The sequence below is a fragment of the Clupea harengus genome, chromosome 15 (genome assembly GCF_900700415.2).
Source record: "Clupea harengus chromosome 15, Ch_v2.0.2, whole genome shotgun sequence".
Classification (NCBI taxonomy): Eukaryota; Metazoa; Chordata; class Actinopteri; order Clupeiformes; family Clupeidae; genus Clupea; species Clupea harengus.
In genome coordinates, this window is record NC_045166.1 from 21,439,727 (window position 1) to 21,499,726 (window position 60,000).

At 46.1% G+C, this 60,000-nt stretch overlaps 2 protein-coding genes across 2 annotated transcripts in view; both read right to left on the bottom strand.

Moving 5' to 3' along the window:
* Positions 1 to 40,542: 40,542 nt before the first annotated feature.
* Positions 40,543 to 43,913, bottom strand: LOC105901779. Its single transcript, XM_012829279.3, has 6 exons — positions 43,876 to 43,913; positions 43,732 to 43,784; positions 42,028 to 42,103; positions 41,786 to 41,838; positions 40,704 to 41,626; positions 40,543 to 40,626 (listed from the first exon to the last, which is right to left on the bottom strand). The coding sequence occupies exons 1-5, from the start codon at positions 43,896 to 43,898 to the stop codon at positions 40,746 to 40,748; spliced, it is 1,086 nt and encodes a 361-aa protein (XP_012684733.2). The 5' UTR covers positions 43,899 to 43,913; the 3' UTR covers positions 40,543 to 40,626; positions 40,704 to 40,745.
* A 7,707-nt stretch (positions 43,914 to 51,620) lies between these two features.
* bcl11bb (BAF chromatin remodeling complex subunit BCL11B b) overlaps positions 51,621 to 60,000 on the bottom strand; it is a 28,521-nt gene continuing 20,141 nt past the window's right edge. The window contains exons 3-4 of the mRNA XM_031581696.1: positions 54,484 to 54,850; positions 51,621 to 54,391 (exon numbers count right to left, since the gene is read on the bottom strand). Coding sequence (XP_031437556.1) covers positions 52,642 to 54,391; positions 54,484 to 54,850 — 2,117 coding nt within the window. The 3' untranslated portion in view covers positions 51,621 to 52,641. The remainder of the gene's footprint in view (positions 54,392 to 54,483; positions 54,851 to 60,000) is intronic.

Genomic DNA, 60,000 nt, shown 5'->3' on the forward strand with positions numbered 1-60,000 from the left:
CAGGCAGTGTAGGATTTGAGCACATTTGAGGGTCCATCCAAAAGCCCCAGATGGGGCAACAGTGGCAGCGGACACCTGATGCCCTGCCTCTTGTTCGAAGGCAAGGAGCTCCGAGGGGTTGCCATGCCAACACATGATTCGTTATTATGGTTTTGGATCATAGGTTCTCTCTTTGTTTTAGTTTTTTTAGTTTTTTTGTGTTGTTGTTGCTTCAATTAGGCTAGGAGAGACAAATGCCAGAATGAGGGTTTTATTGGTCTATTATGTCTTTCCTCCAAGGCCTGGAGTCGGTGCCAGAGTAGGCGTGCCCAAAGGGGGGGGGGGGGGGGGGGGGGGGGGGGGGGGGAGCTCTGAGCCACTGGACAGCACAAGACAACAAGATTTTTTTTTCATTTAGAGCAGAGCCTCCTTCAGAATGAGGGGTATGTATTATGGGCACCAGATAATGCAAACAGAATCCAATAAAAGAAAGGCGTATGACAAAGATTATACAGAGGTGATGGATACATGATGGGTTGTGGCTCTCTTTCTGTAACTCTCAAAAGGGGTAGGATTTCAGTAGGTGTAATGAATGGTCAATGTATTACACCAGCTGTAATTGCTAGTTTTTTGGGCTAATACTTGAGCTAGCTATCTTGAAATGGATGCGCTGAGACCAGATCACTTGAAAACTTCCAAATAGATGAACATCCCTGCTTGTGGATTATTTTACTTTAACACCACTTATTAAAAAGAAGTCATGGACTCCTATGGTTGCTAACTATGGAAGAAGTTAACAAGTTAGCAATGAAGTTAGCAGGCTTAAATAACTTATATTCGGTCTGTAAGCATAAATACTTGTTTTCTTCTTGGACATATGTTTCTTCATGAACATTTCCAACTTGACATTTAAGTAAAAACAAAAGTGATCGTTCCAACATGTCTTGCTTTTGAAACAAGTGACATTTCAAGCCTTGTGCCGCTCATTTAATTGATTTAATCATGATTGATTGACGAAAACAGTCAGTGGTATCCACTTTGCTGTGTTTCCTTCGAATGTTTTTTTCCTCCCCACACTTTTTTTTCTTAAAAGCCTCAAGAGCTTTGCCTGAAACATATGGTCAAATATTGAATTCATACATCAAGATTGTTTGAATCAAATATGAGTGATGGATGAAGGCATTTGAAGCTTAGTTATTGCAGGAGTTCTTCACAGCGATACTGTGGTGTTTTCCTCTGATATTAAGATGTGACTGACTGACTCACACAGTTGTGATAGTCCATCATCAGAACGAATGACATCTGTCAGGATAACTCACATCCATGTACAGTCACAAGAATATATACAGCAACAAGAGAAAGGAAATCTGACTCCAAGTGTGTCTGAAGTTGTGTGGATCCTCTCGTCCCTTCACAAACTCTGAAGCGTAGAAAATATTCCATCATGAAAGTCCTGAGATGTTTTTACCCTAAGCACCCATCCTCCCTGCATATTGTTTGTGCATAATTGAAATAGTATTCCAACCCCCAACCCCCCACCCCACCCCACCCCACCCCACCACCCTCTCCTCGGGTCTCCCCTGGGACGGCATTGCAACACTGACGATGGCGGATTAATTAGAGGGAGCGCCATCTCCGGGGAAACATTAGGGGAGCTCAGCCTCGGTCAAATGGGAAGCATTAGCTCCTGAACCCTCTGGCACACTGGAGGGCTCTGCTCTGCTCGCCTCGGCTCGTCCCAGGTAATTAATAGGGGCCCTGTGTGTGGATGTGTGCGCCAGGGAGAGAGAGGGAAGAGAGAAAGAGAGGAAAGAGAGAGAGAAGAGGAAAGAGAGAGAAGAGGAGATGAGAGTTGAGAAGTTATTTACTGCTTGTGGGTCCTCAGAAGCGACACATAAGTGCCGGGACACATTGAACCTTCTTGCCGTCTCCTGGGGTGTCATGTGCGAGATTTTTCTGTATTTTTTCTCTGTTTTGTTTTTAGGACGTGTTACCGCAACTTCTGCATTCACCCACTTCTTGCGAGAGAGACGAGTCTGATATGCCACACGTGACCCAGTTGTAGAACCATCTGCTAGCATTCTTGTGTGCAATCCCTTTTTTTTAACTGCAGTTTTTTCTGAATGTCAGAGGTAGAATATACTGCTCTTTCCTGGTGCTCGGTGCGAGTTTAAGAAGGTTGTGGCTTTCTAGGGGGTGAGTGAGTTGGCGGGTGGGGTTGGGGGGGTGGGGGTGGCCTTACATGCTCCTTGCATAAACAGACCACAGGCTCAGAGCAGCAAAGACCAGTGAGGGTTTGAGAAATGTCACGGTGGCATACAGAAACCCTGTTACACACTCTGCTTGATCACCGTGTCTCGTGTCCGCCGTTGCCAGGTTAGTGGACAAGGAAGGCTACCCCTCCTGAATCCTGATGCCTTTCACCACCGCTCAGCCGGCTTTGTGCGAGGATGTCCACTGTCAGTCAAGGGAGAGAGAGCGGGTTCACCCCACGAAAGGCTGGAAGCAGCTGGGCCAGAATAAGAATATATGAGGATTTAGGCACAAGCAGAGGCCTAATCCCCGCAATATTAATGTCCAAAATGTCACCGCTCACCCGGTGGGGGGCTTGCTTGGGTGGGCTGCTGTATGGCAAATGACAATACTGGCTGCGTTCACAGGCTCAAAGGGGTGAAAAAAGACTGGATAGATATGCCTATAATAGATCTCCACACTGCCAAGGAAGAGTTTGTGTAGAATACTGCATTTTTTTTACCTGGTATACACTGATATTATCTACAGATTTCCATCCAGACACTCGAGAGCAGAATAGGTTTGCTCAGAAAAAAAAAAAAAAAAAGGCGTTTTACTGACCTTGTTGTGAGGATTTTCTATAATAACAGACAGGGCCACTGCGGAAGTATTATTGCTTTAGGAGGTCCTCTTTATTTATTTCATTTATTTCCCTTTTTCTTTTGCGCTCTCATAAGTATGTTGTGTGCTGCAGAGTGCAATTCTCAGGGGTGGCGGAGTGACTCAAGCCACTATTACAACTGTCCTTGTTCTGCTGTCCTGGTTCCCTGCATTTTTAGGATTAGGAGGACAAAGCGCTGCATTTACAGTAGCTCAACCCGTCATTACCTTTTCTGTCATGCAGCCGCGGTGGTGCGTTCAAGACAACACGCCTCGCCCTTGGATGCAGTGAGAGCCTGTTTGCTTTTGCCAACCATCATGCCGTCTGGGAGCAAGATTTGGACTCACCTCCCCACACTGTGGGTGTGTGTGTGTGGGGGGGGGGGGGGTGCGCTTCTGTCTTCTTCTTCTGTACAGGCATGGCGTTGGGAACCGGTGGGGCAAAAGAAGAAAAAAAAAAACACAGGTCTGGAAAGTTGAGACTGGGAGATTTCTGGCTGGCTTTCCCACAAGGTTACGCAGAGAGCAGAACAAAAGCCGGGCGCTGCCAATTAGAGGCGCTGCTGGGTGGAGGTTACGGCTACCCCTTTCCTGGCACATCCACCGAGGCCTTGGGGACAGGAGGAGCATAAAACGTTGGCACCGGGCCCCCCTACCCCCTCCCCAACACACACACACACACACACACACACACACACACACACACACACACACACACACACACACACACACACACACACACACACACACACACACACACACACACACACACACACACCGCACTTCCAGGAAGAGAGCCACCAGGGTGAGCCCAGAGACTGTCCACTGGAAGCTGATCGGAGATCTGAGGTGCAGGGGGGGGGGGGGGGCTTTATGTTGTTGCCCCCCCCCCCCCCCCCCCCCACCACCACCATCAACCCCCCACCCCCATCACACACACACTCTTCACACTCCCTGCATGACAAGAGAAGTGACTGCCATTATTATCAACCTCCCCCCTTCGCCTGCCTCCTTTAATGTGCACCGTGCGACCTGCTGAACATATGCTCAGGGATAGGCTTCGCGCGCACCCATTTGGTTTCATTTGTGTTTGTGTGGTCAAATTTAATCAAGGAAGCATCTGGGCCTGTTTAATGAGAGTAATTGTCCTTTCTGCACGTGTGTGTATCTCTGGTGTGTGTGTGTGTTGTGTGTGTGTGTGTGTGTGTGTGTTTATGCGTCTCTATGAACACAGCTCTATGTACGCATGTACACGCAGACGTTTGTGGGCATGTGTGTGCATGCATGTGGACAAGCCTACGAGCATAGCCACTCATGAGAACGTAAACATGTATGTAACACACAGTGGTGTTTTCAAGTGCGTGTGTGTGTGTGTGTGTGTGTGTGTGTGTCCCGAAGCGTCTGTCTGTGCAGGCATTGTAACAGCCGACATCAAAAGGATTCCTCTGAGGTTTTCTAATTATGCTGCGGCTTAACTTGGCACCGGCGCGAGAGATCCGTGTTGAAGCCGATAAATCTATCTACAAAGACGAGGCCCTAACCCTAATGACTACCCTGGGCACACGGACCTCCCGGGGGGCCCGGAGAGAAAGCTTACTGAACCGGCCCGACGACAACGACGACGACGACGGTAACGCTCGTCCTGGAGCGGGTTTCCCCCCCGAAAGCTGCCCCTACAGGTAAGTCTGCCCATTAATCAGGAGATGCACACGCACACATACACACACACACACACACACACACACACACACACACGCACACACACACGCACACACACACGCACACACACACACACACACACACGCACACACACACACACACACACACGCACACACACACGCACACACACACGCACACACACACGCACACGCACACGCACACACACACGCACACACACAGGTCTCCACCACCCAGCAACCCTGCCAGCAAGACCAGGCCACCATCCTTGGGCCTCTTCCATGCTTTGGGGTTTAACGGCTGGCGTTCACACACACACATACACACTCCCACATCCTCACACACGCACATGCACACGCACACGCACACACACATGCACACACACACACACACACACACACACACACACACTCCCACACCCTCACACACGCACATGCACACACACACATGCATGCACACACAATACACACCCTCACTCACGCACACCCTCATTCACACACACACACACACACACACAAACACACAAACACACACACACACACACACACACCACACACACACACACACACACACAGCCTTACTGTTCCCCACAGGCCACAGGAATGCACAAACACTGGCGAAGCCCAGACGCCTCACATGCTGATGCCACTGAAGTATTTGTTTGCTCATTTGCTTTGGCTTCAGTGAGGAGAGACGCTCTTAATCATTGACCGAAAAAGGGCCAGAGTAAATGCACTGTATCATTTGGGTCCTTTTCTTCTCTCTCTCTCTCTCTCTCTTTCTCTCTCTCCTCTTTTTCTCTCGCTCTCTCTAAATGCTCTTTTTTTCTCAGTGGGCTGAGGTGAGACCCTATCTGATTACTAAGATAAAATTAAATACCTGGAATAATTTTATTGCGTTAATGTTCCCCCTTTTCCTACTTCCCTCCCTCCGTCAAAACGCCCTCGTTGACACCCTTGTTACGAATATAATATACACAGATGGACTGCTAAAAAGGGTTTTTATGCGGGTTGCACTTCACGGTGCTGTGAACTTTCTCACCTAATGGTTTTTTTTTAAAAGCCACGCGGCGAAAAAAATAAGAAAAATTCCACCCGTCGCTACAGTGGGGAGGTGGTGAGGTGAGAGACTCGACAACCCGCCCCCCCCCCCCCCCCCCCAACCCCCCCTGTCTGTACATTGAACCACAACAGTCAACAAGCATTAAGTGCTGGCCTGGTTCAGTTTACCTGCTTCGCACTCAGGCAAAAAGCCCTATGGTGATTAGCTGAACCCCCATCCCCCCATCACCTGCCCATACCACCCCACAAGCCTTCACCCTGCACCCACCCACCTCATTACACTCCCGTGTTCCATCGTGCAATTCCCCCGAGCGTCCCTCCTCTCCTTAGCTGCATCTCTCTTGGGTCTTTCTTCTCTCTTCTCTTCCTTTTTTAACTCCATCCATCCCCCCTTCTTTCATCTGTTTCCCACTTTCTCACCCCCACCCTACACGCACCCAAACCCACCCCCCCCCACACACACACACACAGACACACCACCTAACCTGCACCTACACCCTATTACCTCACCACCACCCCCCCCCTCCCCACACACATACACACACACACACACACACACACATCACACACTCACACATACCTCTCAACCTGTGCCCACACACCCCGTCCACCCACCCCCTCATTCTGCGGTGATCCGGATTCTCTCTTCACTCTCCCTCCCTCTATCTGCATACACGGCTGGCAGGACAGAGTTTGATGTTCCGGCCCGGCCTCCGAAGCCATCTAATATTAATGAGAGGGCCTGGTGAAATGACGAGGTCTAATTAGGGGGTGTCTTGTTACAGTAACACATGGGGGGGGGGACTGCTGGGACACACACACGCGCGCGCGCGCGTGTCCCTGCTCGCTGTGTTTTGTGGCCGTGGCTAATCAGTGTGACCAGGTTTTTTTCTCTTTGGTGCGCGGAGCGGAGCGTTCAGGTTCATTAGCACTGCCCTGCCGTCCACAGGTACTGTATCAACTGGGCCGGTTCCCCCCGCTGTGAGCCTAATTAGGGAGTCTTTTTCATCCGCGCGCACACACACACACACACACACACACACAGGACAGTGCTGCCTTGGCTTTCCTTTTTTCTCTCACTTTTTCCCTCTCTCTCTGTGTCTTTCTCTCACGCACACAGGGACGAAGGAATCACACCATTCCTATCAGTACTTCCCATCATTCCCAGAGTGACTGTTTCCCTGCCATTGTGAGCTCCACTCCTCCGCCATGTTTTTCCTCTTCTTCTCGGAGTTCTGTTTCTTTTTCAGTTGTTGTAAAAAAAGCAATCCAGGTGCTGTTTGTGAAAGTTGACAATAACCCCAGAGATCCTTGGAGCTCCTTCTGTGTCGCCTTGTGGAAGTTGTGTGGGCTCTGGTGTGTGTGTGTGTGTGTGTGTGTGTGTGTGTGTGTGTGCGCACCCCTGTGTGCAGATTTCTCTCTTTCTTTTTTGCACCTCTCTCTCTCTCTTCCTCTCCGCCTGTGTCCCCTCAGCGGGTCCCTGTGGAACATGTTGTTCCGCGTCCTTCGCCTTGTCGCAAGGCTATTCCCAGAGGTGGCTCCCCTGCTTTGACTCAACACCTTCTGTGCTTGAGCTCCTGCCTTCCCCCGGCTGCCTGCCTGCCTGCCTGCCTGCCTTCCCTTGTTGTGCATATGCAAAGGGGAGATGGGGGAGAGGCGCCCCACTCGCCTCCCCTCGCCTCGCCTCAAAAGAGCAACACCTCTGACGGCATCATCAATAGTGCTGACAGAATAAGGACAGGGGAGAATGATCTGAAGGTGCAGGATCTTGGAGGTGTAGCCTCCCCCTGGAATCATCAAGCCACTTGACATGTCTCACTTCTGACGCTAGATTGCAAACCCATCCCGAGAGAGGTTTATCCTTTTTTTTTTCACCCCTCCAACCTCCACTCCTTCACCCCTCATCCTCCACCTCTTCCTCTTCTTCCACCTCTTCTTCTTCTATCCCTTTCTTCTTTACCTCACTGTGACTCCCATATCTAGAGTGCATTTACATTTCAAAACAGGAGGGTTTCAATCACAGGAGATCAATAGCAGGTTTCCTCTTTTTTCATCGTTCTATTCTGATATGCCTGTTCTGTTGATTAAGAAGCCTGACCAGTAGGAGTTGAGGGTGGGGTGGGGGCTCACTGTATTGCCAGTCATCCATTTCATCATTCATCAACACCAGGCTCATGCTTTCCACTCGCGTCTGTCTGGGAAGTTAACTTGTGATGGGCCTTGGCAGAAACCCCTTGTCACTGAACTTATGAGTTCTGGAAGCCAAGTGTGTGTGTGTGCATATATGTTTCTGTCTGTGTGAGTGGGTGTGTGTGTGTGTATGTCTGTGTGTATGGCTGTAAGTGTGTGTGTATGATAGCAAGCATTTGTGTGTGTGTGTGTGTGTGTGTGTGTGTGTGTGTGTGTGTGTGTGTGTTTGTGTGTGTGTGTGTGAGTGTGTGTGTGTGAGTGTGTGTGAGTGTGTGTGAGTGTGTGTGTGAGTGTCTGTGTGTGTGGGTGTGTGTGTGTGTGTGTGTGTGTGTGTGTGTGTGTGTGTGTGTGTGTGTGTGTGTGTGTGTGTGTGTGTGTGCGTGAGTGTGTGTGTGAGTGTCTGAGTGTGTGTATGTGTGTGTATGTGTGTGTGTGAGTGAGGCAGCAGCGCGTTCATGGAGCAGGAGCCCATCGGGCAGTGAGAGGAACTCCCACGCTGGGCAGGCGCGGTTATCTGATCATCCCCGCAGCCCCCTGATTAGATTATCAGCCAGGCCATTCATCACTCTTAATCTACCAATCAGCTGATCGCTATCCCCCACCCCTCTGTCTCCACACACACCCCCTCCCTTACCTTACACACCACCACCACCACCACAGCTCTCCTGATAGAGGCAAGACAGTAGAGAGAGAAACAGAGAGAGAGCGAGAGTCAGAAGGAAATAGAAAAAGCTGCCTTTGCTCAGTACTTAACTTACCCCTCCTGTCTTCCTCCTCACTTCTAAGGGAAGTATGAACTACAGCTCAACGCTGCAATCTCGCAATGGCTATTTTACTTTAAATTGCTAAAGCCTCAGAGGGTCACGGCATGCTTGGACAGATCTAAGAGGGAGAGAATTACACAAAATAAACTAAACAATGAGCCACTTTTGTAGGTGTAAACGATCACGCCAGAGCCGGAGCATAATGTTATTGTTCAGTAAATATACTGTAACGCAGCTATTATCCTGCAATCAGCCCCTAAACAGGAAATTGTCTTGTAAAGAGAGAGAGGGGGGAGGTAGCACTACACAAGCTAGGCCACAGTGTTAGCTGAGAGGATTTTTTTTTGGTAGTGATTCTCATTTGAAATGGATGCCATGGAGATGAGAGAGAGAGAGAGAGAGAGAGAGAGAGAGAGAAAAAAAAAACAGTGTATCTGGCTGCATCCACCTCCCTGACATGATGCGTTATTTTTTACATTATTTACCCAATCAGAGTCAATTGACCTGACAGAATAGTGACAATTAGCGGTTTAGCCGAGACCTGGGGGCTAATTTGCTAGCGGCTTTCAGCGGCTCTTTATGCAGATGCGTAGCGGATTGCACCCAAGTGCCTGTCTCTGGAGCATAATATGTTATGATTTCACAACACCCTGGAAGTCTTCAGCCTCCCTTTCAACAGCCAGCAATTACATAATAATGTCACAAGTGTCACTGAAATATGCTTCCAGAGAAAATTCGCCATACATGATATGAAATATGGAGATTTTTTTCTGCTTTCATTTACATTTTTTCCCCTCCAAACTAATTGTTTTTTATGCTCAGGGGTAAATGAGTTTAAGAGGATATGCAGAAATAAAAACCACAAAATATGTTTCTGAAGCAGGCGGATAATAAGCCAGGACCACAATAACTGTGCTTCAGTTCAAAAAGCCACTGACCCAAATAGGTGACTGTGGTATGTGTCATTGTGCTGGTGGACTCCAATGCTATGACAGTTGTGTTCCGACACCAGCAGAGTGTGATGGCTGCACACCTTCTTTCTCTCCTCTTTCTCTCTCTCTCCCTCTCTCTCCCTCTCTTTCTGCGTCTCTTTCTCTACGCTAAATACATGCGTCGACTCAGGGCTCGAGCGAGGAAGCTGCCTCACAATGGGCATTAATCGCCTGTACTAAACCCCTCAAGGCTCCTCTGTCGCCGAGCTGAGCAGAGGAGGAGGATAAAACCTGCTGGGATGTTTTCATTAAAATGAGACGTGCCTCCTTCCCCCCCACCCCCACCCTTTTTTTAGTTTTCTTCGTGTTCTTCTAACGTGAGGGGCAGAGGCAGGAGAGCCAGATGTGGGGCTGCCGTGAAGCAGCGCGACGCCCGTGACGCCCGTGACGTCTGCTGAAGAAAAAAAGAAAAAAGAAAAGAAAAGAAAGAGGCGTGAGCCGCGAGGCACAAAAGTGAAAACATCTGATCCGAGAAAGAGAAAGAAAGAAAGAAAGAAAGAAAGAAAGAAAGAAAGAAAGAAAAAAAAACTCCATCTAAATGACAATGCCGATAAAAAGCCAGGAATGAATTACCGCTAAATTACAGTGCGACTGCTCGGCTTCGCTCTCTCTCCACGTGCCTGTGAATGGCTGAGCGAACAGCCTTCCCGGGCCTTTTGAGTAGTGTGTGTTTGATTGTGAGAGTGTGTGTGTGTGTGTCTGTGTTTGCATGTGAGACAGAGAGAGAGGGAGAGTGTGTATCGTGTATATTTGAGTAACTGTATGTGTGTGTTTGTGTGGATGTGGGTCTCCATGGGTACAATTTCTTGTGCGAATGAGTGAGATGCTCAGTATATGTGCGTGATTTTCTGTGTAAATTTGTGAGCCCTTATGCAGTCTGTGTATGTCTATTTGTGTGTGTGTGTGTGTGTGTGTGCGTGTGTGTGTGTGTTTGGGAGTCAGTTTGTTAGAGGGTGTGACTGTGTGTTTGCATGATGTCACCATTATCCTGCGTTTGTGCATGTGTTTGTATGTGCACACACCTGTGTCATGTGGTTAGGTGTGTGACACTTGCATATCTGTGTGTGCAAATGCACACTATGTTGTGTGTACGGGTCTGCGTGTGCCTCTGTGTGTCTTTGTGTCTCAGTGTGTGTGTGTGTGAGTGTGTCTCTTATTCTGACTTGCACAGTCTGTGCAATTGTCCTTTAAAGTGACAAAGCGAGGTGACACAGTCTCTGTTGTGAGGTCCCCAGAAGAGAGGCGTGATGGAGGTACGCGGGGGAGAACACAAAGCCCTGGCACAGCTGGAGCCGCGTCAAGCATCATTTGCCGTTCCTCGAGATTAATTTGATTTTAATATCTTAAATCTAGAGCTGATTAATTTTGATCATATGTTTGCGACGGCGCACACCCAATTAATCAGAAGTTTATCGGTGACTCGCGTGGCTCGCGGAAAGTTTAAATCGCAGGGTGGTATTGGGCAATGAGGAGGCATGTCTCAGAGACTTGAGAGTATGTCAGCATCTGTGTGTGTGTGTGTGTCTGTGTGTGTGTGTATGTGTGTGTCTGTGTGTGTGTGTGTGTGTGTGTGTGTGTGTGTGTGTGTGCACACACACCTGTGTGTCTGTATTGTTCACAGGAAAACAGGAGCAGAGTGTGTACAGCACCCTACCCTACTCGACAGAAACAGAAACCCTTGCCTGAACATTGACCTTCCTGGGAAATATAAGCTCACCTTGAGGACACTGGGGATTGGTGGGTGGGTGGGTGTGTGTGTGGGGTGAGGTCACTCACCACTCTCCCCACAGGACCTAGGACCTGGATTCCTTCACTTGTTTTTGAGCCGGGGGAAGAGACCTGTCAGCCTAGAGAGTAATCCCTTCACGGGACACGAGATGGGTGACAAGAGAGGGGCATGTGTGTGTGTGTGTGTGTGTGTGTGTGTGTGTGTGTGTGTGTGTGTGTGTGTGTGTGTGTGTGTGTGTGTGTGTGTGTGTGTGTGTGTGTGTGTGTGTGTGTGTGTGTGTGTGTGTGTGTGTGTGTGTGTGTGTGTGCGTGTGTGTGTGTGTGTGCATGGTGGATGGGAGGGGCAGGGGGAAGAGGGGGTATGGGGGGGTGGAATGCCCTGAAAACCTAAATGTACAGTATGTCTCTTCATTCTTCTTCCTGGCGTCTTTCTGGAGTGACCTCATCGCAGAAATGGCTGGAATGTGCTCTGAGTGACACCCGGCTCTGTGCAGGAAAAACACGGGGTGGCCAAGGGTCAAGGGTCGGACTGCCTGAGGGGCTAGGTCTCTGACAGGGATCCATGTTGAGGGGTTGTGGTGGTGGTGGAGGAGGGTGGAGGTGCGCACTAGGGCTTTGGTGTCCAACCTGCGTCATTCAGTACACTCAACACTGAATTCATACAGTACTGGTGACTCCTATGTTTGATACACTGGTGTACTTGCATTAATATACTTAAAATGGGATCACAGGGCCGGTTTGTACCGATGATTCTTATAGGTTTTATATGAGGAGCCCTGTACTTAAGGAACACACTGTGGCTTGGGTCTCTGACCTGCATCAGTACACTCAATACTGCTTTGTTCTGATGTCTCCTATATACTGGTATAATGTACTGTAATGTAATATACTGGTACATTTGTATATCATCATAGAGCCGTTTGGTACTGATGACTCCTATAGTTAGTATATGAGTAAGCTTGTACTTCATCATCAATGTTCTTAAGTAAACACTCCAGAGCTGGTGCACAGTTTAGTGCTAAGTGCTAATGTGTTGTAATAGTGCATTCAGAATGCATTTCTATTGACCTCTATTGACCTTGGACTTCACCTTGGCCAGGGGGATGCTTTTCTGATCAGTCAAATCAATCAAAAGAACTCCTGTAGCCATGCAATATAATCAAGAATGACTAACAAGAAAGCCTGAAACTTTTGTCGAAGGCAACGTTACAAACAAACTGCGGGGCCGTCAAGGGCACATGGAACACAGCACTGAGGCAATCACTGCCCCGCATTCCGCACTGAGAGGCTTCTTCACAGCGATGGCTGATTTGCTCCATGGCTAATTGCTGAATTCATTGCCTGTTGAATTCCTAATGCACTGCGAATGTGTGGTTGTCATTACCGCGCTGGCAGAGAGAGCAAACACTTCAGCCTTCGCTTCAGCACGGCACGCGGCCTTGACGCATCCTCCTCCTCCTCCTCCTCCTCCTCCTTGGCGCTCAAGACAAAAGTGTTTCGTTTGAATGGCGAGGTTGCTGTTTATTTGATTCATAAATTATAAGCATTCTTCTCGCTCATTCTCTTTGTCTTCCTCTCTCTCTCTCTCTCTCTCTCTCTCTCTCTGTCTTTGTAGTTGCTTCTGTTTGCATGCCAGAGGTGTACAAAAGGTGATACATTTAATGGCAATTCATTTGCTTTGGCTTAAGATAGGGACCACATTTGCATGGTGTTCTGGGTGAGCCACAAGTTATCCTTGATGTGTACGTCTGTTAAATGTGCACTGCAGCTGCATGGACAACAACGGGGGCTTGAGCTTGTGCCAAGGCACCATTGGGTTCAGCAAAGCCGGCCCGTCAGCGTCACTCCGGGTTTACCTGTGGAAGTCGAAGCCTCTTCCAGAATCCATTTTAATGCATAACTGCGGCTTTCGGTTTAATTCATATTCAGTGACTTTGCATGTTTTAAGCTCTATGCAAATATTATTGGATTTTGAAAGGATTTGACGGCTTTTCTGTGGATTTTCTCCCACAAATGTCGGCAAAAATAGAGTGAGATATTTATTCCCCATTGTCAAGGATATTTGCATGTATAAGATATTGGGATGAAGCTCTCTCTTCTCTCTCCCTACCCCCACGCTCACATGCATACTTCTGAAGACCAATTTTTAAAAAACATTTTTAAAGAAGCATCCGGTAATAACTCTGATATATGATCATTGTGCCCTCAAATCAGCCTCTTGACATTATTTCTTTAAGAATGTGCCATCGTGAGTGGGGTGGGGGTTGGTTACCAGCCGATCCAAGACTGTCAGTGGCAGGAGGGGAGAGGAGATTGAGTTATTGTGCGAGTGGGGGGCTCTTTGTCTTACACAGCCAGTATCAGGGCCTTGAGATAGACTCCCCTGGCCTGGCCTTCGTCCATCTCCCATTGTGATGCTGAAACACAATACCAACAAAGGCAAGCCCTTGGGGCAAAGGAGAGCAACGAGAGGAAGGAAAAAGCAAAGCGGGTGTGCAATAATGGGGATGTTTTTGACATGTCATCTGAGAACGTGCCGCGGTGTACAGGAGATGGGGATCCGTGTTCGGACATGACCTGCAGGATCGCAGAGGGGGCCTCCGGGCGCCGGTGAAAGTAACACAGGAGAGGTGCATGGCAGCCCCCCCCCCCCCCCCCCCCCCCCCCCCCACCCCCCAGCCCCCACCCCCCCCACCCCCAGCCCCCACCCCCCCCATTCAGCCTGAGCTAGTGTGATAGAAGTCTAGTCAAAGAAGCGCTGACAGACAAGAACCATTTGCCACAGGGCCTAAACAAAGCACCGCTAGTGGGCAAACAACGCATTCACTTGCATTGACCTGTCTGTAGGACGCAGGGCCTGTGGAATGTAGAAGTCATAGAGAAGTTCATTGACAGAACCCAGCAGTAACTTGGAGGTCTTGTGAGAAGAGTGAAGTGAGTGCTGCATGTTTGTCTTTGAACACAAACACTCAGCACTGTTAACATGCACTAAAGGCTGTCTGATTGGTTAGTGATCAGGCTGCTGGCAAGGGCAACATCTGACTTGAGAGAGTTAAACACATGTTGCGATAACCCCCCCCCCCCCCCCCTCCCCACCTCCCTACAACCCATGCCCCACCAATGAAACTCCTTCTTTCCATTTTTTTAATAGTTTAGTCTGTTGGTGGCTTCTCAGACAAAGAGGGAGGGGGCAGGAGAAGGGGAGAAACAGGCCCACCGCAAGATGAAAAGTTGATTATGGTGCTGGCGGGAGAACAGAAACACGAGGGGCTTCGAGGGACCAGCGAGCTGAATGGAAGCAGCTGTGGAGAGCGCCAGACGGAGGCTGTATTGCCTCTTTGCCGTTTGCCCGACCTTGGTCTTAAGAATGGGGGGGGGGGGGGGGGGGGTTGAATAGATAGCTCTGTGCTAGCCTAGCTTACTTAGCAGAGTGAGAATATCTGTAGCTTGTAACGTTTCTGTTTATACTGCTAACACTGACAAACGAAGGCAAGACATGATATCCGTCTGTGATGTAATAGGTGTTCAAGCTTGGGATCATGCAACATTCATGAGTTAATCTCATGACTTTACCCTAGTATTTCACTGGACTGGGGTGGGCATTGTTTTAAAGGTAATAGTTTTTTGTAATTTTGTCATCGTTATCAAAAAATACCCCGCTTTTCTTATTGGCCATTTTTAAGGTGTGGATGTGCTGAGTCAGTCCTCCTCCTTTATATAATCGCCAACAGCTCTTCACACATGCGGTACAGACATGGTTAAGTGAACTGCGTTTGAGTTTGCACATTTTGCAAGCTCCATATTTCTTTGAAGATATCACTTGGTGACCATTGGCTTAGTGATTTGCCAGCTCCAGGCTAGCCATAGCTGATTTGTTGCTAGTCACTGGAGTTGGCTTGTTGGGTATAAAGTCATTTTACATATTGCTAACACGATTAGTTTTATTTAGCTAGCTAGGTGAATCTTCCAGCATGGATAGGTGACTCATTGAAAAACAGGCACCCTCAGCCCCAGTGCCTCCACAAAGCATCACTGCCTTGGTGTCAGTGGCTGCAAACTTCCATCCTCCACAAAATCCAGACCCACCGTCCTCCAGCTCTGCCGCTTCTGACAATTTTAAGTAGTTATCCCAAGCGGCCATTTCATTTAGGCAAACTGTGAGACACTTTAGTGCGGGTGATCCGATCATTTACTTAACATCATAAAACACAGCATTCAGCAAGTAGTCTGTGTGATTTAAAGGTACAGTAAGGTAACAAAAGTAACACAAACTCCAGTGTTTGCACACAGTCCTGGCTCTGCAAGTGGAAAACAAACAGAAACAACACACTTCAGGAGCATGGAAGGGAGGGGTGTCATTTGAATTCTTTAATTGCACTCGATAGGCAAACATAACTTTCTTCATACTGCCTCTATTCCAGCTTACTAACCTTTGTCTTCTTTTACCTTTATTGAGGTTTATCCTAGCTAGATAGGCTATCAATCAAACACAACAAATGCAAAATAGTAAAAATATAGAAATGAAAAAAGTTGTATTGCATCAACTAAACATATCGGATATACCTAGATATCATTCTGTCTTAGGCAATACTATCCTAGTTCATCATCCAAATGGTCATCATACAGGCACTGCTGCATGACCCTGTGCATTCTGATCCATTGTATTAATTGTATTTCGTTTTCACGGGATAATGGCCCTGGACCACTATACGAAAATTGAATGCTGTAATTGTATTCCTTATATCCCCTACCCCTCAAAATTCAACTTACATACCCTATTTAGGAAAAGCAACATTGTTGTTGCCCACCCAAATAATCCAAACGCCTCCTAGTAACACCTCTGGTATGCGTGACATTCACCGTTATCGTGATCCTTTATTTCCTTCATTGGCTCTGAATACAGTTTTCATGTGTGTGTGTGTGTTGGGGGGGGGGGGGGCTGGAAAGGAGAGTGCTTGAAGTTGAGAGAGGACTTAGTGTGGCTGCATACTGAAGAGAGGCTCCTAACCTTGGCGCTTTTCAAAGGGCCGTCTGAGTTATTGGGTACCTTTAAAGAGCGAGAGAGAGTAGCAGGATGTTCAGAAGAATACCACTGAGCATTAGACCTTTCTTTCAAACCTGGGTGTTTAAGCCGACCTCTGTATCTGTGTGTGTGTGTGTGTGTGTGTGTGTGCCTGTGTGTTTGTCATGCTGATAGCCTTGTGAAAGCAACTCATGCGATGGCACTGAACCCTGCGACAAGTGTGAGAGGAGCTTTTTGACTTGCCATCATCGGCAATCTTTCTTTTATTCTTTCTTTCTTTCTTTCCTTCTTTCTTTCACATTAGTTCTTTCACTCTTTCACCATATGGGTTGTTTGACTGGTTCGAACCAAGACAAAAAAAGGAAAGAAGAGGTGAAGAGAGAAGAGGGCGAGGAGAAGATCTGAAAGCTTTCTGAGTACACGTACAGACACTCAACTAGTGGTCGTACAGTGTTTAAGAGCCAAGCATAGAGGCTTGGAGTTTCCTCAGCCTGACATGTCTTATAATAAATAGCACATGGCACTATTATTGCTTGAGAAGTCATCCATGGTGAATGCTTCATCCGAAACCACACACAGACCGAGCTACTCAGGCTGTCATAATGCTATTTTCCCCATGCGGATACAACTGAAGATTTTAAATTCTTTTTTAAAAACAACTTTGAGGAAAAAAGCAATTACAAAAACAAAATCTGTGAAATAACACCTTCACACCCACAAACTTTCTGTGGTGTTTTGTTAAGTTATAAAGGATTCTGTTCACACAAGCCCCTAAGAACATATCCGCGGTATGTCCTTTGCTTTTTTTTACTCCTTAACGTGACTTGTCGTTTTTCATTGTATCTCTGTCCCTTTTGATTGTGTGGGCTGTCGGCTTCTTTATGTTAGCCAAGCTCTCAATGGAGGACTATGTCTTTGTCTAGACCATAAATGATGTTGCTTTAAGGTGATCAGTGAAGACACAGCAGTTCACAGAAACACTGCCTCCCATTATTTGCCTTTCAATGTATCTATGCTTGGCTTCCACTGAGATATGAACCTTCTCAAAAAGGCAAGGACAAGCCTGGATCTCATAGAATCAGCTCCTTGTAAGTAAGGCGAGTTCCAAATATTTTTCTTTTTCTCATATTAGAATCCTCACACTTTGTTTTTCCCTGGTAATCATTTGATCATAGTTCTTTTTTTTTTTTCGCGCTCTAAACATCTTGTCAAAAGAGCACAACATTGAACATATAAAGTTGAAAACAACAATAACCAAACAGCACTTGCACAAATCCTCCCCCTTAAATCAGCACTCGCAGGTGTGGCACTTTAGAGGTGCTTTTCGAGCTCGTTAGCCCGATGAAAAGCATCGAATGAGGGGTGGGGGGTGGTGGGAAGAGACTTTCTTGTCTTGGAGGATGCCAGGGAAAAAGCCGCCACTGTTCTGTAAAATGCCTCTCCTCCCCTCCCTCTGAGCTGTCACCATATCTTTGAATCAAAGCCCCTCGCCGGCTGGGGTTATTTACATTTTCAAATCTGCATTTCTCATATAGATCTGTCTGCCTGTGATTTTAATATCAGTGATGTTTCCCACGACACCTTTTGTTTTATTATGCATTATGAATTTCTTCCACTCTCCCTTCATCTTCTTAAATCCCTATCCCCCACGCTAGGCTTATGAGTCCAAGTATTTTATCAAGAGGCTGGAGATTTATCATTTCAATCTCATTTCAATAAATAAAATAATCTCTCTTCTCAGAGAAGTGACAGCAACTAATGATGTTTTGTCATTATTAGGGTAAAACTTTGCAGACTGAGAATACTTGCGGTACTGCCTAACAAAGTTGCATGTGTTCTTTGGCGCTCGTGTGGTCATGGGTAATGGCATTTATTTTTTTTGTTTTCTTGGCTAATTGAAAAAGAAGGGAAAGGAAGGAGAAAAAAAGAAAGAACACAATGCACAAAGATGACAAAATGGGAAAAAAGAAAGAAAAAACATGGATTGTTTTTAGCTAATCATTGATCGTTTAGTATGGAGAATTTATTAGCCTCACTGAATTGGTCATGCTCTACAAGACTTGCTCCAATAGACTGGTATGCGCCCTCTGCAGTAAAAAAGCTTGATCAAGCAGCATGTTTTGATTCTTGTTGTTTAAATGCTGTTCAGTACGAAGGCGTGTAAGCTCTTATCACTCTGAGTATGTTCTCAAAAACAAAGCTGTCAAATCTACTGGGGAGTAGTAAACTGCGACACGAGACGGGCTATCAAAATGGCCATTTTTTTTTCTATTTTAATTGCTATCCTCTTCTCTTCCGTTTCTTCATTTTTCACCCCAGAGCAAACCAACAAAAAACTGTAACAGGCTGACAGGAAAACAATTGCATTTCAAATTGAACTCCCAGCAGAGTATGTTCAGTTCCTTAACCTGACATCCGTTTCCCCACACGTCTCACATAAAAAAAAAAAAAAAGAAAGAGAGAGAAAGGAAGAAAGAGAGAGGGAGAGAGCAAGAGGAAGGGGAGTAAAAAAAAAGAAAGAGAAGCCAGACAGGAGTTCTAAAAAAGAAGGACCGTCCTTTTGAATATGTGTTTTCTGTTTATCATTAGCTGACTGGGTGCTTCATCATTCTGCGAAAATCCCTATCTGCCGAACATAAGGCTGAGAGACAGCGGGGAATCAATCTTTTGTGCTTGGGCAGATAAACACAGGACGCAATCAGGGGGAGACGGAGGCGCGGAGCCCGGCACAGGACTCACGCCGCCGGTGATGGATGGCGGAAGTAAAAGTGTCAGGATGGCATTATGCAAATAGGGGAGGCATCCGAGCATCGCCCGGGTGATTATGGGAGATGGGGAGAGCGGCCCCAGTGGTCCCCCTGGCACGGCTGCTGCTGCCCTCCTTCTTTCTCTCCCTCCCGCCTTCTTTTTCTTCGTCTTTTTTTGCTTTCTTCCTTTCCTTTCTGGTTTTTTTTTCATTCTTTCTGTATTTTTTTCTCTTTCCTTTATTTTCTTTTTTCTTCCACTGTGTTTTCTTTTCTAACTCATTCTCTTCTCCCTCCCTCCCTCTCTCTCTCTCTCTCTCTCTCTCTCTCTCTCTCTCTCTCACTCTCTCTCTGCCTTCTTGTGAGATTTCCCCCAAGGATGAGGGGATTATTCTCTAAACTCCTCCCCAGAATGGAAGAAAGAGCAGCAATCTGAGAGCCAGTGGAGTAGCTTACCAAACAAATGAGCTGTCTGCTTGGCCCCCTTTTTCATAGGCAATGCAGTGACTGAGGGCACAGCTCCAGAGGGGTCAAAGTTCACTGTCATCAGCTGTCATTTATTAGGTGGAGTGAAAGATGAGGTCAGGGGGATACATGACAAGTGCCAAGGCAAATGAAAGGGAAGTTGTTGTTTCTTGAGGATCTATTACAATAGTGGAGAGTACATTTAAATGTGTTTAGATTAAACAAATAGTATTTAATAGTAATAGTAGATAGTGTCCATTCAGATACTCAGTCTTTGAAAAAAAAAAAAAACATTAGTATAGTGTAAAAACAAGTTAATTCAACACATAACAAATATTATTCCAGTCTCAATAATTTTGTTCTGAACAAAAGACAGACATGAAGATCATTTGACATGTGTGTGTATATACATCTATTAAATGGTTTATTTTCCTTATTGATAGTGAACCTTATACTAGTCTGAAATAATCTGTTTTAAAGCACTTGGTTGTATGGTGTATTGGTTGTCTTGGTTGTTATAGTTCTTAGAAATACCTTGACAAGGCTAATCAGACAACTGAGTATCTAAGCATTACCTGTCAGAACATCATTTTCTGTTTGGGGGGGGGGGGGGGGGGCTAGGAGTGCATATTTAAAGGGCAACATGAAAGTCAGGTCTCTGACTTAAAGTATAGCACAGTATTACACCGTTACATTTAATGATAACGGCTATGCTTCTAGGTGGCAAATAAAACTCCCTCCCGACTCAGACACCCTGGTGCTGTAACATATATTTACAAAACATGCACCATACAGCATTTCACAGCTGCATTAATGAACGTGCACGTAAAGCTCTTTTATCCTCCTCAGCCTGACCACCTGGTGTTCTGCAGTCTTTCAGCCATCCAAAATGATGACGGCCATTTCCACCCGAAATGACAACACGCAGGCCATGATTGAGAAGACGGCTCAAGTAATCTGACCCGGGACCGCATCATAACAGGAGGGAGGAGCGATTAGATTAGATCTGCTGACATGAACGAGATGGACTGGGACGTGCTTCTGAGGGGGCCCTGTTCAGATATTTACAGCTGAGACGTGGGAGGGGGACTCTCGCTCTTTGTTGCCCTAGCGTACCCCCTGAACAGCAAATAATTAACACTAATAATCAATTTCTGATAAAGGCATGGCATCCTGTAGCTGGGGGTTTTATGAGGTTTTATGGGGTTTTATGTGCGGCGCTGCTGGACAAGCCCTTTGAGAAGACCACTAGCTGTGCCATTTCCATGCATCAAAGCGAGCTGCCAAGCCCCGCACCTCTAACTTTGGCACTCTCCATAACGCGGAGACAATACCACTCTGTTTCGCCAGATTGGATCCATTTGCATTGGACACCTCCTCTGCATATAGATTGATGGGTTTAATCAGCGAATCAGGGAGAACGCTCAGACATCAATCATTGTCAAGCCCCTGCCTTTTATTCCAGCGGGCCCAGCCATTCCCTGCTAGTGGCTCATCAGAGAGACCTGGTTCAGACGGAGGAGGACCGGCCGGACGGCGATGAGAACAATAACTCCACGGGCACTCTTGGGGGAGATATCACTCCCTTCCTCTCTCTTTCCCTGTCTCCTGCCTCTCTGGTGTCAGGGCATCAGGTAAACCATCAGAGGAGCCTCCACCTGTGATTAAATGATGGAGAAAGTTGAGAATGGGAATGTCAGACAGGTTTTTTTTTCAGATTTGAACCACTGACATGTATACAGTACAAACCTGTATACATACATAAATGACTAAATAAATGAATACATTCATTTAGAATTATCCTATATATTTCATTTATACATACATACATACATACATACATGACAGGAACATCAAAAGAGATTATATGACAGCACATGGCAGCCCAGATATCAGCCTACTGTGGACTTGATCTGGCCTTAGGCTGTGATCAGGATATAGTCAGAGGTATTTTTAGCCTTTCCTAAACACATGGTTTAGTATTCCTGAAATTGAAAAGATGTTGGGAAAGACACACATGATATGTGTTATACGAGGTGATATTGAACTGGATAGTACACATGTTTTATGCTGTGACCTCTCAGTGTGGTTTTCCAATTAGCGGCGAATAAGCACTTTAGTTTCCAAGGGTTTAAGGTTGTATACATGTGGTGTTAAGGACTCTAAGTGAGTTCTGAGTGAAAGCAAGACTAATGAAGATCTCTGACCTACCTTTCTAGAGTCTGAGTTGGCGACATAGTGTTAATTGAAGTCTTGTTGTGCAGTGTTACCTCCTCCTGCTGCCGTGTGTATATTTAGAATGTGCTAATTGAGATGCGACGACATTGTATTGTGTGCCAGGTGAGACCAGCCAGCCCCCTAAACGTGACAATCTACCTGTGACACTTCCTCTCACTCTAATTGCTTTTTAATCAATTAAATGGAAGCCAGGGAACAGGAAACACAAGAGGTTAAAGGGAAACTTCCTGATTGTTTTCCCATCTTTCTGGGTCCAAATTTTTACTACGGACAAAAATAATTTAAATTGGTCCAGTGTTAAGTTAGAGCGCTATAAATGGCCGCTGCAAAGTGGCTATACAAGGTAATCCTATGGGGCATGCATCTGTGTCAATCTAAACTGCTTTTTTCCGCCACTGACAGGCTCATAATGTAATTATAGGTATCTGACTACATGGAAAGGATCCCTACAGAGACAGACCTGTGTCTGTTTACCTCAATAACTGTAAAGAAACTGTAGAAAATGACTGTAGTTTCTACAGTCATTTTCTGCAGAAACTGAGACTTAAACCACAGACACAAACAAACTGTTTCTTCACAGTTATTTAGGTAAACAGACACAGGTCTCTCTCTGTAGGGATCCTTTCCATTTAGTCAGACACTTAAAATAACGTTATGAGCCTGTCAGTGGCAGAAAAAAGTGGTTTACTTTAACGCGGATTAAATGACTGATAGGAATGCATTTCAATTGTTTTTGTCCCGAGTAAAAATGTGGACCTAAAAACACCTGTGGACCTGATGTTTCCTTTTAGGCGTAGAAGACGTACCACAATACTTCAGATAAGGACCTTGAAAGGAGCCCTCGGGGCTCTGTTCTACTCAGTTGTATTTGAAAAAAAAGAAGAAGGCATAAGAGGTGGAGATGATCCTCAATACTGTAATTAGGGTCATTTAAATAACAGACCTGAATTACACAAGAACTCAGTTCTGCTCAATTCTATTTGTCTTTCTCTAAAAAGATGCAAAAATGTAAGCTCTCAAGATGCCCCCGAATACTTAAGATTAGCTTACTGAAGGTCATTCTAATTACTCATCAAGATACAACACTAAAAAATGTGTACAGTTATATTACCATATTGTGTCTCAGCAAGATACATGTTGTGCCTGGACTGTAAAGTGGAAAAAAAAGTGTAAATAAATGGCTTTTGCCTTGAACTTGACTTTGTGTTATCGCAGCGGCTGAGCCTACATCATGCTGAAACAATAGAGGCATCTGGTCCGCGTGCCATTCGTCATCCCCTGTCTGCCTCGCCTGACTGATAACATGTTCACTCCAACAGCGGGCATTAGTGATGTAATAAGAAATGCAAAGGGGGCCTCGTTTCAATCCCACATCCCCACGAATCTGGCGCACACTGCGTCGCCGCTGCATTTTATTACACGTTTATGTCAGGTTTAAATAGCTTCCTCCTTGAAGTCGCTTTGACAAGGGAACACAAGTCCCGTAATAAAGAATTCCGCAATCTCTTGCTGGAGGAAGAAACCTTAATAAGGAATATCTCTTAATGACGGGGGCTCCAATTAGACTGGCTGTGTGTTGCTTTCTTTTTTTTTCCTTTCTTTTTTTTTTTCTTTTTCGTCTGGACCCACAAGTCAAACGAAAACAAATAAACCCGGCCTGATTTAGAAACCTTATTAGCTTTTGAGTCCCTGAGCAATTAAAGCATTACAGCTCAAGTGCTTCTGTGAGCTTCAGATGGAAAACATTTCGGTGGTCTTGACTTTAGAGGTGGTCCGAGAGTGTGTTGTTGTTTTTTTTTTCTCTCTCTCTCTCTCTCTCTCTCTCTCTCTGTCTTTCTTTCTTATGGTCATGTTTATTCACTTCTTTTTTAACATCCAGTTCAAACACAGTTAAGTGTAATTCTCCATGCTTGTGTGTTGCCTAGAATTACTGTACAAGAAGCACAACAGTTTTCTTTATGAGGCTGTTGTATTAGCATCAGAAGGGGTGTGAGTCGTCGAGTGACTCCTTCTGGCTGCTGCTGCTCTTTGTTTTTCCACCAGAAAATGACCTAGAGCCCACAAGATGGAAAAGTCTGATCACTCAGTGACTATTAAGAGCCCCATAATTCACAGGAATCTGTCCACTCTTTTGGTTAACAAGGTTAAGGAGAGTCCAGCAATGTTTCATTTCCAGAAGCCCAGAGAATTAACAGACGTGCCACAAGGGGGAGATAGCACAGCCTGCCTGCTCTGTAAAACTTGTTCCCCAGGTCTGGGTTGCTCTCTTCTCAGACAGACACAGACTTGAGCATTCACACACACACACATTCACACATACACATACACACACAGACACACACACGCACTCACACATACACATACACACACACACATGCACTCACACATACACATACACACACACACACGCACGCACTCACACATACACATACACATACACATACACATACACATACACATACACACATACACACACACACACACGCACGCACTCACACATACACATACACACACACACACACACACACACACACACACACACAGACACACACACACACACACACATACACACATACAGACACACGCACACACACACACACACACACACACACACACAGACACACGCACACACACACACACACACACATACAGACACACACACACATACACACACACACACACACATACAAACACAGACACACACACACACAGTCAGACAGAGGTTAACTTACATACAGTACACGATATCTTCATTTTGTTTTGACTTGTGATGCAAATGAATGATGCAAATTAATTGATGAAAATCTCACCGTAAATTCACTCCACTACCACCAGCCCCTGACAACATAAATCCCAGATTTCTCCCCAGCCCCAATGTTGTCAGTAGGTGGACTTCGTCAGTCCTTCCGACTAACTGTGACTCAACCTCATAATTACCTGATGATCCGGTATCAATATTTGCCTGTGGTCTCGGCCCCACGGTTGATGTAGTAATTTAAAGTGGATCAGCATTCGCCTCAGCATGCTTTCTTTGGCAGCCGTCCAGTGGAGACTTTTGATAACAGGTTCTTTCTTGTATCAGGAGAGAGTGAGATAGAGAGAATGGGGGTGGAGAGAGGGAGAGAGAAAGAAGGAGAGTCACAGAGAAAAAAAAGAGAGAGTGAGTAGGTTGGAAGGAGGGAGAGAGAAAGAGACTCTGAGAGAGAGAGAGAAAAGAGTCTGAGAGAGGGAAGTAGGGAGGGCTAAGCAAGAGAAAAAGAAGACAAGAGGGAAAAAAGAGTGTGTGTGAGAGAAAGAGAGAGAGAGAGAAACTCGTCGTGACAGAGTAAAAAACTAACAGGGTGCCCCCCCTTCTTTTATATCTCTGCTCAGTGATCAAGCTAGTTTCATGTATTATGTGTAGTCCAAACAGGCGAGCTGCTCGGACTGTGGTCTGGTGGTGAGCACTAAACCAACACAGGACTGCGCCCATCTCATCTCTGTTTGCTTTGGTGTGTGGGGTTGTGAACGTGAACTAAAACCAAGACTAAGATGAAAACCAATGGTTTTGAGACATTTTCGTAAACTGAAATGAAATAATTTATCCAAAGTAAATGTCAAACAAAAACTAAATGAAGCTAATTATGATAGCTAAAAAACGAATACAAATTAAATATGAAAAGACAAAAAAAAGACAAATTGTCGTTTCAAGGCGACAGACCTTGTATCCATTCAAAGCTGCAGGTGTCACACTGCCAACATTCTATGTAGCTATAGCGGACAACCTTAAGATGGAGAAGTAGTGTGTCAGGACCTACATTTCTACTTTAATAGTGAAAGCAGTACAAGCGAATGCATGGTCAATTCAGGTAACAGCATCTGTGGCATAGAAATCAAAATCAAATCTTGAAGTTCATATTCAAAGTTACCATTGGTGGGAATTCACATTATCAATGGGAAACATAACATTTTGAATGACCTGTAAATTCCCATGCGAGTTCTTTAGGGGGTTTTAGTTAACTGTACTGGTAGGGTTGACCGTGAAAAGGTATCCGTTCAGTACACAGTCCTGGCTCTGTAAATGGAAAACAAATATAGTGCCTCGCACCGATCCCAGCCAATCAACACAGTGCTCTAGGAAGGAAGGGGTGTAATTTGATTGGCTGTTGAGCGCAAATATCAACAATCTTTTGCAAAACCGGAAGCAAATTGTCGACTGCATCTTTAACAGGCTTTCAGCCTGAAACATATGTATTGCATATGTCAATTAAGTTTTGTCTTTAATGATAAGAAGATTATTTCTCATGCTGCGCTAATCCTTGACAAATTTGTCCCACACTAAAATTACTAAAACCAAAGCTGAAACTATAATAAAATATAATGAAATATAAATAGACTAAACTGAAACTAATGAAACCGCTGGGGAAACTGACTAAAACTAAACGGAAATTCAGATTGAATAGAAACATATTATCAAAATAAAAACTAATTTAAAAATGTAAAACTATTGTAACCTTTCTTGTGTGGTGCTGTGGTTTGTCACTCAACTTCAAACTTCAGACAGAATACAAGGGTGTGAGAGAAAGAGAGAGAGAGGGAGAGAAAGGATGTGCGTGTGTGTGACACAGAGAAAGAGACAGAATGTGAGAGAGAAAGGGAGAGAGAGAGACATGAACTGAAAAAAGCACTGTTGATTTTATGGTGGCAGATTTTTTTTGTTTCTGGTGGGATAAATGCAGAGCAATCAACACTTTGCAATCGCAGAAATTAAGAAGCTTCCCTTTGACATCAGGCTCAATTATTATCAACCCGCAGTGTGTGAAGAAGGGTTGTTTGAAATGAATTGCTCGGGGGTCAGGGACTCTACACTTTCTGCATATGATCAGTCAAAACAAAGGTAAGCATGGCGCCCAAGAGCGACAACTACATCCAACGCTCGTTATTTTAACCTGTATTTGAAACGTTTAACCAACGTTTGCTAAACGCACGAGGGGAGCATGTTGTTTTTCTTTATAACACCTTGCGCTTCGTCCCAGTGGCACACTTTAGATTCACTCAATGCGAACACTATCTGCGTGATTGTATTTCACCCAAGTCCTTGGCCCTCCTTTTGTTATTCAACAGCAAGTGCATATCATGTGCTGCTAATACCAGGCCATCTCGAGAGGTTAGACAGTGCCCTAACTTGGGGGCCTATCTGCTGCTGTAGCCGGAGTATCGGAGTATCACAGGCATTGCTTTTCGCTGGCATAATGGGCGCAGGTGTGTCTTTCACTCGGCCCCGGCTCCTTTGTGCGCTCGATGGGTGGCTGTGTTAAAAAGCTGTTGGTCAATCTCTTTTGCACGTCCATTGTGAACAGGTTTGACAGAGTAAACCACCACTGACACATGCGAGCACAAAGGGCGGCTGCAGCCTGAATAGGCTCAATGAGGGGAGTGGATTCCTCGGGCCCAAGCTTAATGGTGGGAACGGTGACTGGAGGTGAGGCTGTCTCTCTCTCTCTCTCTCTCTCTCTCTCTTACTCTCTCTGTCTCAGTCATTCACTCACTCACTCTCTTCCCATCGGGGATCAGGATAAAGGACCCTTTTGAGAGAGAGAGAGAGAGAGAGAGACGTGATGGGGTTGGGTGGTTGGGTGGATGAGGGGGGTGCGGAGGTGTCCTCCAGAGGGCATTGGTCCACTGCTCCCAGTCTCCTCTCACTCCTCACTTCTCACTCCCACAGGCTTAATCAGGGATGGCTGCGGAGAGGAGGAGGCCCTCGGAAGGCCACAAGTTCACCGACCGACCGACCGGCCGACCATACTCCCAGGGTGTGAAGCACTCGCTACGCACATCAGGACTGAGACATATCGCCTGTCCTGGGGACAGCAGAGAAAAAGAGAGAGAAAGTGAACTAGAGAGAGAGTAAGGGACAGAACCCTCCTTCTCTTCAAACCATATCTGTCAGCCAATACCAGACCTGACAGAGGATAGTACGATAAAGCAACTTGTGTTGCCTGATTAGTGTCTGACCTTGCCATCTGGATTATATAGACTAATAGTCAGACTATTGACATTTACAGTTATTACACCGTGGTTTTAATCAATCTGACTTACACCACAGGGAACGTATAATAGTGTTTTACTAGTTGGTGTGCTGCCAGAGGATCACATCCATTGCACAGATCTTGTCTGTGTGACATAAAGGTAAATATATTATGAGTGACATAACTCAACTGACAATAAATGCAAACTATGCGTTTGCCTCGCCCTGTATACATTCTAACCTACTTCCCTGTTCTGCATTTTTTTTTCTTCTTTGTTTGACAGTGTTGAAAAACGGTTGGCTGGTGGCCAGGACGAGTCACCGGGGATCATGTTGAGATGCCGGCAAACGTAAGTGCTAACAGCAGCCTGTCTGAGAGAGGAGTCTCTGCCAGCTGGAGGCTCTGGGCCGAGCTTTTAATAAGCCCTTTCTTCGAGTCGCCCCGTGTTTGTTGGCTTTCCATACAATCATTTCTGATGTTGCTGCCGCCGCTGCTGCTGCTTTTTCCCCCCTCTCTTTCTTTACCCTGAAGAGGTTTGCATTCACTGTGATGTTAAAGAATGAAGAAAAAAGATACAACTGATGTTGCCCCACCTCCACCCCCACACATACACTCACACAAAGACACAGAAACGAGATGGACAGGCTGTGTTTTTTAGCCTGCGCATTCAGGGTGGAATGTAAAACCTGAACTTGACCCCTCTTTGCCCCGCTGTCACCCTTTGTTTAAGAGTGCAGAGTCCTATTTTCTGTGCTCTTGCACTGACCATCCGACACATCTTTAAACCAGTTCTCCTGGGCACCCACCCTGGGCTTTTCCATTTCAATTCAAAGTGGCCAGCAGACAAAATAATAGATTCTGACAAGGTTTTAGACATATATCCCTGACTAAACGCCATGGATGTATCGATTCACAGTGATCAAACACTCTGGATCTCAGCCAACAACTAGACTTTCCTGCCCGCTCGCGATTGACAGGTGTTAATTGAGCATTTAGGAACGTCTAGCAAAGATGCCGACAGCAGCTGTCAAAACTGAATCACACTTGGAAATTAGCAAGGAAGAGGTGAGAATGAGAGTAAGAGATATAAGGGTCCAGCCACAGATGAGTCTTAAAGCTGGTGGATGTTAGAGAGTCAATCCAATTAGCTGTACATGCTAGGTGACCAACACCAATTTAACCATTTAAAGCTCTCTCTCTCTCTTTCCCATCATCTCAGCTGTTTGTGTGCTAAGTAGTTTTAATGTATTCCCTGAGCTCGTGCTATTTATCACCTAGAAAATTGGCTTTGACATTGTGATGTATGTTATCAGCAATGACAACGATAACCACTACAATAATTACACAAAGCCCGCGTCATCCATCACGGTCACTTATCGCCTTAACAATCAGACGATAAATTAAGGCGGCTTCAGCGGATGAGTGGGCTCCCTTGTCAATGCCGGTCCGGTCACGCAGACCTGAGCACACCGTGGCCAGAGGAAAAAAAGAACGTCTCGTCTTGTCTCCTGTTTCCACTGCCGCTGCTGGCAGGGGAGGAGGTGAATGGAAGGGTCCTGCGCTAAGTTGTCAGTGAACTTGAACCCTGGCTCGGGGATCTACATAAGCAACTGCAGATGTGCGGGAGGTGGGGGGGGGGGGGGGGCAGTTGGGAGTTAATGGTTATGTAAATGGAGTCCGCTTCTGCCCCGGTAGACGAGTGACCCCCCCCTGACCCCGGCGTGTATTAGTTGTCCTCCACTTAAGCTCAGCACTCTCTCTCTCTCATCAGGACCCCGTCTGTCATCGCCATGTACGCTCTGTGCTTGCTGAATTACTAAGTCAGAAAGATGAGCGAACCCCGCCCCATCAAACAGTCACTCAAAAGGGAAAGGCGTCCCTGAGAAGAAGGCTCCTGAAGATGGTTCAAATTGGATGCTCCACTGTTCCAAAGTAAACTTGAAAATTGAAAAGAAAACTTGAAGACAATGGCTCACAAAAATAGGGCACATTAAGGAAAGTCTAGCTATTGGGGTTTAATTAAGGAAGGATTGTTAGGATTTTTAAATATAATTTTTTTCTTTTTCAGTCCCTAGCTTATCCTTATTCTTTTGCTGTGTGGGTCTCATTTTGGAATGTTCCTGAAATGATAATTAAAACAGTAAGATACCGCCGTGTTTGATTCTTTTTTTAGTCGAGCTTTGAGATTTCTTTCCTCTATATTCTCTCCCCCCTCCATTCTCTTTTCTCCCCCCATCTCTCTTTTTTCTCTCTCCAGAGAACCACTACTGGTCTACTTACCAGGAAATATTTTCTCGAAAGACAATCATAGAGCCATAACAGTCGTGAGTGAGGTTTTCAAAAGAGCTCCAAGGCAGCGAGTCATCGTGCCTCAGATTCGGGACACACACACACACACACACACACACGCACACACACACACTTATTCCCACACATCCAGGGTGAGGCTCCAAGCGGATGACGCCTCAGCCACGGCTAAAACCAGGGTGACGTGTAAAGTCACCAAGCTGCCAAAGAATCAACCGTAACTCGGTGGGAAAGAAAGAAAGGAACTCCCGACACCTCAGCCCAGGTCCTGTCCAGAGACGCTGCTTTCTGTGAGAGGGTGAGGGAACTAAAAAAAGAGTCGATGGTCTGGATAAAGAAGCTGACAGGGAGCTTTTTCTGTCATTATCGATCTTGTCACATGTGGTCTGAGTGAACCATACATATACACACACACACACACACACACACACACACACACACACACACACACACACACAGTCACTTACACACTGTCCATTCCTCGTTCTCCTTACCCGGCTGGGACAAAAGAAACAGTGACATGGCTGTCAGAAAGTCAATACAGTGATGAACAGTGGCCGTCCCGCTTGTGGATCCTCCCCATCCGGCTCTCCTCTGGGCCGCTGTTTCAACTGCCCTTCTCTGCAGTAAATCACAAGGCCGTGCAGATAAGTAAATTAACTGAAATGCAATGAATAAATAAGGAGAGAAAAAAGCACGCTCACACACACAGGGTGGTCTGTCCACTGATGCAGTCAACTCATAAGCAGAAAGCGGGTACATGTGAAGGCAAATGAGCCAGTCAAATATGCCTTTCCTTGCCTCTCTGTCTTTCTTCAGTGGTAGAAGGAGCTGTGTCATTTGAGACGATGGCTTTACAAACTCATAAAGAGCACATAAAACACACATAGAAGTCCCATAAAGCCATCACACAGTGGAGATTTATGCATCCATGTGGATTCAAATGGAGACCAATGCGTGATTGATACTTATTCCCGAGCACCAACCGAAGTTGAGAAATGTCGGCCTTCTCGGGCGTAAGGGTCCTGACGACCGCATTCTTGTTGCACTCATGGTTTAATTTGATGACTGCGTGAAAACCGTAATGCACATATAGAGCATTTGTGATTAAAATTCAGCACCGTCACAAGAGGGGAATATTAAAACAGAGGCCTCCGTCTGAAATGTGTTCAGTCTCGTTCTTGTGTTGGTGTGGCCTCATGGTTCTGCCCACAGGCAAACACTTACAACGCCACACACACATATACACACACACACACACATACACACACATACATACACACACACACACTCTCTCTATCTCTCTCTCACACTCACACACACACACACACACATAAACACAGACAAACAATTGCTGGTATCAAACATAAATTCCAACGCTGCCCTTATCAGTCAGCACTTGGGGGGGAGGAAAAAGGCAGGGCAAAAAAATTAAAACGCTGAAATATCTACAGCACATCTCATAAAAGCTCACCACAGTATTCAGTGCTGGAGAGGTCGTTTACCTGTAATTATGGTGTGGGCTAACTTTCCAGAATGGGATTGCTGCCAACTTCAGCTCGGCTTTTATGGGGATCCTGGTCTTTTCTTGTGGTCGTCGTGTTGCAATTAAAACTGTCTCCAAGCGTTGGGTGGCAAAAGGAGCTGAGACAGACACAAGTCAAAGGCACGCTTGGCTGGAGGCGATGGGAAAGCATAGGAGAGGAAAAACATAGTTAATTACATTTGACAGGTATCTATTATACTGGATTCTTGTCCAGACCTCGGAGGTCTTCGCACAGCTAATGGAAACATGCAAAGTAATGCCCATCAAACATGTATGGGTTGATAACCAACTTCACTTGAATGCCTGACGAGATCACCAGACAGACACACACACTCACACACCTTCACAGAAGGTGGGGGGTGGGAGATAGACATAGCTTCATGATTAATCAATTGCCTGTCTTGTCCCCAGCATCCATCAGGTGTGTGTTGGAACAGGTCGGGGAGGTATTCCATGCTGGCTTTGATGTGGGGTCTCTGTCTTGGCGGCTGTGATGTGTCTGTGGTATTTTTTATTTTTTTTTAGGCTGCTTGGACGTCTTTCTGTGTCTTTGCTCGGGGCGGGGAGATCACACACAAAGCACATGGAGTCTATAATAGTTGCATTTGTAGCTGCTGTCTCTCTTTTCTTATGACGTTCTCTGTTAATCAATCATTTCACAGGTACAATGATGCCTGAGATCTTATGTGAAACTTACTACATTCCACCACTGGCATAGTAGCCATATATAATTCCATACAATAGTTTTAAAATATGCGAATGGCAACCCAAAGGAACAATGTCCACTTACACAGACAGGTAGGAACATATACATTTACATATTTTTTTCAGTTCAAGGTTTGAAGTCTCTCCATTTTGCCTGGGAACCTTCTAAAAATTTGGCCCAGTTTTTGGCCAGTAAGGGAAAAATAAGTGGTTTCTTTGACAGTTTACCGCTATTCAGGACATAATCCACATTAAACTGGCAAATGTTGATCAAATTTAATGTAGGTGTAGACTTGCTCTGGTAGCATATTGCTTAGAGCTGATGTGAGTTAAGCTGGCAAGGCCGCGCAACACCAGTTAGATCCAGACATACACAGGTGTTTATCTCTCTCGACAGTTAATGTGCAGTACTTCTTGTTTTCAGAGATGGCTCTGGGCTGGGGGGTGTACTGGTAAGTGTATGTGGGGGGGTTACGTTGGATACACCTTCACTGCTGACGGTAGAACTTCAGAAGCATGGCGCTCCAAAGTCATTTTTTGAGGGATTACGGTCCGAAGGACAGCGCCGACTATTCACGCTTGGCACAAGCGCGGCCGACAGCCCTGGTGCGAGTTGAGTTTTTTTTTTTTTTTATGCATTTCCATTTAACTTTAATTACTCAAATCTCCGCGAGGGCACACAGGAAGAAAGCCCTGGCGTTTGTGTCGAGCAGATTACCCGACTGCCCTGCCAAGTCGGCGCATAGCTGCATCATAAGATAGAATTCAAATTCAAATGCGGGGCTAAAGAAAGTGCAGCTGTCACCCCTCTGGCCTGCGACGCCCCCGCTGGATCAAAGATGAGCTGTCTTCCCTCTCTGCCTGTGTAAAAATGAGCTGTCCTCCCTTTGCCAGTGTCTCATCTCACGGTGCAGTCCCCCCGAGGCCCCCTAATCCTGCTCTCCTGACGACACTCTGACAGCCCGAATAAAGGCATTAACCCCGAAAAATAATTACCAATTAAAAACCCCGCGAAAGATTCAGAGGTGGTGGCGGTAGAGAGGGAATCAGGATAGGGGGGGAGTGGGGCTGGTGAAAGAAAAATATCGTCAGGTATGAAGAAGAACCGAGAGGAACGGAGACAGAGCAGTGGCGGGTTTGGTCGCGTTGGTTTTCTTGTCGAACGGGAACGGAGCGCAACCTGTGCCTCATGGGATGAGCGGTGTTGTCGCGGCTCCGCGAATGTGTGACCTGTCACGGCCGTATCAGGCCAGGAACACGCTCCCTCTCACTTCCTGGTGCAGAGGTCTGCCACTTTCCACCCCCTCAGTGCCATCATCAAACAAAACACACACACACACACACACACACACACAAAACAAAGTCCAGGATACTGAACTGTACTTCATGTTTATGTTTATACTATTTGGCAGACACTTTTGTCCAAAGTGACTTACAAAGCAGTTTTGAAAAAAAAAATTGAAATTAAAAACTTTACTGAAGGCTGCTGAAAGCCTGAACAACTTTGTACCTAGGGGGAAAATAATAAAGGCAAATAAATGCACCTGAAGTGTTGGCTCCTGGCAGAGGGGACAGAGGCTTTGTATTTGAGGGTGGGTGTATGTGTGTGTGTGTGTGTGTGAGAGAGAGAGACAGAGAGAGAGAGAGAGAGAGAGGATGGAGGAGGCTCTAGCGTGCCACAGGGCCTGGAGCGCTAATCCACCAGCGCCACGCAGCCAAATCCAGGTAAAGTGATCCTAAATCCACAAGCCCTTCTTTTCCTCTCCCTTCCTCTCCTTTCCTCTGCTCTGCTCTCCTCTGCTCTCTGCCCCCCCCACCCCCCCAGTTTGTTAAGCCCCGTCTATTAGCCCCCGCAAGGATCAGACGGTGAGATCCGCTCAGAGAGACCAGGCCGGTGAAAGACCAGTTGTTTGACAAGTTAATCTTGTCTAAACTGAGCCGAAAAAAAGAGGTAATATCTGACTCACCTCAGGACTCCCCCTGCCACTACTCACCCAGACACACACACACACTGTCTGATATTCCCTTAAGACCCCTGGTCCAAGACTTCCACCTATGTTTCCTGTTGATTGAGTCCAGTGAGGGAAAGTATTCAACCTGTCTGTGTTCAAAGCTTCCACCTGGTTTTGAGTATGAAACAATGGGACAGTCCTGCATATTGTGCTACCCATAAACTGTGGAAATATACATAAATGTAAAAGAAAAGCTTAAACATACATTACAAGCAGTGGATATTGCTTAAGAGATTTCCACAGACAATACACACTCCAAAACAAACTCACAATTGCATACCTTGTGTTTTATTTTCTGTCCAAAGTTCTGACTTTGTGATGTCACCTAATGGGCCCAGCATATCAGCCAGTATCACTTACTTTCTCTGACCTCACATTTCCGTATTGTTTTACATTTAACACGAATAGCTGCCTGCACAGCTCCTCATAAGGCTGAAGATGGATGGGACTGTGAACATTACACCCTAAAAATACCTTTCATTTTGTTGTCTGCTTGTGTATCAGACTGGTCCAAACATGCGCTACAGACTAATTGGCAGGGAGAGAGAGAGAGAGAGAGAGAGAGAGAGAGAGAGAGAGATGGAAAGAAAAAAAATGAAAAAAAAGCCTGGATTTCCAAGACGACTCGCATTCCACAACATCAAGGGAATCTGACAATATGCCTACTGTTGCTTTCCTGATGTCCTGTACCATTAATCTTAAGCACTGACGCTAAACTCAGGTATGCCAGTGTGCGTCTGTGTTTGTACTCTTCTGCCCGTTTCGCCTGGAGTCAAACTCTGACTAGGACTGGTACGCGGAGCTGGTTACTGTGCGTGTGCCAAAATGACCACGGGCAACGAGAGCAGGGCGCGGGCGTTCACTAGTGCCACCGGCACGCTGCTACCGCTAAATAATCTTTAATTACCGTCGCAACCTTTAACGTGCCAAGCGTTTGTGTGCACTCATGAGCTGATGATACTGGTTTGTCCACTCACTCACCCCTCTGCTGTCGTTCGCGATTATCATTCCCACGTGTGCAGAGCTGACTGATTTCAACAAGCAGTGGCTCAAGGAACTAACATGACATGGCGAAACTGCCTTAGGTGCTGATGCATACATTATGATGAAATGATGAATATGTTTTTGAAAATGTTGATCTGCTATGAATCAAAGGAAGGTTTTCATTGACTGCAGTCTAATGCTGTGATGATGAGTTCCTGTTCATAGCTGTTCAGATTGGGCTGTGGTCATTTGAAGTTTTGAAAACAAAGGCATTTAGCCATAAGATAAGAAGATGAGAAGATTTGAAAATTTAACTTTTGTTACTCTGGGACAAACCAGCTCTCCAGCATTATTGCCCGGTTGGTTACAACGCAAGTGTCAAAGAAGTTCATGGCTATTAAAGAACTTTCCCATGGCCTTATGCCCAGAGGACAAAGCTGTACCTACCTCTAATCGTTCATCATTAATTTGGCAATGCAACGCTGTCAGAGTAACTGGAAGGACAACTTGCTAGGTCCTATCATGAGCCGCGGCGTCAAACTGCGTGATCCAATTTACATAAGAGAGATTTTTGTTTTTCCATCATGACAGCTTGACTGAAGGCACACACACCCACATTCATAACCGTATACCAAACACACACACACACACACACACACACACACACGTATAAACCACATACATCCACAGACACACACACATATCCCCATCTCAGACACACATATAGACACACACTTATAACCTACAGATATTTATATACACACACACTTGTGTTCATAACCTCATCCCAAACAACCCAACACACACAGACAGATATGTATAACCCTTATTTATACACATTCAAAGCATTCATACCCGCTCCTCCCCACTCACACACACACACACACACACACACACACACACACACACACGCACACACACACACACACACACACACACACACATAAAGGAAGAGAGAGAATAGAGCACATGTCTGTAAAACATCTCCTTTTGGTCAGCCAAACAAAGTTAGCCCCTGTGAGACAGGAAGACAGTGTCACATATTTGTTGTGCTTTACTGTAGGTACAACAGTTAACATATTTCTTGTCAAACGGAGATATGGGCTATTACTGCTGACTCCTAAACCCCCTCAGATATTTACGGCTCTGATTTGAATGGCATGTTTTGACATCGGGGCACAGTCAAAGCTGAATCAGTCCGCCTTTGTGGAAGAGGAAAAAAAAATCACAGTTTTGCCAAAAGAAATGACGGTGATTGACATTGCGGGAGCTTTTTAACATCAGACGACTTGATTGTGCTCGCCAGGGGGTATTGACACGGACCAGGCCAGGGCCTCCCTCTTTTTTAAGTCTGGCTGTCGGCTGCCACTTTTCTGGTCATAAGGGGCGAGGAAGCACTGCAGAAATAAGAGTGACTGTGGCCCATTAAGTCAAGTCCAAGCTGCTCTCTGTCTGTCACCATTTGCCTGAGGAGGCGTTTGGTAGATTTGGCAAGACAACTGTTTTTAGAAAAAAAAAAGAAAAAAATCTGAATAAATTACTATTAAGTGTTGTTTATTGTTTGACTGCTTTTGCATTAAGATTTCAGTTTCAACACCAATTGCCAATATGTGAATCACAAGCCTAAAATAAAATGTAAGTGTAACTATTAAGTGTTGTGTAATATTTAATTGCTCTTGCACTCAGATTTCAAGAGAAGAAACACATGCTTTCCTTTCAGCGGCTTCACCTGTCTCTTCACCTCAGCCTTAATAGACTCCCGTCGTTAACGGCGGCACAATGCTGAATGTCACCATTAAAGCCGAGCCGAGTGGGATAACGCATGTAGCCATAACTGAGCGAGGAAGCCTCTCAAAGATAATTATTTAAAACAATTACCCAGCGAAGGGCAAACACACCATTTAAATGGGCACACTTCAAGCACAGGGATTAATGGGCACAAGCCGGGCCTTGCATATGCAGTCCACACGCTGTAGATAGGAAGAGCCACTGCTGCAAGGCCTCGCTGACAGATATCAGAATAAAAGCGTGAGTGATTGTCGAAGCGCTAAGTAGCATGTGTGAACACAGCCTTGTGATGCACAGCAATTTATTGCCTGTGCCATGACGGTTTTGTTTTTATTTTTTATATCAAATACCACTCAATTACAAAATCCGGTGCTTGCATGTAGAAATATGGCTTGTACTTGATGATATGTGCCTGAGGAAAAAAGGAATACATTTTAGCGGCCCTTCATCAAAAACAGTGGAAAAGCCACGAGGGGAGAAATAAACAGATTAGAAAAGCAATTGACATTTCCCTAAAGCATGCACAGGCTTATTTGCATCGGTTCATGGGCTCATGTTTTATTTATCCGTGATCACAACCGATCGTGAGAGAAATTAATCAATAGGGATGCCACCGGGAGGGGTGTTCTTTACCAGGGTTCTCTCCTCACCCCCCACCATCCCACCCCCCTACACACACACATCCTCCCCTTTTGTACCTTTGTCCCCCGCATTGAGGTGACTGATTTTTCCGTCCACGCCACGCTTGGACGAGCTCCATATGGCCAGGATCAAAGGTGTTGTTGGGTGCATGGTTCTGCTTCGTTGCCAGCCACCGCCGTTAATTAGAAAACAAGATCAGAGGCGGTATTAAAATCCAATTAAGCTGGTATGAACAGATTGCCAAGTGATGTTCACTAATGTATTACTGAGCACCATGCAAATTTCTAGTGTCGGCTTTTGGTCCTGTCGTGTGTGTGTGTGTGTGTGTGTGTGTGTGTGTGTGTGTGTGAGTGTGTGTGTGTGTGAGTGTGTGCATGCACGCATGTGGGTATGCTTGTGTTTATCTCTGGCTAGCTTCCCCCAAGCCTGGGCGAAAGTTCTTTAAATTGCCTCATTCCTAATGGAATGAAAGTTTGCCAAGATTCACACATATGCAGATAATGGCAAAAGGAGGACGGTAACTGGAAACATAATGGACAAGGCTGGGTCAATTCACCTTGCATGCAGATGACCCACATAAACAACAATTGAGTGTCATTCCAGAAAACAGTCCCCCTCCCTAGAGCCCAACCAAATGAATGATCCAGATATAACCGTGGATGCGAGGAATCTGAACTGGAGAAAGATAAGTGCTTCCAGCTGGTGGTCCACAACCCGATACACAGCAGTCACAGATGAAGGCTGCACAAAAGAAAATCATTGAGCTCCCATAATGCTATGCTAATGAGCCAGTCAGGAAATAGACCTCAAGTGTCGGAAATGGTCCCCAATGCAGAGTCGCCAGAGCACCAAACATAGTACAAACTGACAGGACCCCCCCCCCCAGAGGTGAGGTCTAAATTGGCAGAGATGGAAAATCATTAAAAAAACACATCACACAGATTTGGTAAGATGGTGCATATCCTCTTAATAGTTCCAAGGCAAACACATCAATACAATTTAACATGGCTTTTACTGATTAAGGTGTTTTATAATTTTTTTTTTTAAAGATAAGGTTAGGGTGAATGTTTTGGAAGAAAAGTAAGGGATCCGACAGGAATTTAACAAACATAAACTTCAGACCAGGACTTGATTGGACCATCAATATTTGTCAAGTTAATGAAGGTGGGGGGGGGGGGGGTCAAAATAAGTGTGTAGAACCATGGTGGAAATATCGCTTATACTATGTTGCAATATTACAAAAACTGTAAAAACCATGTGTGGCTGTCCAAAGCCTAATAATCTAAAAAAGCCTGTGGTAGTTTGCCCTTCTAGTCACGCAACCTTCATCTCAACCAGTTAATTCAAAGGTTGACTTGGACCAGAGTAGGAATTAAAAAGGTAGTTGGTGAAATCGATCTTAAATACTTTATTTTTATTAACCACACAATTGTCAACTTCACACACATTTATTGAAGACCAGCAATGGGCATTTTTAGAAGCTTCAGCATCACCAATATGAGCCACTTGCCAGATATTAAAGACTTTAAAGTTGTCATGATCTAAGCACCAAATGTTACTGCAGGTTTTCAGGTATAAGCCAATATAGCTAGGTGAAGGAATCCTCTCAAAGCCAATGTCGGTCCAGGCATTGCGGTCATGCTCGTAGTTGGAACTGAAGTGAGTTGCTGTACCAGGTGGAAGTTGGCCAGTGATGAACATTTGAAAGAACCGGTCATCATATTCCTCTTGGGGTGGACTCACACGACTACTGGTCTCTGGGACAGCCAGGTGATCTAAATAGGTCAACACAATGGCATTTACACTGGTGTTCAATGTGGTCACAATGCATCCCTGACCAGCTCTGGAGATGGTTTTGCCAATCGATCACAATCCACCACCAATGTGTCAAGTGCATTTACACCAGTACTTTCATGTGGTCAAGCACTATCCGATTGCAACCCGATGACCAGAAACACATTTTAATGCCCAGTGTAAAAAGCCCAAATATGTCTAGTACTTGTGAACTCTTACAATTCACAAATACATGTTATGTGGCTTGTATCTACTCTTTATTAGATGGAGATAGCTTTTACTCATAGCAATTGTATTTTAACCAAAGTTCAAACATGTGTGGTAAGTAAAAACCAAAGTGTTCAGGATCTTTAGTACAAGGAGTGTCCATTACAGAATTCCCCAGTTGCCTCTACACAAACCCTATGCGAGGTACATCCACCTTCAGGCCCTTCAGCCTCACCACACTTTGACCTCAGATGAGGGGTCATTGAAACACACTGCAGCTGTACTTTAGAAATCCAGGACTTCATTGTTGTCTGCAATCAGGAAGCATTCTATACATTTATGGAACTTTTTTACAAACAAACAAAATTAGAGGTGCTCAATAAGGCACCCATTACAATGTCAGGCCTGGATCACTTTAAAATGTTCTACAGGTTGCGATTACAGCACAACCCCTTTGTTTAGGATAGACCAAGTATTGACTTCTGGTCCAGAACAGCATATATCCATGACCAATTAATTGGTACACAACTGTGGAAAGAACTGCAATTTTACAGTTGCTAGACCCAAATAACTCCTAGAGTAAATGACTGGGCTACATCTAAATCCACAGAAGCCGGAGATTCATTTTTTAAGAAAATGGCACATGCTTAACTACCCCCCACCCCAAAGATGAAAGGCAAGGCCAATAAAACAGTTTCTTTGGAATATGCAAAAGCAAAAGACAAGGGTTTGGGTTTCTGCACTGTAAAAAGAAACTAGTTTTGTTCAGATTTGGGAACCAATACAACCCTCACCCTCAAAGAAAGACAAGTTGAACTTGGAATTTAACATTTTTTTATTGAATTCAATTAGCAAAATATGGAGATCCATGAGGTGGCCCCTATGGAGGAGAGGGACACATTTGAACCTTTTAAAACTGTACAGAAGAGACAACTGCATGAAGATCATGTGCCTTACCTGATACTTCCGGTCGTCACCCCTGTTAAAGAAGAGGTCACGTCACCAGGCTTGCTTTAAGGGTGCTTCTGCTTCAGCAGTAAACTTCCTGTGTGTCTGAGGGGGCTGTGAAAAACCTTGAGGAACCTTAGTGTTGGTCTTTGAAACATTCTGCACTTTGCTCAAGCCACCTGGAGCCTTGCTGACAGGGGCGGGAGGAATCCTCTCAAAGCCAATCTCGGTCCAGGCATTGCTGCCATGCTCGTAGGTGGAACTGAAGTGAGTTACTGTACCAGGTGGAAGTTGGCCAGTGATGATCATTTGAAAGAACTGGTCATCATATTCCTCCTGGGGTGGACTCGCATGACTACTGGTCTCTGGGACACCGTACTCAGAGACGGCTGAGAGAGAAGGAGGGCGAGACAGCAGGTCTCCAGAATCATGGATCTCAGATTCTTCATTGCCATGTTCATAAGTATCAACCCTCTGAATGAGTTTCCCAGCTTTGTAGATGGGCTCAGATGGAGGTGGTGGACCTGCTATAACTAGAATCTCAGGACTGGGCTGTTCAGGCTCAGACACCCACGATGTATACGAGTCAACAGGACCAGGAAACTGTTCCATTGGGCTTGCTTGAGGAACTCCTTTAACAGGTGCAGGGGAATAAAACTGGCCTTCAAGTGGCTGATTAGAATCAAAAGCTCCATATCCAGAACTAGTTTGAGGCATGGAGCCCTTGGCTTCAGCGGAGGGGGTCATCTGAGACACATCTTGGCTGGACTGTGTATACAGCCCCGGGGCCGGAGGTGGAGGTTGACCGGACTGCTGATCATCAGTGGAGCTTGGAGTATATGGCCAACCATGCTTCAGCAACCAGCGGTCAAGATATGGATGAAACAGAGGATTCATTCCATCTTGACCAGGCTGCGGTTGGCCATTATATCCTTAAATGAAGGAATGTTAGAATGAAGTATTACAAAAAAAAAAATACCTACAAAAAGGCATTTTCAGATTGCAACAGGTTAACATAAGGCAGAAGGAAATTGCAATGGAATATCGACTTCAGAAAAAAAAAAAAAAATAGAATGAGTTAAAATGGTTACCTTTAGCTGGAAAGCTATAGACACTACACATCATGGCAGACAGAAGAAAAGCCCTGAAAAGAATAGAGATTAACAAGCAAGAGAGCTGAACAATTAGCGTTGTGAAGCCAGGTCACACCCAAGAACTGCTGTAAATCAGCATTAGCAACTGCAAAAACCTCAACAATCAGGCCAAAAGATCAAATTAAGACCAAGTAAAACAACTTAAAGTGCTTCTTAGAAAAAAAAAAGGTTAAGACCACCTCAACATCAGGTCAGTGTCCATGATTCCACCTGCCTCAGTCCCAAACCAGAAAAGAACTACCAGTATGACTGCTCCTAGTTGTGGTGGAGAATATATAGAGGGAAACCTGTAGATATCAGCCAATCAAAAACTTTATTGATTAATTAAGGTCAGGTGGAAAAAACTAGCTAGTAATGAACATTTTCCCTAAGCTTTCCTCTATGCACCATTGAACATTTACGACTTCATGCAGGTTTTGAAAAAAAAAAAAAAAAAACTGTTCTCAACCCCCCCTCAGGTCATGTGATTGTTAATATGCAGTTTGAAAAGTGGTAAGCCAGGGCCTAGTTCAAAAAGTTTGGAAATCCTGTTTTGCTATCCAGGATCAGGTTATTCATCTTACTTTTGTGCTAATTTTTTTAATGCAACATTGGATTGGATCACTCTGATCCAGATAGAAACTTTTCAAGATTCCCCCTCTCTGTGAATGACATTGATGATGCACCTGAGCCTGTTGAAGACCCAGACCAACATCCGGCATTCTCTCAGAATGAGAGACGGACTGGTCGTGCAATAAGGAATGCAATTGTTAGAAACTACTTTTGATTGGTTCGTCTCTGATGTTTGTGTCATTGTAATGAATGTGCAGTGATAAACGACAGTTCAAATTAAATATATTGTGTTTTCTTGATATTGACAGCTGTTTGGAGGATTATTTTATGTGAACAAAATCCTTTTTTTTTTTTTACTTTACTGAAAGTCTTAATAGATAGCCTAGTGTCCACTTTATTACTTAATCACTGGAATGGATAAATACATCAAGTGCGAAATATAAATATATTCATATATACTACATGATATGAATGTTTTATTATTTGACCAATTTTAAAGTTAAATTACATTTTGTTCCTGAAATCTATCCTGAGTCCACCCTTCTGATGGGATCAGGAGTATCCCAATTTTTTTTTGGATCAAAAGGTATCCCAATTTTCTAAAACCTTTTGAACACATATCGAAAGGCTTGCTGTAGATCAAAAACAAAACTGGATCACGTGATCTAATCTGATTTCAGAATCCTTTTTTTTCTCTTCAACAACCTATTTTCAAGATTTGATTCAATCCAAAATCCAATCAGATTACTTCTGAACAATTGGGCCCAGGTGATCTATATTGATAAATAGATCTGGAGGTAATTTCATGGTACAAAACATAGTAATCAGTTATATGATACAAAAAATGTAACAGACATGTAAAAGTGTGGATTTGTCTTTCCTGTTGTAGTGTTCCATGCAACCTAAGGAACCTGTTCTGTGAAACATTCACAGGTGCATGTCAATACTGCATTGTTTCACATAAAAGCATGAATGAGAACAAATTGCCTTGGCAAATGTCTTGCACTAGTGAATTAAGATTCAGGTCCATAACGAAGTGACCAGAAAGAATCATCCGATCCAGTCTGCTCAGGTGGTTGAGACTCAGGAAGCACAGGCTGTTTAACGTCGAAGGGGAACAGCTGATTGGGTGAACGGGCACCCTTTGCTTCACAAGCAAGCTGCTCCTTTATACACAATGTAGGGAAAGTATCCACAACAAATTAAGGAACCTCCGGTGGTGGAGTCTGGCTACTGTAGTGACCTTAAAATGACAGGGCAAACAATACATTTGACTTCAGTTAAATGTGCATTTTCTAAAGAGATCTACAATAAACACTGTAAGGTTTTACCTTTAATTGGGTTACCACAGCTGTACCAACTCATTGCAGAGAGTAGGAAAAGTCTACAATAAAACAACATTATTAATTACAACAACTATTTTCAATTTATTTTCATAGACCATAAGATTCAGAAATTGCCATATGCTTCTTTACCTTGACACCACCCCAACTGCCATTGTGCCACTGCTGCACAGGTAAAACAGATCTCAATGCAGCCAGCAGTTGCAATGCATTACCCTCTCTAAAGAGGGCTAAGGAGAAAACTCACCATCCAACCAAATTCGAGATAGACTAATGAAGATCAGCTGGAGGCTTCCCACAGTTAGGATCAGGTGATTACTGATGTTATCTGAAGTGCAGCAGAAGCAGACTGAATTGTTTTGTTCCTTAACTGAATTGTAGGCATAGGCCCTGTTTACACTTAGTTTAAAAAATGCCTCTGTGATTGGATCACAAGTGGACAGCACTAAATACCAGTGTAAATGACCACCGAGACGCATTGTGATCTAATCACTCGAACCACTTGCCGAGGTGGTCTCGGATGCATTTGACCACATGTCTTTTGTAGTGTAAATGCTAATGCATCCTGATGCATCCCCGACAAGGGTGTAGGCAGTAAAAAGTATCTGAACACAAGTGCTGGACACTGCTGGACGACTTGGAGACACATGATGGACACAGGTGTTAAATGGCGATGTGTCTCGGCCTTCGACTTGTGACCCAAGACGCATTTTTAAGACTTAAATTATGGTTTCTATGGTAAATGAATTAATTAAAAAAATGGAGAGATTTCTTTTCAGCTCCCTTGCCTTGCATTATAAAATGGCCTCAGGAATAAATGACTGTGCCACTTGGGTTAACCTTAGGGGACAATACCTGCATGGAAGAATATAATGAGCTGAACATTGTGATGTGACTACAGTGGTTACAACAGAATATTTAATAAGGTTTTGAGCTGTAAATAGAACAAGAAGAGTGGACTGAATTACTTAGAATTAAACCATTCAGTATTAGCATTGATGGTTGATTCTGGGATATATATCACAGAAACTAATTAGCTTAGCTATGGCCATAAACCAACCATAGACCACCTCAGCATGTTTGAAATCAGGAATCATAACAGTGATGTTGTTGTGGCCCCTTGAAGTTATTTGCTAATATTGAGCTATGCCTCAGAAATGTTCTTGGCCATGCTCTTAACATCTACTTGGTCATGATGGAAAGTGTATATTCGGAAGACTAATGCTAATTGAATGTATTTTCTGTACTCTAAAACCAAGCTCAGTGATATTTATGAACAACAATTATTGGCTGATATAATTCACTTAGCTTTTACAGTAACAGATATGCATTGATCACAGACTAATCACTCTTTTAACTGACATCAGACTGAGAAGAGCTGTGTCTGTGTATGTGTGTGTGTGTCTCTCAGGACTACCAAAGTACGCAAAGTGTGTTTTATTTTTTCTCCACGGTACAGTAATACAGCAATGGTGTTTTACTGTCTTTTTAAGACAGCAACGGTGCGAATCAATAAGCCATCTGTCACTTGGACATTGCTTGATGTCATTAGAGAGCAGTCTGGCCACTAACTCATGTCACAAATCACTTTAAAAAGAGGCCCCATTGATCTCTAATTAGCAACCTCACTTAATTTCTTTTATGATTTTCTCGCCAGCTCTAGAGAAGCTTTTTTTGGGCCAGACAAGTGACCGAGTCTCAGCCACTGCATACTGGCAAAGAGTAACAGTAAAGGACTGGATTTACACCTTGGTTGTCCACTGGAACAATTTTTTTTAGTTTTTACATTCGTTTTCATTAAATATACGACATTGACATATTTTCACCTTTTCTTATTCTCTTCCACTATCTTCTGATGTGGCTCTCTTTTCCTATCAGCTTTCCTTTTTCATCCTTGTGCTCTTTCTGTATTTCTTATGGTCCCTATAGCCCCTTGCCCTTATGAGACTGGGGCTGATCAAACAACAAAAAATGCCCCCCCCCCCCCCCATTGGTCAAAAGAGGGGTAATTAATGCTGGTGCAGTTTCAATTCCAACCACCTGCCAAAACATATGTGGAAACATCATAAAAGACCTCTGTGTATGTACACAAAGACAGTCGTACCAAGCAGACTCTCTTTCGATGACCCCGAGACCCAGAGGCGTCTCTTCCTTTTTTCCCAAACCTGCACTTGAGACATGAGGGGGTCGGTATCCAGACGGTGAAGAACCCTTCTTCCCTGTGCTACTGCTCAGCACCCTCAAGTCCTTTTGGAGTGTTCCTGACCATGTTGCTTATCGCTTGTGGTTTTCTTGGCACTGCCCAGGCACTGTTATAGATTTTAATTACCAAACGTGAATGCTGCTATCAGGAGCTTTCTTAGTTCGTGTTTTTTAAGTACCCTTTATCCAGCAAAAGTATGATCCACCTCATTCTTCTCCATACTGTGGCATGGTTCCTGTCTTGCACCAACCAATTAACCAGATGGTCAGCATCCGCAGTATAAAAACAAAAGATTCACAAAAGGCACAATTCATGTTTGGTGAATGTGTTTTTATCTTTCCCACCATCCACTGCGTATGTTGATATCTTAAAGCAGAGTAATATGTGAAAATGATTTGGAGTTTGTCTTCTATTGTAGTGACCACATACTACTCTCATGTCCTTTTCTTATGTCTTGCTACTGATGTAACTGTCAGCTGGATAGCAGTGTGTGATTACTGGCCAATTAATACAACAGATGCAGGAGACGAGACTGAATTTATAAAGCTTGGATTTTTCAGCATACTTGATATTTTGCCGTATGTATCTACCAGGACTAATTGGTGCTATATTTTGTGGTGCGATACAGATGCCTCTACAAACAGACATCACAGGTCAATCTGCATCATGCTAATAACAGCCAATTCAGCTTGAAACATGTTAACATAATGGGATCCAGTTATATCAGTCATGACATCCAAAGGAGAGATGAGTTTTCCGACGAAGGCTGAACGGGAGCATTGCAGTCTGCGTGGGCCACGGTTAAAACTAAGGCACAATCGCCCTTTGACTCATCCTCCATGTAGGTCTGCCTGCTACCGTAGCGATGAATACCTTATCATTACGAACACCCAAAAGAGGGATCTGCATTTAACTAGCCTTGAAATTCCAGAGGGATGAGCAATCACTCTCTTTTTTTTTACTTTTGTTGTCTTCTCCCGTTCACTGTCTGCATGGACTAATGTCAAGCCTCCCTCCACAGTCACTGCAAACAGCACAATTGCCTTGTGATTAGCACCGAATAAAGGAATGCGCACAGCTCTAAAAAAACAAAAACAACACAGGAGGCTACGCGGCGTGAGAGATGAGTGATCACCAAGTCTGTAATTAAGCCAGTCTGCACTTGATGAAAGCTGATTCAGCCATCAGGCCACGGCCTCACAGCCTCCCAGCCCATTTTTTATTTTATTTTATTTTTTTAACGACATAATTATAGTCCAAATCAAATGAGAAGATTTCATATTTCTCCGTTACGAGCGTCGGGCCAAAGTCAACAATTACGCTGACCCCCCTGAGGTACTCTGGGAGAGGCGCTAGCTGACACGGTGCCTTAATTCACCTGTGTTTGGTGTACCGGGGAGGTCTGACACAAGGAATCCGAGAGGCGGCAGCTCGGTGAGCGCAGGCATAATTATTCAGGTGGTGGGTGTGGTGTTATTATATAAAGGCTATGCCTTCGTGTGCCTTCATTCCAGTGTATCAGACAGTATCTGCAGATCTGTATCAGCATGACCTGACTCATATTTCATCTATATAACCAGGGGTATACTTACGGAGACAAAGCAGAATTAGGCTGGAGAAGGAGCCGCATCTGTGACATCAAAGGTGGACTCATTTATCAATGAAGAACCGCACATGGTGACAGATTTATGAGATGTGTCTGAGGCAAACATTAGCATAAGTCAACATTTAAACACAGAAAACTGGTCCAAAATACCCAGCGACGTTCAGAAATAAGACTACCATTTAACGTCTTTGAAATGTAAATGTGCCCTAAGTTAGAGGGTCAGCTGAACAATGCAGGGCTTTTTTTCGTGGGCAGCACCGCTCATCGTTGCTCCTCTGAAATACATAGTGTCTAATGCAAGATGACATGTGTCTCAGATAGCACACAGTGAAGAGTGAAAAAAACGACTCGGTCGGGCCGCTCTTGTCAGGAAGTGTGTATTTCCTGTGTTCTACTTATGGGCACTCGGCCGCCACAGGCCGCCTTTGTTGCTGCGGGTCAGAGCTCCCCGAGGCACCGCTCCTCTGAAGCGGCAGCTGTTGAGTGACCACGGTTGCGACCGCACTCCTCTGCCGTCTCCTGACCGCCTTCTGAAATGGCTTCCCAGTACCCTCCCAGCTTTCCCAGGGATGGGGCAGCTGGTGCAGATTTTCTCCGGTCGCGCTCGTTCTCTCTCCCTCTCTCCTCCACCCCTGTAGGGCTCTGGCTCTCTGACCGCCGAGGGGGGTGGTGGGGGGCGCTTGATTGGGCACTGGTCAGATGAGACGGAGATTAGTGACTGGGTGAGGAGGCGGCACGGCCCCCTCCTGTGATCCCAGAGAAGCCTGGGAGTTTGCGGCCCCCACGGAGCGGCAAAAGCCTGGGCCCCAAGCCCTACCGATACCCCCTGTTTCGTTGAGGAGCTTGGTTTTAGCCAACCTGTCATTTTTGCCCGGCCTTCCTGCGTGTGTGTGTGTGTGTGTGCAAAAGTGTGTGACACCCAATCTTCTGGCAGGACAAAATGAGTGGCTATCTCACCGCTGAAGATGGGACTCTCTTTTCCCAGGCCACCCGATACAAGGACAGTCTTCCCTCCCTGCCACCCAATACCACCCCCCCATACACACACACACACAAGAAAAAAAGAGCAGGACCTACCATTACATGACTTTAAAGGAAGCCTTTAATGGCATGTCACATGTGAACTGTGACACAAGCTTGTTTGAGAAAGTGGCCCACACTGGCCTGTAACTCATCCTTGCGGTCCCTGGTAATGAGAGCCTGAATATTGTGTAACCTTGAGGAGGGGAAGACTGGTGCCTTGAAGAGGACGCTGGGAACCCCTTCTGTCTTTTAATCAGCCGTCAGAGCCATGCTCTGTCTGGGTTTCCAATAAGGACCAAGATGCGTACCAGATGTCTCTGTCCATGCTAACCATAACCCTGCAATTGTGCCAAACATTCAAAGCATGCTAATTGTTCACGCCACACTAATAAGATAGCAATTTAAACATGGATAAACTAAAAGTGCAGGGGCCCTGGCTTGTTTGTCAGCCCAAGTTGTGTCAAGTTACCCGTTCCCTCCCCTTGCATTTAGGGCTAAGAGTCCTTCTGCGCAAAAAGCAGCATTCAGGAGGAGGAAAAAGGCGGTGATTGGCCAGCAATGAATGGAGGATTGAACTTTGGTTGAGCGGTTCTCCCCACCCTTGTTCTCTCCCACCCACCCCCCGGTCTCGACCGGAGACATTGTTCCTCCTTGAAAAAGCCCACCTGCCACACAAAAGGGAAGTGGCGTTTTTCAGGGGGGACAGGACGCCACAAGAGGGGTCAAGAGAGTTCAGCGGAGACACGGCACACACAGTGGAGGAGGAAGAGCAGGTGCAGCTGGGGGGAGAAAGGTCTCCTATTAGCCAGGTCTGATGGTCAAAAGATCTTGCACAAAGTAGGGTCTCATGATGGACTAGACTAGGGAGTGATTCGTTATGAATAGTATATGAATTAGCACTACAATTACCTTAGACATTGCTTAGGCCTCACAATGAGTTATATAGCAACAGACTTGAACAAGGGTTAGTTTTTAGTAAAAGGTTAGTATTCATCAACATGAAGTAATAAAACCCAGCAGATATAACTGTGAAAAAATGTGATTGCATGAATGATTGCATGACGTTTTAGCAGAAAACCACCTGACACATCCCGTGCATTTTCACTGTTTTTTATTTTTTATTTTTTTAACATCCCATTCAGGATAGATTTACCAAAATTGTAACAGATATAGTGACAAAAAACATTTGAATAGACTCACAATTTCATAATGGACTGCAAAATATAAAGGATTTTTTTTGCATCAATTTCATAAAATGCCACTGGAATTTTTAAAATTACAAATACATTGCGTATTTAACAGTGAACAAAACGTATATGTATATCCATTAACATTTAATCCCCTGCACCAACCAAAAAAAGCTCCTATGGCATTCAGAAAAGTGATAGAAAACATTGGAGAAAATAATACTTTCTCATTTGAAACACATATACACAGGAGTTCCTTACCCTTGTACTTCAACACTGTACTGTAAACATATTGTAAGACGTGAGAGTGTCATTCATACTGTTTTTCCTATTTTGATCCAGTTTTCTTCCATTCACTGTTGGCAAAACAGACTAAAAATAAAAAATAAAATCGATTTGTCGAGCATGTTGCATCATACTTCTATAAGGAAAAAAAAAATCAAAAACACATACCAAATTCATAAATATTTATCCTATAAATTATGGTCTCTCTACAATTTGATTGGCAACCAATGATTTCCTTTTTCTAAAATGTGTGGAACCTGAAACAAGGAGCTTACGTAGGGAGGGACTCAGTAGATACAATTGAATTTCTGGACTAAGCTGTAGTAGGCATACGTTTCCCTCTAAGGCCCTTCCTTGTCACACTGAAGAGGGTGATAACCATGTTGAGGCGTGGTAGCATTGGGCACCTGAATAACAAACACAAACATCTGACCGAAGCCCTTTCACACTACTAAGATATCTTTTTCAAATTCAAACAAATCATCGACATTTAAGCTCTTGGGTTTCCCTGTCGTTGTTTCCATGTGCTCTAATGTTGTATGGTGAACAGAAATCAAGTTTATTTGTCGCATTGAAATAAATCAGATTTTTTCAAATGCTTTCCCCCCCGATGCCCTCTCTTGTCATCTGCAGCTCTGTGATCAATGCGTTGTGTTGGCCTTTAATTTCCTCTATTTCATTTCTGTTAGTGTGCAATTTCAGATCAGATGTGAATTCAATGTATGTGTGTGTGTGGGGGGGGGGGTTCTAAAATTAGACCTTGTAAAACATAAGTGAAGCCAATAGGAAGAGCGAGAGCGGGTGCTCTTGGACTGAATAGGCCCTCGCTCCACGCTCTGCACTCTCAGATGCATGAAGCTGATTTGATGAGCAGTGAAAGGCTGCAGGTGGATGGGGAGACTCAGAGCCGCTTGGATCTGTGTGTGTGTGTGTGTGTTTGTGTGTGTGTGAGAGAGAGAGAGAGAGAGAGAGAGAGAGAAAGATGGAGTGAGAGTGAGACCTGCAGAGGAAAAGGGAGAGAGAGAAGAGGGGAGAGAGAGAGAGGCGTTAATGAGAAAATCATTTTCGTTCCCGGGGTCCTTGGTGGATGAAGCACTCGGCCAGGACGTGCACACACACACACACACACACACACACACACACACACACACACACATCACAATGCCCCCTAGACTGCTGTGAGGGGGGCTCCCATGACGGGAGCACAGTGTAGCATTTCGAGTGTGAAGTGTAACCAATCAGGCTGTGTTTCACGATGGCTAGTGCATGGCTTGGTGTCTCGAAACACAGCATAGATTGTGTGCGAGCGAATGAGCAGGCGGGCGGTGGCCAGAGGGATGTCTGTGAGATCAGTGTTAATGTCTAACAGATTTTGGAATGTAACACGTTCAATGTGGTGGCGTTTCGCTTCCACAGTGCTAAAAAGCTCGGATGAGGGCGAATCAAGTAAACAAACAAACGACGATAAGAGGGAAGACAGGATGCCAACGTAAACATTTTGATAATCTTAAAATTGCATCAAGACGATCTACGTCAGCTACGTCCAAATCTCTCTGTAGCCACCCCCCCCCTCCCCCTCTCCACCCCCCAAAGAAAATCCAGAGGGATCTCGCTGATTTTTTTTTTCTTCACAAAACAAATGAGCTCTTCTTGATATTCCAGAGGTTCTAGCTATATTCAGAGATCATCATCCACTGCATACGCCCATGCTTGTGTGAATGATTGGGTTAGAGGGGTCATTGTTTTTATTTCCAATCACAGGGCAGTCTAACTACCTTTCAGCTGCCTTCGATGCTGAGGGATTTTTTCAAAATCCTCTCATTTTGTTCATTTCTCTTTATTGTCAAGCTGACATTCAGTGCCTTTTACCTGATGAAATCATAATAAGAAAGGGATTGTAGTAAGCTTATATCCTTGCGTATGAAAAAACAAAACGGGTATCTTGGATTGTTTTTAATTTTTTTTAGAAGTTGATCTCTTCCTAGGAAATTATTCTACTGGGTAAATAACCACTTCCGGCCCAAAATAAAATGCAACTGGTGAATTCAAAAGCAAAGTGGCCCTATGCCAACATCTCAGTATATGTCTCATTATTGTAGCCTGGGTTTTTGTTTTTTGTCAAAGAAGTCCAGCATATTTCAAAACTATCTCCATGAGAAAGTATTAATACGCCTCAATAATGTACCTGCACATGCCTTGTTTCATTACAAAAACCCAATAAATACGGATATTATTGCACAGTAGAAAGGCTCCATGGATTCCTACATAACTAAAATCCTTTGCTGTTGGGAGATGCCAAACAGGGCTTTATGTCTCACTCTTGTTTTTAAAGACTTTAAAACAGGAAACTTCCAGTTCCTATTTTTTTTTCTCAGGTGGCATTTTTTTTTTCTGAAACAAGAAATAAACCAACCAAACAAACAAAAAAGAAAACGTCATTCCAAAAGTCTCAAGTCAGGAAAGAACAAAAACCAAAACAAACAAACAAACAAACAAAGATCCGGTTAGCCCCGTAACAAAGTCTGGTGAAGGAGCTGTTTGCCTGTGATGGTGTGTAGGGTGTGTGTGTCTAGGGTGGGGGTGGATCTCCACTACTACACCCGATCGGCTTCCTCTAGTTTGACATCACTGGCCATCAAGTGTTCGCCATGCCACTTCTTCATGTGCTTCTCCAGGGTGCTGTAGACGCTGAAGGGCATGTGGCATATGTCACAGCGGTACACCTCCTTGCCAAACTGGCCGTGCGTCTTCATGTGGCGCGTGAGTTTGCTGCTCTGGGCACAGGCGTAGCTGCACAGGTCGCACTTGTATGGCCTCTCGCCCGTGTGGCTCCTCCGGTGCACCGTCAGGTTGCTGCAGTTTTTGAAAATCTTGCCGCAGAATTCACACGTGTCGTTGCGCCGGTCCTTGGAGCTGGGTGGCCGGCCGGGGCCGGGGCCACGCATGTGCAGGTGAGGTGTGCTGCTGCCGCTGCCGCCACTCCGGCCCGACAGGGCGCCAGCATCCAGCATGTCGGCGCCTGGCGGCGTGGAGAAGCGTAGGCTACCCGTCTCTGAGGAGGAGTGCTCGGACGAGGTGCCGAAGGGGGACTGGCGCGAGTCGGCGAAGCCCAGGAAGGGCTCGCGGATGAAGTGGCGCGAGGCGGCATAGCCGGCCAGCAGCTGCGAGTACACGTTCTCCGAAGAGATGAGAGGCATGGGCGGCAGCTCCAGTTCCTTCTCCACCTTGATGCGTTTGGACGCTGACAAGCCGGGGCTGGAGATGGGCGTGGGCTTGCGACGGAACAGAATGCCCGGGAGGGAGTCTTCCGAGCGGCAGTCACGCCCGTTGATGGCAGGGTGCTGCTCCTCTGGGCGTCTCCTCTCCCTCACGGCCGGGTCCTCTTCCTCCTCCTCTTCCTCTTCCTCATCTTCCTCAGAGGCCCTGTCTCGTTGAGGCCGCCCATGGAGAGGCAGCCTCAGCTGATTGTCGAGGTTGTTGTTGTAGGGGCCATGCGCCATCCTCTCTGCCGCCATGGCGGCCTTGTTGTCAGGCAATGTCCGCGGCCCATTCTCCCGGTTGCGGTTGAACTCCGAATCCATGCTGAGGTTGGACTCGGGTCGGCCGCCGTTCTGCTGTGGCTCCTCCTCCTCTTCCTCCTCCTCCTCCTCCTCATCTTCCTCCTCCTCCTCCTCCTCATTCTCCTGTCCAGCACTGTCCCCTCCAGCCATGCTGTCCCGGCTCTTGTGCTGCTCGCTGGACGCGTCCTTGCCACCGTGCTCGGGCGAGCTGCTCATGGAGCCCGTCTTGTGCATGTGGGTCTTCATGTGGCGCTTGAGCTTGCTGGCCTGGGAGCAGGCGTGGTCGCATAGGTGGCACTTGTAGGGACGCTCCCCAGTGTGGCTGCGCCGGTGCACAATCAGGTTGCTCTGGAACTTGAAGGTCTTGCCACAGAACTCGCACGACTTTGACTTGTTACTCAGGCCCAGGGGCGAAGAGGCACCGCCTCCCCGAATCTGCTGCTGCTGCTGCTGCTGCTGCTGCTGGGTCAGCATAGTGGTCTGCGAAGGTGGCCCGCCCAGGAAGGAAGGTGGTGTCTTGCCAGCACCAGGCTGGAAAAGGGTTGGGCTGAGGAGCCGGTGCATGGGTGGCACGCGGTTGGGTGAGACGGGTGGCGTGGGCCCTCCGCCCGCGGCACTCCCGTTGCCGTTGCCATTGCTGTTGCCGGCGAGCTCGCGCAGCCGCCGCGAGAAGTCCATGGAGGGTGGCGGCTCCATGACCATAGGGGCGAGACGCATGACGCGCTCAAATGCGCTCGGGTGCTGCGACAGCATGCCCATCTCCTCCGGGCCCAGGCGCTCCAGCGGGTGGTGAGGGTGAGGGTGAGGGTGAGGGTGAGGGTGAGGGTGGGGGTGGGGTGGGAGTGGGAGTGGGGGTGGGAGTGTTGGTGGGGGTGGTGATGCGGGTGGTGGCGCGGTGGGGGCGGGGGACTCATGAAGGGCGGGGTTGACAGCCGTGTCTCCATGTAGCCCGGCGGGGGAGGCAGCGGAGGCGGGGGTTCGCGTAGGAGTGGCGCGGCCATGCGCAGCAGGTGGATGGGGTTGCCAGCATCGCCCAGGAAGCTGGCCAGCGGCGAGCGGGGCAGTGAGTCGGCGCCCAGTGGCGGCGGCAGCGCCATGCGCGGCGCCAGTGAGCCGCCGGTGAACTGCGTGTCCAGGTAGATGCGGATGCCGTGTGTGTTCTGGGCATGCTGAAGCAGGAACCAGGCGCTGGTGAAGGTCTGCTTGCATGTAGTGCAGATATAGCTGGAGGGCTCATCTTTACCTGTGAAATACAGAGGAACACACACACACACGCAACCCATGAATACATATTAACTCAACTCTTTCTTCCCTTTACATGTGGTTAGGACAGTACACAGCCGTTTTCATTCCACAGGACCATGTCTAAGTCCATGTCACACCTGATTATCAGTCAACAATGCTCTTGTGAGGCTAAGTGACAAAATACACAGATCGTTGCCCAAGAAGAAAAAGAAAAGAAAAGAAAAGAAAAGAAAGAAAGAAAAAAAATGAAACAAGCAGCGCAAGTTGCCTTCACGGCGGCGGCTGCGGCTCAGAGACAGACAGCCATTTTGACGTGGCGGGCCAGAAAATGGAGCATCACTCCCAGCGTCACATGAAAGCTCGCTGGTGCTCTCTCAGGGTTAGCGGGCATCGACGCGCCACACAGTTCTCATTCGTGCCCTGGCAGGGGGAAGGGGAGTAGGGGAGAGGGGAAAAGAGGATGGAGGAACAGAGAGGAGTGGAGGGAAAGAGGGGCGGTGTGTGATGGTGGAGGGGGGGGGGGGGGGGGGGGGGGGGTAGGGGGGTAGCTACACGACTTCCCCAGAAACAGGCTCACGTGGGAGGTTATAGAGTGGTTAGCCTCCCAGAGGGCTCGGTGCCTGATGCAGATGGCAGGTACAACCCCAAGGCAAGAACACATTATGCTAATGCTAATGTCAGACGAGCTTTAATATACAGCTCCGTTCCCTGCACGCCACACTATTGCCTATTTCCATATGGAGATACAGTAAGTAGTAGGAGGAGAAGATGGAGAGAGAGAGAGAGAGAGAGAGAAAGGGAAGAGAGACTACTTTAGGAGAATGAGATGCTGCAAAGATATGAACCTCTTTAAAACACAACAAATGCCTTCCCACCCACATACAGACTTTTATACCACAAACACATACATATTCATACAATGCACCAGTACTCCTTGGCATACAGATATGAATTTGCAAGAGAGAGAGAGAGAGAGAGACACGACAGAAAGAATACTTTGTATAGTTGAGGACTGATACAAACTTCTGGTTATGTATCACGTCACAAACCAGCTGCCCCCTCTCTCTCTCTCTCATTTCCAAAGCGCAGACTTATTTATTAGTCCACTTGGGTCAGCTTATGTAATATGTGGTCAACGTTATCATCTGTGTCAAATCCTGATGTGGAAGCATGAAACAAGAATAGGCTTCTATCAGTCTATGCAGTATTGCCATCTGTGGCTCATAAAATGTAGATTTGGCTGTTTAATTCGCTTCAGGTTAAAGGGGCCCTCTGGTGTTTCACGTTGGTCCTCCACGTATGTGTGTGTGTGTGTGTGTGTGTGTGTGTGTGTAGTATGAGTGAGTGTGTGTTCCAATCTACTGTCACTATTTTGATTTGTAGGCTTGGCAGCGCACTCGCTGATGGCAATAAGGCAGGCCATGTGCCTCTAGCACCATTTCATGATCAAAACAAGAGGGAGAGAAGGACCTCATAAGATGGTGACTCCTTTTTTAAAAAAATTTAAAGGGATTTTAGTGGAACAAATCCCCCCTCCTGAGTAAATCTACAGAGACTGAAGAAAAGGCGTGTGTGTGTCTGTGTGTGGGTCTCTGTGTGTGTGTTAGTCTGTGTACATATGTGAGTATGTGTATGTATGTGTTAGCATGTGTATGAGTAACATATGTGTGTACGTGTGTATGCGTGCATGTGTGTGTGTGTGTATGAGTTTGTGTGTGTGTGTGTGTGTGTGTGTGTGTGTGTGTGTGTGTCTGTGTGTCTCTGATGCGCCTGCATGGAGGCCGCAGGAGGCGGGAGGTTTCTGTGCGTTAATGAGCAGCTCCTTTGCAGATATTGTCTTGTTTTTTCGTGCGGCCGGGAAGCCTTGTGTTTTCAGGAGGGCGGTATGTGTGTGTGGAGGGGGGGGGGGGGGGGGGGGGGGGGCTGGCACACTAGGGGTTTATCTGGCGTGGCGAGACCTCCTGCTGCCTCATCTCTGGAGCACACAGAAAGAGAGAGAGCGAGAGATAGAGAGAGGATGGGAGGGGGGGTGAGAGAGAATAGCATGGGATAGAAATGTGGGGAGGGAGAGACAGAGAGAGATATACAGAAGGAGGGAGGGAAAGAGGGAGGGAGAGAGCGTGCCGTGGAGGAGGACAGGATGGCTGCCTGTGTTTGGTTTGGCCAAGACTTCACACGGGCGGTTGGCAGCAGGACAGGGCTTGGACAGCATACAGGGGAGAAGAAAGAGAAAGAAAGCGTGCGCGAGAGAGAGAGAGAGAGAGAGAGAGAGAGAGAGTAATACGGGAGACACTGAGGAGGAGGAGGCAGCAGGGGGAGTGTGTGAATGTGGGGGGGCCGAGTCATAAAGAGAGGGGTCGGTGGGAGTGGGGGTGAGGGTGGAGGGGGAGGCTGACATACCAAAACACACACAGTCTGTTTATTTCTTATTTAGGGGACTACATTTGGCCCGACACAGAAGTGTGCTCTGAAATACAGAGAGAGTTACAGAGAGAGATAGACAGAGAGAAAGACAGAGAGAGAGAGAGAGAGAGAGAGCACTTCATTTGTGTCCAGCCCTGGCCTCCAGAGACACAAATACCCCTAAATGAGTCTATAGCAGCCATTGCCAGAATGGCTAAAGAAGCTGCGTAACGGCAGTGCCATCAGAGATGTTTGCCAGCACATTTGTGTGTGTGTGTGTGAGAGTGAGTGTGTGTGTGTCTGCGTGTGTATGTCTGTGTGTGTATGTTTGTGTGTGTGTGGGTGCGTGTGTCTGTGTCTGTGTCTGTGTGTGTGTGTGTGTGTGTGTGTGTGTGTGTGTGTGTGTGTGTGTGTGTGTGTGTGTGTGTGTGTGTGTGTGTGTGTGTGTGTGACAGTGAGTGTGTGTGTGTGTCTGCATGTGTGTGTGTTTGTGTGTGTGCGTATGTGTGTACATGCATGCGTGCAAGTTAAATGGCAATGGGTGTGTGCCTAACCTCAGGCAATTCTGTGTCTTATCACATTTTACAAAAAAAAAAGAAAACTGCCATATGCTGCTCCAGAAGCGTGTCAGCTAATAGACTGGCAGGGGTAACGACGGCCAAAGTCCAATTTCATCAACTTTCCAACGTGTATGGGGGGGTGGTGGGAGAGGAATAAAGAGGGAGAGAGAGCAGGAAAGAAAAAGGGAGAAAGAGTGAGGGCGAAAGAAAGAGATAAAGAGAAAGAGAGAGGGGAGGGGGGGGGGAATGATTCTGAATAAGAGAGTGCATGCTAATAATCCATCAGAAAGATGTGTAATGGTGGTTGGTGTGGTGATGTGTCACCCATCAACCCCTTCTGGAAACACAAAACGCTCCATCTAATCTGGCTAATCTCGGCATCAGCCGCACCACACCATGCCATGCGGTAGCCCCTTAGGCCTGGGAGGGCTGTGTCACGGTGAGGCGCTCGTCTGGCCAATAAAAGCGCTCATTAAGGAATCATCCCGGCTCTCTCTGTGATTCAATTTGCAGTAATTACCGCCGGTCCGCACTCATGAAAGACGCTCACCGCGGGGGCCGCACAGGTCAACTAGCAGTTAGCGCAGAGTACGTTTTCTTTTTTTTTTTTCTTTCTCTATTTTTTTCCGCCTCTATGTATTCATTGGTGAAGCCTAATGGCCTAATTTTATTCCTCATTTTCCCACCTCAACCACCCCCAACCTCCACCACCTCTCCTTTTCGCACTTCAATAAATATGGCTGGGATTACAGGTTAAATAGCGAAATTGAGCCTGATTGGTAGCGCTAGCAGCTAGTGCTAGCGACGGCTGTGGGGGGAGGGGGGTAGTGTAAAATGAAATGCCGGGGGAGGGGCCGGCGGCCTGACAGGAGTGTGATTAATGGTGCGTAGCATGAAGGTGGTCCGACGCTAAAGTTCCCCGCCCTCTTGGGTTTTAGCATTACAAAAAAAACGCACGGCCAATTAGCGAATCTTCAGGGAAACCCTCCACCACCACTACTTATTGAACAAGCCCACCCCCTCCCCAGAATCGTACTCCCCAGATCTGAGTTTAGCTCTCGTTTAAGATTTCAGTGATTTTCGCAAGCGATAATAATTCGCCTTTAAGAGCATGGGGGAAGTGGTTGCAGCGGAGACGGACGGTGATATTTAATAAACGCGTGTAAAAAACGCAGAGGGACATGGAGCGCATGCGAGGAAGGGGGGGGGGGGGAGAGATAGATAACGGGTTGACTTCACAGGCTCCCACGCTCCATGGGGGGTGGGGGGTGGGGGGTGGTATTCAGGCTGGATTCTCAGACACTGAATGAGACAGAGACGCTACAGAGGTGCCCATGACCAGCCAAGGACAGGCCTCAGCTGCCAGAGCAGCACGTGTGTTTGTTTGTGTACATCGCTGTGTGCGTGTGTGTACTGGTGTGTGTGTGCGCGCGCATGTGCGTGTGTGTGTGTGTGTGTAGTGGAGGGGTGCCACAATGCACAAGCTGCACATTCCAAAGAATAAATGCCAGGCTGAGGCCATTTACATAGAGAACAAAGGCAGGAGGGGAACCGAAGCCACGGGGACTATTCCCCCCTCCCCTCCCCTCACCCATGTCACCCACCACCCCCCTTTCACGACACACACACACCTCCCTCTAACCCCCCCCCCCCCCCCCCCCCCCAAACTCCTCTCTGTCTCTCTCTGTGCACCTGTCACGGGCCTGCCTGACACCTTACGTGCCGCTAACTCGGGGCCTCATTAGCATGCCTGTGATCTGGGTGCCCCCCGGGGGCCTGGGGGCCTCGCCCCGAATCACTGATGTCTTGTTTGTGATGATCTCGGCTAATCAGGGGCTAGGTTCCCATGCAAATCAGCCTGATGCTAGCTGGAAGAGGGGAAGGGGGGCGGGGGGGGGGGGGTGCACTGACTCGCTGCTGTCACTGTCACAGTAGGCTAGGACCTTGGTTGCGTCGCCGGCAGGGGAAGAGGAAAAGCCCCCACCCAAAACAAGATGGGGTTTAGATGGGGAGAGACCTTGGGGGACCTGGGGTGCAAACTACAACCAGACGTGTTTTTGGTGTGCAGTCTCACAAATAGTTCCTGGCCTCATATTAAGACAACAACCACACCCACAGAAACACACACACACACACACACACACACACACACAAGCTTGGACACATACACCCACACACACACACA

Coding starts and splice junctions, on each gene's coding strand:
- LOC105901779 (XM_012829279.3), bottom strand. CDS start 43,898: ATGGCAGTTGGGGTGGTGTCAAG. Junction 41,839..42,027: donor GACACTGACCTGATGTTGAG/GTGGTCTTAACC, acceptor TATTCTTTTCAG/GGCTTTTCTTCTGTCTGCCA. Junction 41,627..41,785: donor CTATAGCTTTCCAGCTAAAG/GTAACCATTTTA, acceptor CCTTCATTTAAG/GATATAATGGCCAACCGCAG.